General features: G+C 49.7%; 1 long non-coding RNA gene across 1 annotated transcript; it reads left to right on the top strand.

The window, feature by feature from the left end:
- The first annotated feature begins 38,253 nt into the window (after positions 1-38,253).
- LOC117874569 lies at positions 38,254-71,396 on the top strand. Its single transcript, XR_004645027.1, has 5 exons — positions 38,254-38,487; positions 64,929-65,088; positions 66,800-66,909; positions 69,807-69,938; positions 71,269-71,396. It is a non-coding gene; the product is annotated as an uncharacterized LOC117874569 (long non-coding RNA).
- The last annotated feature ends 306 nt before the right edge of the window (positions 71,397-71,702 follow it).

Here is a 71,702-nt window from a genome sequence, read left to right as displayed (position 1 = left end):
AGGGCAGTGGAGTAGAAACTGCTTACCAGAGTGGTCTTGATGGGCATTGTGGGACACCTCCTGGAGGCCACTTAGGGTGACATAAGCAAGTGCAGTGTCTACACTGACACTGCGTTGCTCTAACTTTGTTGCAAAAAGCTCTACGCCTCTCATCGAGGTGGTTTTATTATGTCGGCATAGGAGGATTAAATCGAGGGGAGGAACATTGTAGTGTGTACATCTCCACTGTTTTGTCGATGAAACCTGACTTTTGTCGACAAAACTGTGTAGAATAGACAAGGCCTTAGTTAATATTTGGAAAGTGCTCTAAGTTCTTCACATAGAAGATGTTATACAAAGGCCAGTGTTATGATACTAAACTGCTCAAGATAGTTAAGTCCAAAGCAGACTGTGAAGAACTTCAAAAAAATCTCACAAAACTAAGTGATTGGGCAACAAAATGGCAAATGAAATTTAATGTGGATAAATGTAAAGTAATGCACATTGGAAAAAATAACCCCAACTATACATACAATATGATGGGGGCTAATTTAGCTACAAGAAGTCAGGAAAAAGATCTTGGAGTCATCGTGGATAGTTCTCTGAAAATGTCCACGCAGTGTGCAGAGGTGGTCAAAAAAGCAAACAGGATGTTAGGAATCATTAAAAAGGGGATAGAGAATAAGACTGAGAATATATTATTGCCCTTATATAAATCAATGGTACGCCCTCATCTCGAATACTGCGAACAAATCTGGTCTCCTCATCTCAAAAAAGATATACTGGCACTAGAAAAGGTTCAGAAAAGGGCAACTAAAATGATTAAAGGTTTGGAACGGGTCCCATATGAGGAGAGATTAAAGAGGCTAGGACTCTTCAGCTTGGAAAAGAGGAGACTAAGGGGGGATATGATAGAGGTATATAAAATCATGAGTGATGTGGAGAAAGTGGATAAGGAAAAGTTATTTACTTATTCCCATAATACAAGAACTAGGGGTCATCAAATGAAATTAATAGGCAGCAGGTTTAAAACAAATAAAAGGAAGTTCTTCTTCACGCAGCGCACAGTCAACTTGTGGAACTCCTTACCTGAAGAGGTTGTGAAGGCTAGGACTATAACAGAGTTTAAAAGAGAACTGGATAAATTCATGGTGGTTAAGTCCATTAATGGCTATTAGCCAGGACGGGTAAGGCATGGTGTCCCTAGCCTCTGTCTGTCAGAGGATGGAGATGGATGGCAGGAGAGAGATCACTTGATCATTTCCTGTTAGGTTCACTCCCTCTGGGACACCTGGATGGACCTTTGGTCTGACCCGCTACGGCCTTTCTTATGTTCTTATGTTATGTTCTTATGATTAGTCGTGCCTTGCTATCAGCCCTCAGGTGAGAAAGGATGCCCTTGTGGTGAAGGCACAGAAGATTCTAGGAGATCTGAGTGCTACTCCAGACTCGGTCACACGCCCCCTGTGAGAAATTGACAAATCACTTGTATGGTGCCTCAGTTTCCCATCTGTGAAGGGGGATGTACCGATTCTGATGAGCTTCAGAAAGGGGTTGTGAAATCATGTAAATGAAGTATTGTAAAAGAGGTTGAACCCTTCAGATGGAAAGTGCAATATTAAATGCAAAATATCATGTAAACAAATTCAGTTTGCTTTGCAACCCCTATTTAAATCCATTAGCACAAAAGTGTTTATTCTCCAGTTTCTGATAACTGGGACATTTTTAACATGCTATGAATTATTAATGAAGATGATAATGGTGAATGAGGTCAAAACATATTGTTATGCTGAGGGTAACTTAATTGAAGCTGGCCTTCATTCAGATAAATGTAAGAAACAATCAAGCTCCTTTATGGAATAGAGCCACTGCCTAGAACACAGGGCTGGTCAGAAACTGAACTACATGGGAGGTGTGTGTGCGTATGTGAGAGAGAGAGAGAGAGAGAGAGAGAAGATGCAGCCTCCGGAGACTCAGAAGGCAGCAAGGAAGCACTAGTCACAGCCACAGAAGCACTGGTAACGTGACTCTGATAGAAAGCTACGAGAGAGAGAGAGAGAGAGCTTTTGGGCTAAGTATTGGCTAGAAAGGGGCTTGGAATGGTGAGCAAAGAGACTGTCTCCTGCTGTTTGATTCAAGGAAACAGAACTTTGTAAATGAATAGATTTGCATCAAAGAAATACTGATCAATTTCTCCTCCTAAAGGAACAGCCAGCCAGAAATTGGCTAACCATTTGGGTCAAAAAGGTTACACTAATATTGGTCAGATTGTAATCTAAATAAATGCTTATAGAAGATCAAGCAGTAATCTAATCTCGGGCAAGAATACCCTTTGCTCCTGAACAATTAAAATCACTTCCACTGGAATATAGGAATTACCAGTTCAGCCCAGAGATCCATCCAGTCCAGTATCCTGTCTCTGACAGTGACAGTACCAGAGGCTTCAGAGGAAGATGCAACAAACCTTGTAGTGGGCAACTTATCCAGGCAAAATGTTTCTTCCTGCCCCCATCTGTCGGGGTGGGCTATGCTTTGAGGCAGGAGGGATTAATATCCCTTCTAGAAATATTCTGTTCTGGTTAGAGCAGCAGTGGATGTTCTCATTAGTCACATAAATGTCTCATCCTGTTCTGAATACTACTAAGCTCTTGGCCCCAGTAAAATCCTGTGGCAGTGAAGGTCACAGGTTAATAATTTATTGTGTTAAAAAAGTATCTCCTTTTATCAGTTTCAAATGTGTTGCTTTCAGTTTAATCATGTGTCCCTGGTTCTTGTAATGTGGCAGGGCTGCTAGGAGTGTCTGATTTCCCTTTGCCTAGACCTTTCATTAATGTGTCTGTCTAGCACACCCCCTCTAATTCATCTCTTGTTTATAGTAAAGAGTCCCAATCTTCCCATCCCTCTTCATTCGGAAGTCTCTCCAGGCCTCTAATCATTTTGGTCTCCCATCCCTGGCCCCTCTCTTTTTCTGCTAGATCTGTTTTGATAGAGTGACGAGAGCTGAACGCAGTGGGCCTCTGTAGTACTCAGTTCTATGCTGGCATAACATTGTTGAAATCAAGTGGAGTTGCCCTGCTGGGTAACACAATGGTTAATCAGGCCATTATGCTTGCAGCATTTTTTATCCCATTCATTATGCACCCTAACAGCTTGTGTGTTTTGTGCACCTCTGCTGCATATTTAGCAGCTCTTCGTGGTGCTCTCCTCAGTGATGCCCAGCAATACGCAAGAAAAGTTCAGTTTATTTCTTCCAACGTACATTCCTTTGCCTTTGTCACCAAATTTCATCTGTCATTGGGCTGCCCATTCACCTACCTTGGTTAGGTTCCCAATACTGCCAACCCCACGCATTCAAAAATTATGTGTCAGCCCCCACAGAATCATGGGATTGGCTTAAAAACCATGAGATTTAAACATAAATAACTAAATTTAGCATTCTTTTTATGTGAAACTTTGGGATGCTCTGGGGACACAGTTTCAAGCTTTCCTCTGCAAGCCACAAGGTCTAGAACCTTGGGGCACCCCATCCTTTTGTAAAGATAGATATGAAATTGCTTTTGCTTCAGAACTCTTAGATGTACCATCTGGTCTCAGTGACCTGTTGCTCTTCAATTCATCGCTTTGTTCCAGCACCTCTTCTTATGAGAACCCAGCCCTGGGCAATACCTCACCTTTATTACCTGTAAAGTGTGCTCCTGGGGTATTTACCTCCCCAACATCCTCTCTGAGGAAAGCTGATGCAAAGAAATCATCATGGTTCTCTGAAATGTCCTTATCTGCCTTGATTGCTCCCTTTATACCCTGGTGGTCCTGGAGACCCACCAATTCTCTGCAAAGCTTCCTGCTTCTGATATACTTAGAGGATTTGTTATTTCTTTTGCTGTCGTTGGCTGTTTGCACTTGTACTGTGCATATGTGACCCTGCCATTTCATGGTCTGCAACCTTTAGACTAGGTTTTTTTGCCAAAAAATTCCCACTGTTGTTACTACTAGTTCAGCTCCATCAGTGGTAGCATTGGTAGGAGTACTACTGTAGACATGGCTCCTGGCAGCCACCTGCATTTTAACCACTAGGCTGTCTGATTCTACACAGAGCAGGTCTGTACAACATGGAGCTTAAAACACCAATGGTTGCGGGCATCTTGCTTACATTAGTGTTCTCCCTTTTCCTACCATTGGCAGCAATGATGGGAAATGATAGTCATAACCCTAGAGTAGACAATGCTTAAGAATTTCATGCTGCCCCCCACTGATGGCTATACTGAGTCATGACATTGTAGCAGAGACAGAAGCTTCCTGTCTCCACAGCTCTGGTGCTAGGATCTATTATGAGAGGCTGTCCCAGGAGGAGAACTGAATGGAATTGGGCATCATCTGTGAACCTGGTATGATAGTCTTTATTCCTATGTTCTCCCCTTTTACAAGACCATGATAAATTTTGTAGAAAGTATGCCTTGTGAGGTATCATTTGAAAACTCATAATTTACTGATCATTATTGTCCTGGTAAAATATGTGTGGCAACATTGTATGTAAAGTTATAAGATTCTTCTGTATAATATTACTAAGACATGTTCCAAATCTGGAGAGCAGTCACAAACCAGTTCCCCTGAGACAAAAGGCTAGCTGACGCCTCAGTCAGGTGTCAATAAAATGAAATGGACCATCACCTCATTAAGTGGCCATTCTTTAGCAGGAAAGAGAGTGTGAGCGAAAAGTCTACATCTTGACAAAGAAACAGCTGGGGGTTCCCATCCACATAGACATTCGTTCTACTGAACCTCAGCTGGAGATGATTCTCAAAGAAGAGAAAGAACAATAAGAAGGGAAACCAGACACCCCAAATTATCTCTCCCTTTCTCTCTACCCACAGCGTTGACAACACTTGAAGAACAAAGGAAGCAGCATTGGACTTGGAGAGGGATCCTAACTGAAAGAAATTCAGCCAGAAAGATTGTTGGAACATGTGGTGAGAGAAACTTTGCTTTGAATTCACTCTAGGTGGTAAAGTTAGGCATTAGTTGCATTTTGCTTTTATTTTCTTGTAACCAATTCTGACTTTTATGCCTCATTACTTGTAGTCACTTAAAATATATCTTTTGTAGTTAATAAATTTATGTTACTGTTTTTATCTAACAGTGTGTTTGAATTGAAGTGCTTGGTAAACTCCATTTGAGATAACAGAATTTGTGCATATCATTTTTTGTTAATGAAATGATGGACTTTATATGAGTTTGTATTTCCAGGAGCGAGCTGGGCAGTACAAGGCGCACATTTCTAGGGGAAAGTCTGGGACCGGGAATTTGCTGGTGTTGCTCTGCAACGGAATTCAAGAGTGTCTAGCCATAGCAGTCAGACAATATAACTGGGTGTAGCTTACATGCTGGAGGCTGTGTATGAGCAGACCAGGAGTGGTAGCTGTTACAACGAAGCTATGTAAAAGGCACTGCAGGTTGAAGAACTGAGGGGACACAGCTGTTCATCTGTCCATATTGTACCCTGAGTAATGTCACACCTGATAGGCTAAAAGATGTGAGAATATAAGGGAGGCCAATAGTGGGGTTGGGATTGTATCTGTGTATTGTAGGAGATCCAGGTTGTGATTCTGTGCTGTGCCTCTAATACCAGGGGGATGGGGTCTGAGGTGGCCTTAAGCCACTCTCGATCCTGTGCTAGGCTACTCAAGGGGCTGGAGAGGCACCTGTCATAATCTGGACAGCCCTAGGAACCAGCCTAAGGGCTTGGCTACACATACAGTGATGCAGTTGCTCCAGTGCAGTGCTTCTGGTGAAGACACTCTATGCCAACAGGAGAGAGCTGTCCAGTCGGCATAATAAATCCACCTCCGTGAGCGGAGAAGCTCTCCTGCCAACATAGTGCTGGCCACATCGGCGCTTATGTCAGTGTAACTTATGTCGCTCAGGGGGGTTGTTTAGTCACATCCCTGAGTGACATAAGTTATGCCGACATAAGCTGTAGTGTAGACGTAGCCTTACTTACAGCCACTTCCTTTTGCTGGCCTGCGAACGCCAGCACAGCATACAGCAATGTGTACTGCAGCCCTCCCCCAACACAACCCTCCCACCCCAGCCTTGCTTCTGGCACGACCCCTATGCCAGGGCTTGTGAGGGGGTCCTCAGAAAGCAGCCTTCTGGCTGTCCTCCTCAGTACCTGTGCTTCCTCAGCTGGAACGGGTGATTTGTATGCTGCTCTAGCCATTTTACCCAGCATAAAGGGGATCTCACCCCCAAACTCCAGCTGTCCCTATGCTGTGGAAGAGGTAATGTCTGTGACCTGGATCTTGCAAGACCACTGTGTGGATATAAGGATACAGCAGGTGAATCCCTTTGTAGGATTGGGGCCTATATCAAGATCTGTTTAGTAAAAGTGGGCTCATCAGGCCCGCCCCTCAACTCTGCCCTTGCCACACTATTCCTTACAACTAGTATTGATTTATCCATGTCAGAGTGACATTTAAGGGCAATTTGTTCACATTTGGTGCATGACAATTTATAATCCTTATCTGCAGGTTGTTTAATCCTGCCGCTCTAATGTAAGGCTCTTTATCATCAGTTGGACGGCTCAGTAAGTGAAATGATACATCTCTGCTCATTAAACGGCGACTCCCCTTGGTTGTGATGAGTATGAAGTGTAAAACATTTTAGCAACCCATTTACTTTTCATTTTCTCCTGCTCGCTATCTGTCAAAGGAGGCTTTTGCTGCTTAACATGCTGTAGTTTTTTTTTGTCTGTGCCTTTTAACAACCTTTTTTATTCCCCCAACCTTCCATGTTAGAAACCTAAGTGTAGTTTCCAAACAGCAATTCAAATCAGAATCCTTTCCCATGGTTTCCTTTGCAGTGCCATCATTAGGGACTTTAACATAACCACATGGAACTTCATGACATGACACTTACCAAATATACGAGTTTGACACCTCCACTGTAGCAACAAGACTACTGGCTAGTCACATGACCAAGTACAGTCCATCCACACAAAGGGCCTGATTGTCAGCTGCTCCATTTCTATGCTCAGCACATGAATAGAAGTGGGGGCAAAGGTGGCTGTCAGGTGCTCCCTTTATTTAGCACAAGCTGGAGGCCTGCCCTGTTCTAGTGTAATTTAGAGCAGTCTATTGGCTGCTCCATAGGCCTTGGACTGCAAAGAATAGCTGTAACACAGGCATTCTTGCTATGGCCCCTCCCTGCCATCTCCACTGAGGGCTAGGAGCTGAGCCAGTGTACAGCCCTGGAGCCAGCTCTGTGGCTGCTAGAGAGGAACCCTGCCTGGATAATATTCTCAGATGGATGTTCCCGACCCTTTTACACTAGAGCGCTGAGTGGTTAAACCATTTGGATAAAATGATCACATCACCCTGAACTTTTACTCTGGTTTCAAACCAAACCTTTTTAGATGTTTGAAAATATTAATACTATTAAAATAATATGTGTTTATAATTATTATTTCATAGAAATATTTGGCATAAACTCCGGGTAAAAGTTGAGTGTTTATTTTATCCCAAAGTTTCTACCCCACCCAGATGCCAATTTGATTGGCTAGCAAGTGGAAAACACTTTAAAATATTTACTTTTGTACAGAGCCACAACTCTTAATAATAATAATGGTAGTGCCCAGACGCTCTGATTTAGACAGAGACACCTTTGTGCTAGGACAAACATACGTCACTTTATCTGCGCCAAAGAGCTCGCAGTATAAAAAACACAAGAGATCTACAAAGGGTGAGATCTAGCATGTCTTCTTAGTTCACACATGTGTATATATGCGGGAAAAGGTTAGCTTCTGTATAAAATAGGCTAAGAGTAACCTTTAAAATTAGACAGATGAGAAAAACAAATCCTAGTTGCTTGGCTGAGAGGCAAACAAGGACAGTATATGTATAATTTTAACTGTCGTGTTTAGATACTGTCCTCATTTGCTCATTAGCCCAGTTACTAGCATTTTTTTCTGTTCCTTTAAATATAACCAGTACTTGTAACCTACTTGATGTCTAACATAACCGTTCACCACAACAGTTCTCCACCTGCCAGTTGATTAACTTATTTTTCATAAAATAAAAATTTCCCTCCTGTGCTAAGCCCCCCTCCCTCCCCAGCACTAACCAAATGCCCGCTAAAGTCCATTGAAATGGCCGCCCTCAGTTTCACTGTAAGGACTCTCTTGGGTAGACGTGAGCCGTAGGAAAGGCTCCTTCCCTTTTTATGCTCACACCAGCCCTTACTGTTTTGTGTTTTCACTCATCATCTCTGCTCTTCTTGGTTAGGGCTGCGTCTGGAAGTGGCTGCACTCATAGACAGGGCGGAGAGCAGCGAGTGGCAGGAGGGGATCTAGGGGGAGGGGCTGGACTGGTGCAGGAAGAGGCAGAGCAAAGGTGGGAAGGGGCAAGGTGGGGGCAGGGCCTCAGGATGGAGCCGGGGTGGAGCACCCACTGGGAAAAATTAGTTTGTGCCTGTGCCTGCACTGACATATCAAGATGCTCTTGATGTATTGATGCCCCAGATGGGAGCAGGAAGTACCCTGAAATCTTGCCAGATGGCTGTTTTCATGCAATTTTAAGTCTAGCCTTGCTGACCACAGCAGCGTCCCCATTTTGGGGTATTTTTCCCAACCCCAGGCACTAGCTGGTAGATGTCATTTGTTTTATCTTCTTGTCGCTAAACTATTATTTTTTAAAACCCTCCTTGAAAGCTCGCCTTTTCCCCTTGGATTTCCAAGGTGTAATCTGGAGAAAGTGCAGCCCTGGCAGAGTTATAATACAATTGTCTCTGCTTCTCTAGGTTACTGTAACTCCAGGTTCCAGGAAATTAAAAATGTCACTATAATTGGTCTGGGTTGCCTCCCTGGTGCTGCCGGCTCACAGTTGGGGATTTGCTTTGTACCTCCAGTTGTCGGAGGGTGATCTGTTTCCTTAATTTGCAGAATATCTTTAATCACACTTTCCAGGAAAACGTCTCCATTCAGCAGGTTCGCGTCTCCAGGCGGCACACTCAGAAATCTGACACTCTATCTGCGTGACTGATTCTTTAAAGCCTCACATTTTTCATACTAGCCCAAGAGCTGCTTTTATTCTCACTTAGAGCATTTTCCAGCTCAGTTGTGGGGACTTACACCCTGTTCAGCCCCCCTTCACCTGCCTACAGTTTTCTTGATACTCCCTTTCGTTTTAACAGCCCGTTTCCTCAGAAAGGGGCATTCGGCAACTTTCCCTCCCTCTCTTTTATAGAATGGCAGAAAGCACAGCCAGTGCTGGACTGCCCCTTGCAATGCATTCCCCCGGAGGCAATGTCGTTGCCCATTATCATTCTCAGTGTCCCAAGTGATGGGGCTCCCTCCCTTTCCCTTGGGAGATTCTTCAGTACTCTGTTGTACCAGGACATTTATCTTGGTGTCCAGCCTATATTTCCCATAGTTACATTTCAGACCACTGCTACCATCTATCATCCTTACTCCTTCTACCACCGCAGAGATTGAGGCCTGGTCTGTACTCAGAAGTTAGGTTGACCCAGCTACATCACTCAGAGATGTGAAAAATCCACTCCCTCAGCACCGTAGTGAACCAAACGTAATCCCTGATGTACACAGTACTAACTCAGTACTCAGGGAGGTGGATTACTTTCTCTGACGGGAGAACCCCTCCTGTCGGCATAGGCAGTGTCTACACTGACACACTACCGTGGCGCAGCTGTGCCACTTTAACATTTCAAGTGTAGACAAGCCCTGAATCTTGAAGATTCAGTAGCAAGCATTGGTCGAAGGGGGCGGGTTACAAGTCAGCCGTCGACCAATCCTATCACAGATGCTGAATCCCTTGTTCCACTGAGGCTGCTCAAAGGGAACCTTTCCATCAGTGCAATGGGGTTGGGATCAGGCCGTTAGTGCTTGTTGCTGGATTTATTCAAACCAGACCTTCAGTACAGGGTCTGTGGGCCCAGTCTGTTAGGTGGCGTTTCCTGTATTTCAGTCAGGCTAGCTTGCTTACCTAGGGTTACCATATTTTGTGCCTCCAAATGGAGGACACTCCACGGGGCCCCGGCCCCGCCCCCAGCCCCGCCCCTTCCCCAAAGTCTCCGCCCCCTCCCCTGCTTCCCGCGAACATTTGATTTGCGGGAAGCCTGAAGCAGGTAAGGGCGGTGTGGGGGGAGGAGGCACGGCCCAGGCTGGCCCCCCTGGCGGCTCCAGCCTGGGTCGGCTCGGGCCCTGGGGTGCCGGCCCAGCCCCCGGCCGACCACTCCCGGCCCGCCCAGCACTGCCGGGCCCCCGGCCGAGCACCCCCGGCCCGGCCCCCGGGTCCCCGGCCGAGCACCCCCGGTCCCCGGCCCTCCCAGCAGCCCCGGTCCCTGGCCCGCCCAGCACCCCCTGTCCCCGGCCTGCCCAGCACCACTGGCCCCTGGCGGCCCAGCACCGCCGGCGCACCCCCCGGCGGCCTGGCGCACCGCCCGGCGGCCCGGCACTGCCGGCCCCCGGCGCACCCCCCGGCCACCCAGCACCACCGGCCCCGGTCCAGCCCCCGGCCCAGTGGCGCCGGATTTTCCCGGACATGTTCGGCTTTTTGGGATTTCCCCCTGGACGGGGATTTGAGTCCCAAAAAGCCGGACATGTCCGGGAAAATCCGGACGTATGGTAACCCTAGCTTACCCAACATGAACAAGAGGAGACACCCCTTCCTCTTTCTCAGTATCCTGAAGGCAGAGAGCTCTGGTGACAAACTCCTCTGTGCCTGTGTAGTGGGGAGGGACGGGGGTTCATGTGAGGCTTATAAAAGCAGAGTCTCCTAAGCTCTAGCCCACTCATGACATGGCTGAGAAGATCATAGACTCGAGCTCTCCAGGGGAGAAAACAATTCCTTGCAGGATTGGGCCTATCAGTCCAAGTCTCGCTGATAAGACAATGGCCATGAGCTACCACAGCAATAAGTATGACAGGGAGAAAGAGACAATTCAAGATGGCTGCACGGCAGTAGTGCGTTATATGATGTAGCCATAGAAGCCCAGCACAGCGCTAGGGCTAATGATTTAGCTCAGCTATTGGATAATAATACTTCTTATCCCGAGCTGCTTTAGGGTTAATGATGGAGCTGGGGCTTATATTCAAGCAAGGGCCCAGGGAAGGTAACAGGGTGGCTTGCCCTGGGCCAGAGAGCCTGGGCCTAAGCCAATCTTCAGTACAGGACAAGCCACCCTGGGACTGAATCAGGTGATCTCAGGGTAAAAGGCAGCAGGAAGCTGCAGGGAAGGAGCTGCAGTGCTCCCCAGCGAAGGGGCAGTTCTCAGGAAGGGGGGGGGGCAGTGCCCAGCTGAAACCAGGGGGGGAAGGGCTGTGCCTGAAAGAGAGACTGTGGGGTTTGTTGAAGGATCCCCGGTGAGGGGAAAACAGGGGCAGGGCACAGCACAGTGGTGCTGGGGTGGCAGCTGGTTCCTGTTACAGGGCCCAACAGAGCACCAAGCTGTATCTGCCAGCCAAGAGCTGTCATTTCTTTTTTGGTGCAGAGGCTTGTATTTTACTGATGGCTTGAGCAGCAAAAGAATAACAGGGCGATGTTTGCGCTAAGACACAATAGCCCGTGACGAGTCTGGGATTTGTGCTACTACCCTCCCTGCACCGCAGATAACAGCAATGTCATAGCACATCTGCCCTGTCCAAAGCAAAAATACTACAGCCCTGGTCCAAACTGCTATGGCTTAGAGTAAAGGTGCTGCAGCTTGGAGGCTGTTACTCTAGGATACTCTAATGGTGTGTGACATATATATATTAGGGGGCTGGTTTCAGTCCACAGTACTGTGCATGAGAACGGCGTGGGTGAGACACGTCTCCCTCTCTATAGTGCTCTTTTCTTTAAAGCTCTTGTCTTCCCTGCTCAAGGCTGTGATTCACTTTGTGGACAAAATCCAGCTATAATTTCCACCTAGGCAGCCCCAGTGACTTCAGTGGGGGTTGCACGAATGCAAGTGAGGGCAGAATTTAGCTCCCCTCTGTATAATGTGGCTTCTCAAGAGCAGCCTTATATAGTGGGAGCAGTGGGCTTTAGACTGGACTTTCTAGTATCACTGGGAATGCTTTGATTATCCATTTTATAAAAGTTCATTTCACACAGGCCACCACACAGCTCTGGAGTGCTAATGACTTCTTGTGACTACTGATGGGTCAGACTCACCCCAGTGATGTAGGGGTGAAATCCTTTGTAGCCCATTCCCTAAGCCTTTTTCCAACCATACTCTGGGACTCACATCAAAGATGGGGAGCCATGACCATGAAGGATCTGGAATAGGAGCTCCCACTACAAAAATGCCATTGCCTCACCACAGCAATCCACTGAGGAAATCTGCCAAGTGCTAAGTAACCAGTGGGGCTGTGAGCATCTGTAATAATGCAGGCGAGGTAACATGGTCTAGTGCATTGAGCAGTGTGCTATGAGACCAGGACTCCTGACCTCTAATGCTGACTGTGAACCCTTGGGTCAGCTGCCTCTGATAATTTATTTTTGTATATTTCTCAATCAGTAAAATGAGGATAATGATTCCTCATCAAAAACAATATTCAAGGCCTATTTCCCCACCTTACTTGCCCAGTTTGCAGAGCTGGTCAAATAATTCACTGCTGTTTGCTGAATGATTTATTTGAGATACTATACTTGGGCAACTGAGTGATTGTGATAGGCAGGTGGTCACTCTTCAGATCCATCCAGTAATTTGTTAAAAAAAAAATCAACGTAAAGTAATTTTAGTGACTCTGGGTGAACTTGATCCCCTGCCCCCAGTAACTGAGCTAAGGAGCTAAGGTTGCCCAATTGCTTGATAGATCCATCTGATTGACACTAGCAGGAGGACCTCAAAAGGCCATGAGGTGCAGAGGAGCACCCAGAAGTCCAGATGCTTGTCCAGAGCTCCTCCAAATGTATCTGAAGATCACTGGGCTGCAAGTCTGATGAGAACAGGCTTCTTGGAGTGCATTTCAGTGCCTCCTGGTTCTGGCTGGGTCAGAAATACCATGAGACTGTCCCACCCCCAGAATTTCAGTGCATCTCTTTCTAGACTAAACCAGCAGACACACAATGGTTTGACTCTTGGGCAAAGTTTCAGATGGGTGCTCCAGCTCCAAATTTCAGCCACATCCCTGTGCTTTGGTGATGCTATTTGGAGAGACTTACTAGGGACAGAAGCCTTCACTCTCTCACAGCATCTTATGTACAGAGGAGTTGGGCATTAACTGATGAGAGCTTTGAAAATCTGGTGTCACCTGGTGCTTCACGGTTTAAGCCACCCTCTAACTATATGGAGATAAGAGCACCTTTCCTGGGGGTAGGTTATCCCCTAATTCCCTACTGAAGAATTTCTTGCATCTTTCTCTGAAGCATGTACTGCTGGCCACTGTTGGAGACAAGATACTGGGCTGGATGGACCCCTGGGTTAATCCAGTCTGTCAATGTCTGTGTTCTTATGGAAGCATGTTAAGAAGTTTCTTCTAGGACCCAGGAGATTGAAGATTGTATTTCAAGTCTCATTGCACCAAAGTCTTTCTCGCTCTGAAGCTGTGATACACAAAACACAGAGCCAAACCAGTCTCGCCTTTTCTAATTACCGCTCTGTGCTCTTGGGCTCGTGATCTGTCTCTCACATAGCTGGCTGCTGCAAGAAGGTGGTGATCTGAAATTCTGATGTATATTTAAAGAGTGCCGCTCGGGTTCCTTGTTGCTGCTGTCTCTTTTGCTCATTGCTGAGGTTGCAGTACACTTAGATTTGCAGCAGGTGCTGCTGCATGCCTGCTGTGTTACAGTGATGATTCTCATCAGACGTTAGAGCCTATAGTCCAGAGCACTTGTGATCCGGAGAAGGGCAGCGCTTCCACACCAAGTTCCCCTGCTCCTCTGGCTCTGGAAGGTGAGGACACAGACCTAATGGGCAGAGTGATCTCTGCTCTCTGGCAGTGAACTCTACATTGACCTGTTCATTTAAGTAGGGTGGCTCCATCCTGGGTCAGAACTTGGTGCAGGGCTGCTTGAAACTCATAATAATTACACCCAATGTAGTTGGGGTGTTGGGAATCAGTAGGCTAAGACTCAGTGGCACCTGTGCCATCAGCTGTGATGTGGATGTGTCCGTGTTGCAACACAAACATCTGGGTGCAGGCGTCCCACTAGGATGAAGATGCATCAGTCCCAAAACTATTTTAGGCATTGTTTTTGGAATTTCCAGCCTTGTAGGACATGTGTTACCTCTGCCAAAATTTTGGATCATTTTGTAAAGATCAAGGACAAGCAGCCACTGTAACAGATCCTGCTCTAGCATGAGTCCACGTGAATAAGTAACATCCATTTGCTTAGATCATCCTCAGGGCCTTCATCACAACATACACCTCGACCACCTGAGATAAAGGAGTAATTCCAGCAGTTGGTGGCAATAATAGACTAATTTCCATGTGGAGTAGCCCCTGAACCCACACTTGAAAAGTCCATGCACCTCTTACTCTGCAGCCTGCTCTGGGGCAGCAGACCATGTGTCACGCTGAACTGGAGGCTGGTTTAAAGATCAATACAATTTCTATTGACTGAAGGATGGTCGGCAGGGAGTTGTCTGATTTTCAGACCCCAGAGGCAAATCCCAACAGATGGGAAATACACCACTAATGTCTCAATTTCAAATCAGGGAAGTCTTATTGCTGGGTAAGAAGAGTCAAGAGCCTGAGGGTGTTGAAAATGGCAGAATACCGCCCCCCCCAGCTCAGCATTCCCCCTGGACACAGTAGGGTGACCAGACAGCAAGTGTGAAAAATCGGGATGGGGTGGGGGGTGAGGGGTAATAGGAGCCTATATAAGGAAAAGACCCAAAAATCGGAACTGTCCCTATAAAATCGGGACATCTGGTCACCCTAGGGCACAGCCAAGGGAGCACTGAGATTGGCACCCCTTTCCTCTTCTACACACTATGGGCCTGATTCTCCTCTCCCTTATGCTGGTGTAATTCAGTGGTGTTTCTCCTGAAGTCAGTGGGGGTCATAATGGTGTAAAACTGCTGTGTGAGAAAGGATGATCCCACCATTTTGACATCTCAGCCTAGGGGGTGCTCAAACTTTGCCCAACCAAGGGCCACACTGGGAAGTCAGGATCTTGAGGGCAGTGCTTAATTTTACTAGAATGGGGTCAGGTGTTGTCATCATTGTCTTGAACAGGAAGGCTGGGGTCAGCGGAGAGTATAGGTCCCAGGCACTGGTCCGGCTTGATCCACGTTGCCTGGTCACATTTCCCATTGCAGGCTGGGACCTGTAGAATCTGCAGGCCTCATTGCAGAGCTGTGTGGGCTGCATTCGGCTTGCAGGCTGCACTTTGGCCAGCTCTGCCTACAACAGGCATTGCCTTACATCTGAGCATCTGCTCAGAGCATTACCTGTGCTGGGGTGGTGAAACCTCTTGGCCCCCAGCTCCTGGATGTCATGAAGTTACAGTACAACATGATTTAGTGAAGGGCCAAGGAAATTTGTATTTAGTGGGCGGTTTCTCCCATGGGAAGTCAGGCATTGCACTGGGGCTTGGGGTTCATTCCTCTGTCTGCATCATGGTGTCACTACTGTCCGTGTGTTCCAGCAGATCTCTTGGCACCAGCCCGTCATCATTTGAATCAGTGCACCTCCGATTGGGGCTGATGCTGGGATGCAGCTCCCTCACCCACGCCTCACGCCTGGCCCTCTCTGATCAGCTGACTACTTTTTGAGCAGTCATCACAAACAGAAAACAAAAGCTATCAAAGGGGCACATCAAACAGCGCCGAATAAGTGCACGGCTGTCTTCTCCGGCCCTCAAAGATTTAAAAAATCAGCGCCTCAAAGGCAGAGTTTAAGAAAGAGAGATGCTGTGGGAAGATAGCTGGTAGAATCAGATCGATAGACACCGTCCACAGAATGAGAGAATGAGGGAAGCAGAGTGGTAGATAAAAAGAGACTATACAGCAACTGTGTACCCCGTAGTGTGTGTGTGTGTGTGTGTGTGTGTGTGTGTGTGTGTGTGTGTATGTGTGTGTGTAAAAGATACACACGCACCAATCTCTCTGCTGATCTCTCTCTAGGAAAGCAAAATTTCTCTTTCCCTTTTGCTACCACATTCCTTGTTCTCTGTGGAGCTGCTTTTCTTGTTTTATCCTGAGCTGCTCATTCTGATGGAAACATCTGCAGCCTAACCTCCCAGTGCTGTGTAATGGGGTGGTATCTGACTGTGGCGGCTGCTGTCTCTGTCTCTCCATACCCCGGAGGTTGCATTAGGGAGGAGTGTGCTGAGGAGGCCCCCCCCCCAACACTTCCTCTGCGAGAGTCTGGGCCCGTGGGGTCTCAGTCGTGCACATGTCGGCAGATGTCACCGTTTGGCAGTGATTGTGTCAGAAGGAGCGATAGGAAAATCAGGCACCTCGTGCAGATAATGGGCACGAAGGGCCTGAATACCAGCGTGCCACTGAATGGCGTCTGTCTGTTGAAGACAAGTCTGTGATAAGCCCATTCACCCCGGCACCTCCGTGCCTCGTGTTCCCAGGGAGAGATAACATGGCTGTTTGACAGGACTGAGCTGTCTTTTGAAAGGCTGCAGATGGGTGAATAGCACTCGCGTCCTATTTACCAAGCTGTGGCTTCTTGACACTCTGGATGCCTCTGGCTGATAGTGGATCTGTTTTGCTCATCTCCCCCTAGAGCTGTCCTTTCAGTGCTCGCCCTCTGTATAAAGGGAGGCTGCCTCTGCACAAACACAAGAGCCAGCCTGGCCTTTAAACAGCACAATTGGCTCTTTCACTCACTTCAGCTGTCTTTCTCTCCAACAATACCAACAGGAGCTGGTAGGGGAGGTTCCGGGTGGAATGTCTTAGTGGCATCCCTGATCTGAGCAGCAGAGGGTAGGCAGAGAGCTTGATTCTGGCTGTCTCGCTTTTGAAGATATCCAGGATCTGATTTATCTGAACACGGACGAGCACCCCAGGGCCCTTTTGCTTAATTCATTCCAGACAGTTTTTCTAAACAAAGGCTAATTTCCCCTGCAGGGAAAGTATGCGCACTTGGACAAAGGTGTTAATTTCACAACTGAGAAACAAACTTTGGCTTGATGAAAGAGAATGATCAGATGTTTTTTCAAGCAGCACATCAGTGCTTTGTGCTGTCCTGCCCGGAACACCAGGCAGTGACTCCTACGGCCTTCAACAGGACATGACTAGCATGCAAGCCATTTTGATATGGGTGCCCATAGAATCTAACGTTCCACACCTCACTTTGAAAGTGTTGGCCCAGTATCTCTGTGACAGAACTGCGGTGGCCAGCCTCCCCTGTGTGTGGTATGACTGGCTGACCAAGTGCTTGTGTAATGCCGAGGAGCCTGGCCCCTTCACCCCACATTCACATTCTCTCTCTACACTCTCCTCAGGTGATCTCCTCCCTCTCCTCTCTCAGTCCCTCTCATTCATTCCCACTTGTCCTCTCCTCACTCACCATTCCCCCCCCCGCATTCAGACTCTCCTCTCCTCACTCTCCCTCCCCCGCATGAGTTCCCTCCCCTCTTTTCCCCTTTCTCTCTCTCTCCCTACCCACTCCTCCTTCTCACTCATCCCATTCTCTGTCTCCTTTCTGCCCTCACATTCTCTTGCCGCTTGCTCATCCCATTCTACAGGCTCAGGTAACCTAGCAGGCTCTTGCAGGCTCAAGAACCAATACACTTGGCCTGGGGGAGGAGTGTTCCTAGCGTGTGGTAGGGCCAGCGGCAGCTCACTCCTCATTGCTATTAGTGTGAAGTTGTTCTGCCTTTGGGTGCCTGAGCCATGCAGAAGAACCTCCCCTCAGTCCTTTCAATGAGAAGGGCATGTGTTGATGTCTGGAGGGAGCTGGCATTCTCCTTCACCCATATGAGTATGAGACTCTGTCTGCTACTCCTACCGAGGCAAGTGTGACTGGGGTTCCTACCGTTCCTCTGACCTTAAACATCCACAGACTGGGCAGCCTTGATCTTCAGACTCATGAAGTTCAGCTTCTGATGGGGAGGAGAGGTAGGTGGCTGTTGCTCAAAGAATTGTCCTGCTCCCTGACCTTTGATAAACTATCCCAACCCCATTCTCTGAATTACACTGGCCCTGGAACAAGGAACCCATGAATGCAATTGTTCTATGCCAACCCTGCCCTTCCATGTGGTTTTCACAGGGCAATGCTTCTTTTCCATTGAAGGCTGCCCTCTGAGAAGGGCTCCTGTATGCAGACACTACCTCTTTGCTACATCAGAGATGCAGGGCAGGCTCTATTTCAAAGCCAGCCCTAGGGCAAGGCAATCTGACTTCTTGTGAAATGACCAGTGTTTTGCTCAGAATAAAAGCTAGACTTTTCTCCCACCCTCACAAATTTCATCTGGGGTGCAATTCTTCTCTACTTGGCAACATTTTTTCGGTTCAGCCCTGATTAAGTCTGAGCTCCCCGCCCTGACACATTGCTTTGGACATAGATCCCTGCTTCCCAACCTTCCCAAAAGCTATTCTTTTCAGCCCCCATGCTTTCGAAGGCCCTCAGGTGTTAAGAAACACTTAGCAGGGGACTATACTAAAGCCTAATGTAAGAAAAGGATTTAATAAACTGCAAACACAATTATCAAAAATAATGTTTTTCCTAGGCAGTTGGGTTTTCAGTGATTAAGAAAATACAATTTCCTGTAATTAAATCTTAACAAGAAATGTTATTAAAAACACTCTGTTCCGACTTCTGTAATAATTGCCCATTCCCCCAGAACAGTAAACAGAATTAGAGTCTGCAACATACGCTCCAATCCATGTGTCATTTTGATCAAATTTGCTTTAATATCTTTATCCACACAGAAAAGTTGAATCAAAGAGTCTGAAAGGGAAACCTCCGCACAGGGACTGTGATAGGCAACTCCCACCATGGGAAAAGCTGGGTGTTTGGCGGGGCTGGGAGGGTGATGCAGTGACCCTAGTGGTCATGCAGCACCACTGAGAAACAACTAGGCTTTATTCCTTCCAAGCATGGGTTTTTTCCATCCAATGCTGCTGCACCTAGCACTGTGCATTCAAGTACTCTCTGCAGGTCTCCATTCCATGAGGCAACAGCCACAGACTCATCTGAGGGAGGATGGGCAGGCAGGTTTTGCCTTATTAACTGTAATGACTAACTGATATCCTCCAGTGGATGCAGAAGGCTCCTCCAGATCCCTGCCCTTAGGAAGCCTGTATTTCTGCTGCTTTAACGATCCGCCCCACAGAGACACTTGAGACTCCAGTGCTTTTGTATGACAGTACTGTATTTGTATTACAGTAGTGCTTAGCAGCCCATACCGGGAGCAGACCCCTGTTGTGCTAGGCATAGTACAAACACAAAGTGAGAGACAGTCCCTGCCCCAAAGAGCTTGTGGTGTAAAAAGACAAGACAGACAGAGAGGGGAAGTGGCTTGCTCATGGCCACACAACAGGTAGGCATAGAACCCCAGTCTCCTGACTCCTAGTCCAATGCCCGATCCGGTGGATCACCTGCTTCCCTCATGACCCCTACGTGACCCAGCTTGGCTACTCTTCAATCCCTGACCCTGCCTTTCCATGACACACAGGGATGTGCTTTTCCTCCTTCCCACCCTCTGAGCATGATGCTTCTGTGGTGTTCCCAGCGAAAGGAGCAAAACACAAGGACTCAGCATTATAACCAGATTCTCCAGACAGAAGAGCGGAGCATGGACTACTTGGCCATTGTTCCGACCTAGCAGGAGTGTGTCCTCGGTTTCCCACATAGGCGCTCAGAACTATAACCACTGAGCAGAGCTGGGCAGAGTGAGAGATTGGGGGTCAGAAAGCTGCTAACACAACATAGGCCAGGGCTGCTTTACAGAGTTGGGTCGATGTAAGGCAGCTTATGTCGACCTAACTCTGTAAGTGTCCACACTACAGGGTTGCTCCTGCCGACGTAAGTCCCCCACTACACCAAAACAATAACTCCACCTCCACGACAGGCGCGTAGCGCTTAGGTCGATGTAGTTAGGGTGACACAGTGTCTGTGCTGGCGCCCCGGCTGAGAACTCTGCGCAGATAAGCAATGGGGCTGGGAGTGGGGCTCCATGTGTGAGCCCTGTGCAGGGCTGACATCTCGGGCTGTCAGCCCCTGCCCTTGCCCCAGTTAAGTCAGTGCAAGCACTCCTGGTGAGGATGCCCATCACTGGTGGAAGTGTGCACATGAAAATCGCAGTAATTTCTGTGGTGGCTCTATGTTGACCTTACCTAGGTCGACTTAATTGTGTAGTGTAGACAAAGCCCTAGTAGAAACACTGGCGTTCGCTAAACAGGGTCTGACTCCAGTCTACAATTAGCTGTAGCAAAATTGGCCTTTTTCCTATAAGCAAATGGAAATTCTTAGTTCTTTAAAATGATCAGTTCCAGATGCACAGTGCTGGTTGTATGTGTCTTGCACTCTCTGTACCCGTTCCCAACCCCAGCCCCACTTCTTTTTCTCCCTCTTGTTCCCTTAATTAGTTTTCCTAATTGAATTGAACTCTTGGTGTGGCCTGGAAATGTCCATTGTAATCTTTGTTCACTCTGTGCAGGCTGTGATCGGGGTGACAAGAGGAGGGTCTCATGACCCAGGCAGGCTGCAGAAGGCCCCATCCAGCAGTCAGAGCTGCAAATCTTAATGGATTGAAGAGAAACAACTGTTATTTCTCCATTGGCAAGTGAAACCAGCCCTACAAAACAACACTGCAAATTTTCCTCCTGCTGCTACAAAACCCCCTCCCCATCCCAGCTTGTCTGTTTCAGCCTGGCCTCTCCTGTTCAGCAAGTTCCCTTTTAGCTAATGTGTTGCAGTTGCTCCCCTTAGCAGTCTCTACAGCAGCGGTAAAGGAAGAGCAGGAAAACTCTGTACTGTAATCCGTAACTCAAATCAATAATATCTGGGTTGGGAGACACCACTATGCAGTGAAATGGTTATGTTCAGAGGGCATTTATGGGGTCAGGCTTTTCCAGAAGGGCTCTCGTGGGGTCTTTTGTGGCAATTGGCTGCACTCTCTTAGGGGGCTGTTTGTTATTGCCTTTTATTTCTTCCTGGTGACCCCTGTAACCCAGTGTTTAAGGACACAACAATCATCTAGTTTCAGACTCCCTGCTGGGCTGCTGCGTGGTTGTGGTGCGACTGCATGGCTGGTATTGATGCGCAGCAGTGGTTTTGAGGTGCTTTTGCTTTACACTGTTGCAGAATTGCTGCCCTCTTGCACTCCGTGCACTGCTGCTGTGGCGCAGCTTTGTTGCTGCTGTGTTCGGTTGTTGCTGCTGCTGCACTGCAAAACTTTGGTTAGGTTTGGCAGTGATGCTGCATTGTATGGCTGTTGCCTAGGGTTACCATATGTCCGGATTTTCCCGGACATGTCCGGCTTTTTGGACCTCAAATCCCCGTCCGGGGGGAAATTCCAAAAAGCCGGACATGTTCGGGAAAATAGGGAGGGGTCGTGGGGCTTGGATCCGCGCTGGGGCCGGAGCCGGAGCCGCTGGGGCCGGTGGTGCTCGGCTGCCGGCTGGCGCCGCTCGGCCGGGGCCGGGGCTGGGGCTGGGGCCGGACGGGCCGGTGCCCGGGGGCCCGATCCGAGCTGGAGTCGCCGGGGCCGGAGCCGCTCGGCTGGTGCCCTGGGGCTGGAGCTGCTCGGCTGGGGCCGATGCCCGTGCCCCGGGGCCCAAGCTGAGCTGGAGCCGCTGGGGCCGGGGCGGGCCGGAGCCGCTCGGCCAGAACCAGGGCCAGTGCCCTGGGGCCCGAGCCGAGCCAGGCCGGAACCACTGGGGCCGGAACCGCTCGGCCGGGGCCGGGGCCCGTTTCCCGGGGCCCGAGCCAAGCTGGGGCCGGCGCCCCCGGGGCCCAAGCCGAGCCGGGCCGGAGCCGCCAAGGCCGGAGCCACTCGGCCGGGGCCGGTGCCCCGGGGCCCGAGCTGGAACCGCCAGGGCCGGGGCAGGCCGGGGCTGGCGCACTCCACCGGAACCGGGGCCGGTGCCCCGGGGCCCGAGCCGAGCTGGAACCGCTGGGGCCGGGGCGGGCCGGGGCTGGCGCGCTCGGCTGGAACTGGGGCTGGCCCGAGCCGGGCCCAAGTCGCTCAGCCAGGGAGCTGGACTGGGCCACGCCTCCTTGCGCCTACCCGCCCCAGCTTACCTGCTGCCTGCTTCCCTGTTTCAGGCTTCCCGTGAACATTTGATTCGCGGGAAGCAGGGGAGGGGGAGGAGCAGGGGGCGGAGCATTCAGGGGAGGGGGCGGGGACTTTGGGAAAGGGGCGGAGTTGGGGTGGGGACGGGAAGGGGGCGGAGTTGGGGCAGGGGCGGGGCCCCTTGGAATGTCATCTTTTTGTTAGTTTAAAAATGGTAACCCTACTGTTGTCGCTGCTTCAGCGTATTGCTGTGCTGCTCTTGTGTTGCATTGTTGTGGCGGACTGTGTTGCTGCTGCGCTGTTATATTCATGTGACGTTACACTCGCTGGGCTCAACTTTAAGCCTCCCACCATTGTGGCTCCATAACCCTGCTCCTCCGGGGCTCTGGGACTCCACACTTGCCCTCTGGATGAAGCAACTTGGGCCCCCTAACTTATACACTTGCCCACTCCTCAAACTCAGCTGGCAAGTTCCTCTCCCCAGCATTATAGCCTGTCACTCACTTTTCCTGCCCTTCTTGACTCTATGTCTCTGGCAGTTGTTCAGACCTGCATGGTCATGGGTGAGTTGCTCTGTGGCTAAGTTCAATACCCCTTGGGGCTCACTCCTTACATCCCTTTTCCAGTGTAGACAGAAGGCACTGATCATTTCCCCAATGATCTCTTAAATGTCCCCAGTGCTTGGGCTGGAAATGTAAGCAGAGCTGAGATCCTGATGCCGGGAAAATACTGGCACATTCATCCAGTGGAGAATTGACTAAACATGGGCTCTGTCAGCTGGCTGACAATTTTCCAGCCTAACCTGAAATCAGTCTGACAGCAGCCAGGCAGCCCGCTCACCTGGGGGCTAATTTTTAAGCTAGTAATTGGCTGTCATCACTGTCGTATCCATTTACGCTGCTCGCCTTCTGGCAAAGCCTGAGAAATGGATGGAGAAATGACATCCAGAGGACAGAAGGAATTCTCACTCAGACCCAAGTGGTGGCAGGCAGGGACTGGGCTCTGGCTGAGCAGGAGTGCCTGGGAAGGCTGTCGCTGCTGGTGGAGTTCATGACGTTGATGTTCTGTTTCCCATGGGGCCTTGAGAAAGCAAAGCCCTCATACAAATAGGAGATGCTTGCAGCAGACACAAGAGGGGTGGCTTTTGGAAGCTGTTTTTTGCCCCAGGAAAACCCAGGAAGATTTCTCTAGGAAATGTAGAGGTTCATTGAATACATAGTTTGGTGCCAATGGGGAGGGGCGGGTGACTGGGATTTGCCCTAAAGCTGAGGGATCAAGGGCATTTTGCCCCGGCTGGTCTTGCTGCAGATGTTCTCAGCCATAGAAAGGTTTGATCACTCTTAGAAATGCCCTGATGTGCCAGAGCGCTGCTGATCCCGCTATTCAGGGGTGGTAGAGTCCAGGGTTCAATGACAGAGCTGAGTGAAATTAGGAATTTCCAGCCAAAGGGAAATTCTGATACTTCAACACGTTTTCATCCCAAATCGGGACAAAAAGTTGATATTTTGAATTTTTTGCAGAACAGAAATTCTGAAAAATTTCAATTCAGAAATTTTCAATTTCAATTTTCATTTTCAGTTGAAACAACACATTTTGACATTGCTGAAATGTTACATTTTGGTTTATTGAACTGCATTTTCCCATAGTGACGCATTGCCTCAAGGGTGGTCTGGTTCGGGAGCCTGATGCCCCCCATTTCTCCCCTAAGTGCCAGGCTCTCTAATCGGACTACGTGTCCCAGGATGCACTCAGAGTCATATAACTCCCATGATGCACCACACAGAACTTGATCAGAGGGAAATCTGCACTGCATTATGGGAGATTTAGTTCTCCAGGGCACTCAGCCCATAGGAAAGAATAGGGGCCATACGGTAATGTGCTGATACGGAAATATAACAATGTTTTATTGAACTGATTCAAAACAAAATGAAATATTTCAATTTGAGTTGAATGGACCTGAAATGAAATATTTCATTTTAATTTTCCTGATGGAAAATTTAATATTTTCAACAGATTGAAATTTTCCTGCAGAAAATTTTGATTGTGCAGAAACTACATTTTCTGTTGGAAAATCAATAAAATGTCAGGGGAGAATTTCATCCCTGCAGAGGTGTTTAAGGAGAATATTGACTGGCAGACACCTGTTTTGGCTAAACTTTTCTCCAATATAAATAATGTAAGGTTTGTTCCCTTAGGGTGGGCTACCTGTATTATTATTCCACTGTATAAAAAAGGAGGTAAGAAAGATCTAGAGAATTACTGCCCAATCAGCTTATTCAACATTGTCTTAAAAATTATACTAGCTATCTTTTGGGGAGACTACAGGATTGAGCAGAAAATAGAAAATTATTTGCTGAAGAACAAGATAGCTTTCAAAATGGCTGCTCTACTTAGGGTGACCAGACAGCAAGGGTGAAAAATCGGGACAAGGGGTGGAGGGTAATAGGAGCCTATATAAGAAAAAGACCCAAAAATCGGGACAGTCTCTATAAAATCAGGACATCTGGTCACCCTAGCTCTACTACAAATAATTGTTTTATGCTTTCTTATTTGATCTACAAATTTGTCCCTCTTTGGGGGTGGAGGGAAACTGTCTACAACCTTTGTTGATCTAACATTGGTTTTTGATTCCCTTGTGGGGCAAATTGGAGATAACGGGAATAGATCTCTAGTTACAAGAACAAGGGGTCACGCAATAAAATGAATAGGCAACAAGTTTAAAACAATCATAAGGAAGTACTTCTTCACACAATGCACAGTGAACCTGTGGAACTCATTGCCAGGGGATGGTGTGAAGGCCAAAATATAACTGAGTTTAAAAAAGAATTAGATACGTTCATGGAAGAATAGGTCCATCAATAGTTATTAGCCAAGATGGTCAGGGATGCAACCCCATGTTCTGGGTGTCCTTAAGCCTCTGACTGCCAGATGCTGGAACTGGATGATAGAGAACGGATCACTCAATAATTGCCTTGTTCTGTTGGTTCCCTCTGAAGCATCTGCTACCAGCCACTGTTGGAAGACAGGCTACTGGGTTAGATGGACTATTGGGCTGACCCAGTATGGCCGTTCTCATGTACTTTTTCTTTTATGAGCCTTTCACAGGCACACAGAGGCCAAGATTAGGATAGAGATGGATGGGAATCTCACTGATTCCATCATAATTACAGAGGGAGTTCATCAGGGCTGTCTTTTAGCCACTTTTCTTTTTAACTTTTCTATGAATGATGTTGTTTTAGTATTAGAAGGGGATTAGTATTTTCCACCTAAAATCATGGATTACCCTCGCTGTCTGAGTCTATGCAAACAAAATGGTTCTATTATCACCCACATCAGTGGGACTGATGTATTTATTAAATGCATTATGTTTATGCCTCCAATGGGAGGGTTTCACAGGGCGCACCACTCACTGCCAGACTGGTGCCTCCTCCTGGTACTCTGGGGATTATCTCGAGGCCGACGCCCCTACATCTGCAGTTTGTACACTGTCACTCTGTCTCTGCTGTCCAGCTGCAGCCTCTCTCATAGCTTCAGGAACCACAGTATCCTCTTCGTGGGTCGGCCCTCCGGTCGTGTCACTGTGCCAGTGCAGCGACCAAGGGAGGCCTGTGCTTCCCCTGTTCTGGGGCTGCTGGTAAGGCCAGTTCAGCCCCTGCTACCAGTAAGGGCAACCCTAAGGGCTGGCCTTACCTTCACCCTGGTTGCCATGGTATGGGGGGCCTTGCACAGTCGGGGAATTGCTAGCAAGTAGGGACACCACGACCATGCCTTGTGCAGCCTTCAACACATACATCGCAGAGTAATCCTTTCCCTAAGGGATTCACGGGCAAGACCTTACACTTGCTGTTTGCACTGCCATGGCCAGCAAAAAAGGGTCCTTTGTTTAGCCTCAGGCCCAGAGTCTGTGTGCATGTAAATCACTGCTACTTGAGCCCTGCCCCTGTTCCTAGCCTGAAACTGACTATTGCAGAGCACAGAGATGGAGGTCAGTAACAGGAGTTCCTGAGTGCCTCCTTGATACCACAAACATGCACTTCCCAGGCTTCAACCTCTCCTGTTGATCTTGGAGCCAGCTGAACCATTTCTGCTCCACCTACCAGCCTTATTATGACATGCCTGGGCCTGGCAAGAGGACAGCTGCTGCAATTGTGGTGCTGGATATGGTGGTGGATTGCCCCATTACACAGTTTGATGGTGGCATCTCTCTCTCTAGTGGCAATCACTACAGTATCTAAGCATCATCTGCCTACATGAGAAAAGGCTCAGAAGTCTGTTTGCATCTGTGAAATGTTGTGATGAGCCAATTTCCTATCTGCAAAAAATCAATCCAACAACAAATGCTGTCTATTTAACCAATGGATCCTTGCAGAAACTAAGTTATTGGCTGTACTGGATCCAACTGTAATTCTACCCCAGTAAACGCCATTAATTCCCCCTGGAATTAGTCCTACATTATTTCAGGGAAGCAGCAGTGCAAATTCTGCAACCTACACACTCCGTCAATGCACTTTGCTGGCCAATTTTTTATCTGTCAGAGTCTAAAATGCCTGCTGCTGTCAGAGTGTTTGAACAAACTGCCAAATACTCTCTCCGTATGACACTACTGGCATCTGTTGCTTGTTCTGGCAATACACCAGTTTATACTGTCATGATCCAGCCCAACAGTCCTCATGAGTCTCCACGCATGATGGCCCAGGAAGGCATTTTCCTTTCTTTAAGGTTTTTATTTAAAGACAAAATGTGAGAGTGGAGTTTCTGTGCCGAGAGGGTGGGAGCATTTAGGGGATTGTTCTTTATACTGTGTTGTATATTCAGTATTCTCTCTTAGTTCCTACAGCAGCTGATGGACCTGAGTCTCCTCTTGATTATACTAGTGCAGGGGTGGCCAACCTGAGCCTGAGAAGGAGCCAGAATTTACCAATGTACATTGCTAAAGAGCCACAGTAATACATCAGCAGCCCCTATCAGCTCACCCCCCCCACCCGCTCCCAGTGCCTCCCACCCACCGGCAGCCCCACTGATCAGCACCTCCCCCTCCCTCCCCACACCTCCTCATCAGCTGTTTTGTGGCATGCAGGAGGCTCTGGGGGGGAGGGAAGAGGAGCGAGGGCATGGCAGGCTCAGGGGAGGGGCGGGAAGAGGTGGAGTGGGGGCAGGGCTTGTGGCAGAGCCAGGGGTTGAGCAGTGAGCAGCCCCCTGGCCCCTTGGAAAGTTGGTGCCTGTAGCTCCAGCCCCGGAGTCGGTGTCTATACAAGGAGCTGCATATTAACTTCTGAAGAGCCGCATGTGGCTCCGGAGCCACAGGTTGGCCACCCCTGCACTAGTGTAAGCAGGGTCTCAATGAGCTCTCCCCTGACATCTAGTGATGAGTGTGGGGGAGGGGGGAAGGAAGGATTTCAGGACCAGATTGTATTTACATGAACACACCTACTCTGCCTAGGTGTTCAGCAGACAAAGCTGTGTTGCCAAAGTGATCAATTTTGGCTGGTGCTGGGTTACAAATCACGTTAGTATTGAATGCAGGGGTAATGCCATGTTGTTAGCCTTGTACGAGTAAAGGGCAGCAGAACTGGGCTTAACGTGCCCTGATTGAGGGGGTCACCCTCAGCTGAACTGCATTCGCCAAGCAGTGGGTAGGAATGCCAAAGCCCGGTGAGAGAAGGGAGAGACAGATGTTCCTACCTGGTGGTGTGTGCTCTGCCTACGAGTTCTAGGTTATGTCTATGCTATAGGTTACTTTGGTATAACTTATGTTGCTCAGGGGTATGAATAATCCACACCCCTGAGCGATGTAAGTTACACTGACCTAGGCACGGATGTGGACAGCACTGTGTTGGCAGGAGAACTTCTCCTATCGACATTGCTACCACCTCTTGTGGAGGCAGGAGTTATTAAGCTCTCCTGTTGGCTTAGAGCATCTTCACCAGAAGCGCTACAGCAGCACCACTGCAGGTACTGTAGTGTAGACATAGCTCTAGAGTAGACACCATTTGACCCTTCACTTCTCCACTGTTTAAAGACAGAGCTGATTAGACTCAATTGAGAGTCTTTTGTTTTAAGTGATCACTAGAGCTGAGATCACTGATAACCAGGTCTAGGGGCTAAGCCTTAGACCTGATGTGGGACAGTGTTTCCAGTGAAGGAGACAGCCAGCCTGCACTAGCAACGAGGTTCCCCCCTTAACTGCTGCAATTGCTGAGAGCTGTGTTAAGTTGGGGGACCTCTAGACATCACAGAGGTTGCACTAGAGAGGCCAGTGGCAGCAGAGAAGGTGACAGTGCAGTGGCCAACGGAGTGGGGTGAACGATGACAGAGTGCATGACGGCACAGCGGCGACACGGGGGAGCGACGTGGAGCAAATGGCTCGGTAGCAGCAGCTGAGGCATTGCTTGACACTTCCCTCCTACCCGCACTTCTGAACTCTGGGTCACTGCTGCCCAAGGACAGCAGCTGTGAGTGGGGTGTGCTGGAGGGAGAGGGGAGTGGTGTGTTAAAGGAACATTTGTTTGTTGGATTTTCACACCTCAAGGTGAGAAACTGAGTCAAAGGACACTGCCCAACTGGGGTGGGTATTTTGCTCATGGTCATATGCTTTTGAACCATGCTTGTGGTGTTTTCCCAAATTAATGCCGGGTTCCTTTTCCTTTTTTTATTAAAACTGTTCTTTCCTATACACAGACTCAGGGCTTGCGAGAGGGGAAGTATTGCCTTTTAGAGGCGCCCAGGGCTGGTGTTTAATTTTCCCAGGTCACTGGGTGGGGGCTCGAGCCGATTCTGTGTTGTATTGTTAAAAGGAACCTCTAGATATTGAACCTGGCCCTTGTTGCTGCCGATTCCGCCTGGCAGAAGGGTTACCAGTGAAGGAGGAGTCGGTGAGAGAAGAGTCTAGCCCTAGCTGAAGAAACTGGCTTCTCAGAAATTGCTGCTTCAATTGATTCTCGAAACGTATTCTTTCAATGCAGACAGTGGGGCCTTTGGCCCTGGCTTGCAATAGAGACAATGTTTAAATAAAAAATACAGACAACAGTCCAGTGGGAAGCAGAGCTGCAGAACTACAAGGCTCTGCACCCCAGGGGAAGTTCTCTGTGTCCCTCAAGAACATTAGGCTTAGTTCTACACAGATCCACTGTATTGGGAGGCTACCTCTCATGAGTAGAGCAGTGTGGGAACTGGGACTTCTGTTTCCTGGGGGATCTGCGATTTCAAAATTTGTTTTAGTTCCAATGTGGAACAAAATGAAGGAACTTTGACATTTGCCATGCAACAAAATTTTTGAAAAGATTTCATTGCGGGTCAATGGAAACATTCCGTTTGGATAAAATCAAAACATTTCATTTCTATGTTGACTTCAAATGTGATATTATATATTGTAATTGATAATATACTACAATGAAATGAATAATAATAAATCAATGAAGGCTGAATTCATTAATGTTTGTAAAGAGCAGTGAGATGTTTGCATGGAAGATTCTGGGAAGGACACCATATGCCTAGATACTATAGAGATTAGTCCTTTATAAGCACCTACCCACACAGGTTAGAGAGAGATGGGAACTTGTAAAGCCACACTACACAAACAGAAAGACCCACGCCGTGGCACCTCCCAGCTCCCATGACTCTCAATCCCCTCTCACTTTTCAGTGCTGACTGTAAAATTAACACATTTATCCCAAATTGTCTAAATAACAAGACCAATTTAGAACAAGCCATATTTGCAAATATCTGAGCTTGCAACAATCCAAACAGACAGTTGTGTGATAACTACATTGTCTCCTTCCACCCAAGCACACTGGAAAGAACAGCACCCTACGCTTGGTTTGCATTCTACTTTTCCACCAGTTAGTGGCACCAGCAATTGCTATGTGTGTTTCTCCACCCAGCTAGAAAAAGTCTTTTAAGGGGGACAAACCTTGATCTCCCCTTAACAATCAATTCCCTTTTATGACACAATATACATGAGCAGCAGTGAGAGCCTTAGTGTCCTGGCCACATTCTGGAATGGGGCATTATTAGACCCTTTGCTAGGTGAGTTTCTGTCAGCATTATCCGTATTCTGAAAGGTGCCTGCTCCTGGAAGTATCTGGTCGATCTCTGGGAGGGCAAGGTTCCAGACTGTCAGGTGTCCTGTATCCTTATCACAGGGCAGGCTGGGGGAGGCTCTATTGCAAGGCTTACACACAGTAATTTCCTAGAAGTTCTGCTCCTCAGGAAAAGATGGCTCCTTTGTTAGTAGCCTCCTGTTTTCAATGAGCTGGGAGTTGCTGGAGGTGTCTGCATTAAGGAGACAGAGTGAGGCCCTTTCTCTCCTAGTGGATAAGCTTTTCAACCAAATGGTCTGTGTGAAGAGGTGGTTTAATAGCTATGTAGGTTGATGTCCCCTCTCCAGTCACCAATGCTTGTTGTGATGGGGGTGGTGGGATTGTGACATGGGCACCTGTCCACTAGGAACGGGACAGAAGCCTCCAGTTTCTCTCACACAGAGGTCACTGAAGCATTTGAAGGGGAAGAGGCCTACCATAGGGGGAGGGAAGGGATGCTAGGCCAGTGTAGGGGAAATTATTTATCACCCTGAAGGAGAGAGAGTGTTAGAGATTTCACTGGGGATCCTGTGAAAGGCCGGCAAGGTGCTTTTCTGGAAAACCTTGGGGACGATCCAACCCTTTGCTTTTACTGGCTAGTGTCTGCCATTCTGACTGGTCTTTGGCACTGGGACTAGATGCTCTGAGAGACCAACAGAGCTCCCCAGGCAGTGTCCATTCCTGCTGCCAAGACTCATATACCAGAATCCTTATAGCCTGTAGGCAACAGTTCTACCACCAGAGCCAAGAGGGATCTTCTCCCTGGTTGATCCAGTGGGAGCCATGCTGAGCAGATCTCATCTGGGACTGGAGTCTCCTCTGCCTCCTGGGCTGAGCCATGAGGAGCTGCATGGAGCTAATATTGGCTGGGAAGGGGATCATTCTTAGAGGCACAGAGAATGTAGTACCACCATCAGCTCTCCTGCCACCTACACCTCCCTCCCACCGACACCCCAACCGCCTCTTCTTAAAGGTACAGTACAGAATATCTTTTCACCTAATCCAGGTTATCAGACATGGCTGGTCCAGGAGACTGATCAAAGTCCATCCGCAGTGGAAGCTAAATTATTGTATAGTCTGGAGCTGGTGATGACGTCTGTGGACCGAGGGTGGTCATTCATTTTTAAGTCACACCAAATCTTCAAACCCACTTCCCCTCTGTCTCTTTCTCAGGTCTCTCCTCCGTTTCTCCCTCCCTTGTTCTGCCATTGTCACATGCTCACCCAGATGATGGATCAAAGGCCTTAAAAGCAGCTGTTTTCACATTTCATCATTGTCACGCAACTCATTTCCTGCTTTGCTTGCGACCATCCCGCTGTCAAAAATGCCCTGGGCATCCAAAGGTATGATACCCTCCTTGTGGAGACCCCTGGCTCGGGCCAGGGGAGCCAAGAAGTAGTCAGGTGTCTCTACTGCTTTGAAGAGCCCCCAGACACATCAAAAGGAAGAATTCATCATGTCCCTGTGATTCTGACAGCTTCAGATGACAGCGTCAGTTTTCATCCCAGGGAAGATGGATGATCTGAAGGAAAGCAGGAAGGTTTGAATGCGGAGAGATGATTGAACATCTGAGGGGAGAGAGTGAGTAGGACTTTGGGAGACACTGACCCCTCTTCTGCCCAGGGTGTGCACTGGCTGCTCAGACAGCTGGTTCTGCTCATGGAGGGCTGAGGGCTGCTCCCTCTGGCTGTGCTGAGGAACTCTGCTCCTGGGGTCATAGGAGTGGGGATTGATGAGGGCAATGGGGTCTTGCTCTGTGTGATCACAGACAGGATAAAGGACCTATTACTGCTACCACCTTCCATCCCCAGCTCCCTCCTGGTTTCATCTCTCCCCTGTCTGGTTTGGGCCAGCCTAAGTGTGGTAGGGATATTATCTGCCAATTCCCGACACCAACACAGGAAGGGGATGGAGACTGGCTCACTGGAACAGAGCGGAGGGGAAAGCAGTCTCTGGGCCACCCCCTGGAGTTGGGTGGGTCTGTGGGGCTTGGTGCATTGGTAAATATGGGGCCACTTGCTGGGACTCCCTCTCCCTCCCCTGACTTTATGGAACTGTATTAACCCAGAGATTATGTGGAGGGGCTCTCGCTTCCTCCAGGCTGACAAATGGAGGTGTCTCCGGGGCATGCATTGGCTATGTAGAGCACTTTGTTTCTGAGCCATAAGGGGAATGATTTAACTAGGAGTTTGCCTGTGCTGAGGAGAAGGGGACAGGGAAGGAGGGACTGAGAAAGAGATGGGAAGTGGAGAGATGGGAGTAAGTGAGGAGAAAAGGCAAGAGAAGGGGAGGGAAGAAGAGAGGCAGGAAAGAGGACTGGGGAAAAGCTGGAGAAAGAAGGGGTGGGGGGTGAGGTGATGGGAGAGCTTTAGTGTTTGGGCATGTCTTTTCTGCAGCATTCACCTGACTTCTTACTCAGGTGTGCTCCCTAACCTGGCTCCTGTCCACACAAAAAAGCCTCTTGCCCAACTGTGGCAGTGCTTTCAACCTGGTGGCTACTTACCCTTGGGTTGGTAACCCAGCCACTCCGCAGTGTAGATGTTGCTAGTAATCCAATGCCTTCCCACAATTCCCCTTGGGCTACATGTTCTTGCCATCTGCCTACAGGCTACTTCTGTACTGGAAGTCACCTAGCAGTTTATACGCCACTGAGTCAGCCTTTAACCCGCATTGCACGCAGCCTGCTGTACTGGCAACATTGCCACTGTGCTTTCCCAGCACCCGAACAGAAGAGATGACATCTGGGAAGTCATCTCCCCAGCATGCTGCCAGCTGGCCAGAGGCTGACCCTGACCTCTGCCGTGAGGTCATTAAGAGCCATGATTTGGAGAGGCTGCCCCAAATCTGCAGTTTTACAAGGCCGCCTCCAAGGAGCTGGCAGAGAAGGGGATTCACTGGATCTCAGTGCGGCGAGCAAATCAAATCCCACCAGAATATGTACAGGAAGAGCAAAGATTAATACTCAAGAGTCCAGCAACTCACCGACAACGAGCCTGTAATACGATGAGCTGGACTGGTGCTCAGCACCGGCCCGAGCACAACACCTGTTTTCATGCCGGACGAGCTTTGGACTTTGGGCCATATTAGTGCTTGCTGGGGTGCAGAGGAACTGGAGCAGACACCGGGAGCCCTGGAACCAGGGCATCCCCTTCTTTAGTCTGTGGCAGCTGGACTGTCTGTGCTACTGACTTTTAATAAGTTATTCTGCTGTTCGATCCCTCAGTGTGTGAGTGCTGGGGAAACAACAGAGCGAGACAGGAATGTCAAAGCAAAGGTTTTAATGAAGTCTCAAATTAACACCACATAAAACTGTTTGTCTCACAGGTGAACTGATAGAGCACATTAATATGGTGCTCACATTATCTTCCCCTCCTCCCCCCCAAAACAAGGATGTGGCATACAAGGCTTCCTTTCCCTTGCTCTTCTGGAGCTGGCCCCAGCTGTCAGAGACCTGTAAACCAGCACAGTCAGGGACCCATTCGGGGCCAAAGTTCTCCCTGTATGGATCTAAGGGGGCAGGTCCAGAACCTGGGCTGGTGAGGGCCGTGGGTCTCTGACACTCCCATGTCACAACCAAGGGAGATGGGCAAAGCACCATCCCACAAAACCTGGAAGGTCAGGCCCCACAGGATTCTATCAGAGCATCCATGGCCTGTGGCCACCTGATTGGCTCATGCTCACTACATAAGTCAGAATGTGAGCTGGGTGGGGCATCTGAGCAACTGTGTAGACTTCCTGCTGCTGCCACATTGGACCCTGCTCTTGCCTGCCTCCTGCAATCCTTCTCCAACTCTGTTCCCTGATTCCTGTTCCACTCCTGAGCTGTTCCTCACTCCTAGCTCCTGCCTTGCTCCTGCTCCAGGTCTGATCCTTGCCTCCAAGGCCAGCTCTACTGTTTTTGCCACCCCAAGCAGCGCGCCAGATTGCCGCCGCAGAAGGCGGGGGCAGTCCGTGTGCCGCTAGGGCGGCATGCGCGTTTCCGTGGCGGCGGCAATTCGGTGGCAGCTTCTGTCTTCAACCGGAAGACAGAAGCCACGGAATTGCTGCCGCGGGCAGCTGAATATAGAAGCTGCTGCCGAATTGCCGTCGCCGCGGAAACGTGCGTGCCGCCCTAAGGGCACACGGACTGCCTCCGCCGTCCATGGTGGCAATTCGGCGCGCTGCTTGGGGTGGCAAAAACCCACGGACTGCCGCCCCTTGCAGATTGCCGCCCCACGCACCTGCTTGAAATGCTGGTGCCTGGAGCTGGCCCTGCTTGCCTCTCTCTGGTTCCTGCCCTTTCACCTTGCTCCTGACCATTGGCTACCAATTCTGGCTCTGACCCCTGGCTCTGACTTCTGACTCTGGCTCAACTCTTGGTTCTGGCATTTGGTATCTTACCCCAATTCTGGTCTTAAGCTTTGATTCCTGGTCCTGACTTTGGCTCAAGCCCCTGGCTCTGGTATTTGGCAACTGTCTCTGGCTCTGTCCCCTGTTTCCGTTCCCTGACCTGAACTCCTGCTCTGCCCCCCAGGCCAGACCACCTACGTCCCGGTTCTTAACGTTCTGCTGCATTAATGCCAACACCTGGAACAGGTCATTATCCTGAGCTGGACACAGGCCTTGCCACTGGCTGAAACAGGCTGCAGACAGAAATCTAGAGTGGTACAGGCCAGAGGTGGCACGCTTTACTGACTCGGTGGGCTAAGACTACTTCCACTCAGGGACCTGGGAAGGACAGACAAGTTCTCTCACAATACCCTGCAAAGGATCGCACGCTCCCCCTTCCCCGCAAAGCAGGTTTGACGGTCAGAAAAATGAGCCATCCTCCATCTCCCTACAAGGGGTTTGTGCTCAGAGCCTGAGTCCCTCTGACCCTCAGTTTGAACCATCTGGGCGTGGTTACTCCTAGGATCAGCTGTGGTCGTCTTCATGTTGTTCAGAGTGTTGAATGAGCCACACAGGGTCAGTTCAGATGGTGCCCAGGAGGAGGAGCCAGGGTCTTTCTCAGGGCTGGAAGAGGCATCTCCCCACCACCAAGCCCACCTGGCCTCTCCCTGCCTTCCACTCGCTTGGCCCTCCCTCCAATCCTGGATCCTTCCTCTGTGCGCCTAGGCAACTTCTTCAACTGATCTTCTTCCCCATTCTCTCTCCACATCCCTTTCTCCATATTCCTCATCCCAGACAACTCCTGATCCAGCCCCTTGGCCCCAGTTGTGGGTTCCACCTTAGACCCTGTACACTGCAGCCTAGGGCAGGTCTGCCCACTGGGAGATGTCCAAGCATAAGGGGAATTCCCTGTTGGTGTGGGGCTGGTGGAATGGCCCTACACCATTCTCCTTGCATCCCCCAGCCTTGGGATAATCTGGGAGTGAGAGGGGTGTGTGTTGAGGACAAGAGTGGTATGGCTAAAGTGCATTTCGCGCTGGTTATTCTGGGCTGGTATAATGGCCCATAGGGATTGTTGAACAGAACATAAATTAGAGCAGCACTGTGAACCTTTCCGATCCCTGGCTACCCATCCAGGCACTGGGGAGCCAGTGTGCAGCCACCTTTGCTCCTCCCTGTTGCTGAGCTGCCCCTCTGCAGCTCAGAAGTGGGACCCCGTCATGATAAACTATGATTAGTTGAGCTAGAAAGCCAGGGAACCTCAGAGGCTGTCTGTGTCCAGCACCCTCATTAAATAATCCTCTGCCACCCTGGACACTGCATCTACCCATCTCCATACACCTATGTTACCAGAAATAATATTACAGTGCCCGAGAAGTGCATTTCCAACAGAGCTAGGGGCACTTCAACTAGGGTGACCAGACAGCAAATGTGAAAAATCGGGCCAGGGGGTTGGGGGTAATAGGAGGCTACATAAGAAAAAGACCCAAAAATTGGGACTGTCCCTATAAAATCGGGACATCTGGTCACTCTAACCTCAACCCAGGGGTCAGGTTGGCTTGTTTCAGGGAGTGAAAGGCGCTCCCTGTTTGTGGTGCTTTGCTCTCCATCCCTTACCAATCATGTTCCAGAGGGGGAGTGATTTGATCATGAACATATTTAGACAATGTTTTCACTGTTGCTTTTCAGGTTTCCTCTCACTCCGGTGTTACAGGGTGAAAAGGGCAGCTGCAAACCCCCACAGCCAACTGTGATTGAATAGCTTTAAAAAAGAGAGAGAGAGAGAAGAAAGGATTGAATAAAAGAATGAGCATTAGCACCAAGCAATAGAGAGCAATGTAAATCAACGCCAGCAAACACAGGTGGGACAGAAACACCTTCACCCGGTCTGAGCCACTATGAATTACTTATTCAGATCCTAGATTATTAGTGAGGAGAGGCACTCACAATTGATATAGATCTTGCAGTCTGAGCAAATCTGAAAAGGCAGCTGGCTCTCTGCCTATCGCAACCATTACAGATGTTTTCATCTGGCGTCAGGCTATTCATTTATCAGCAGAAAAAAAAGGGGGGTGGAGGAGGAAGGAAATCACCATTTTAATTTTAAAATAAAAGGAAAAAAATCACAGCACCCGTTATGAAGTGTTTTTCACTGGCAGCATATGGAATAGCTGTCATTATTAGCTAAAATGTGTGGCAAGACAGCAGAGCACCCCAAGCCACAGAGATTCTATTTAACATTGTTAACAAAGCAGCGACTGGGCATGCTAGACTTTCCTAAATGATTATGGGTAACATTTTCAAAAGCATCTAAGTGACACTTTTGAAAATGGGATTTAGGCTCCTGAATCATTAAGGGTCTGTCTACACTGCAGTTAGAGGTGTGATTGCAGCTTGGGTAGCCATACTGTAGCAGGGCATGGTCTGCGCCTGTCTTCTTGCACCACAGAAACCTGCTCAGACTCCACTGGTTGGATCTCCGTACCGTGCTGTTTAGTGAGGTTCCCTCCACCAACACCTTCACAGTTTGATGCAGCAATATTATTTGCTAATATCCCTTGTTTCTTCAGCCCTTCTCCCAGGGCCCAAGAGGAGAAAAGATCTCCCTTCCTGGAGTTCTCTCCAACTCTGGATTCAGCTAGCCCTGCTCCTCCCTCTCCCTCATAGCCTTGCTGTGCACCTTCTTACCAGTCTTGAGTTGATGGGCTAATTGGCTCTTTAGCTCCCACATTCCCCTATCTGATTAGATAAGTAACTTCAGTTCTCCACGGGTCAGTCTTGGGAACTAATTGGTGGCAAAGTGCTCAGGGCGCAGGCTCACCTGTTAACTCCTGCACTCCACACAGTCCCACCCTAGCTTCAATCTAGCTAGCACAGCTAAAAATAGCAGGGAAGACACAGTGGTGCACACTTCAGCGGGGTGGACAAGCCCGCCTGGAACCCTGGGTACACACTCCTGTTGCTAGCCTGGATCAGAGCGTTGCGTCTTCCCTGCTATTGTTAACCTATGCTAGCTTAAAACTAGTGTAGGTATGGCCGCCCAAACTGCAATCCCCACTCCAATTGCAGCATTGCCCATACCCCTACATGCTTTTGGAAATTTGATGCTATTTGCATGATGGGAGCCAACTAGGGTACCCAGCTGAGATTGGGGCACCATTGTGCTTGGTACTGTACAAACACAGTGAGCAGTAGTCCTTGCCCTGAGGAATTTAGACAAGACAGATAAAGGGTAGGAGAACCAATTGACAGATGGGAAACGGAGACAGAGAGATTAAGTGTCTTGCCCAGGGTCACTCTGGCAGCCTGTAGTGGAGTGGGGGCCTGAACCCTGATCTCCTGAGTTTTACTCCCCAGACCATCCTGATGCGAAATGACATGGTTTCAAAGATCCCCAGTCCTGGCTAAACACCTCTTTGTATAGAGGAGAAATGACCAAGACTTGGAATTTTTTTAAAGGGAAATCATCTATAATGATTTTGTCGCAGCAATTAACGGCCATAACAAACCTACAGTCTTGAACATATGGATAAAAAACAGAGGACCAGACTGTGGCAGAGCAATATGTGGGCTGCATTGTTGGTCTGATGGTGCACATGGCACGTGGCTGAACACTCAGGTCAGACTCACTCCAAGCAGGTCCCAGTAACCCCACCTCCTTTTGTAGGTCATTGCTTAACTGACCCTGTTAACTGGTGACAGCTCAAGCTCTTGCTGCATAGACGAGGGAAGGGAATTGCTGATAAGGCTTTGAACAAGGGACTTGTAATGCCTGGCCTCTGGATCTCAATTAGTCTACGGCTAATGTTGCCCGCAGCGGTCTGGAACAGACTGTCACCACCCCAGAGAGAGAGAGAGAGAGAGAGAGAGGAATGAACAACACTAGAAGCAATGAGGATAAAGGGGAGCAGTGCTGAGGAAAGGTAAACATGGAGCTGGGGTAAGGTCTGAAACAGTTACCATAGTTACTTAATATCAGTGCAAAGAAGCAGGCTAAAAAGAACGGCCTAGTGTACATAGTGTGGAGAGAGTAGTCGTCTCCTGGGGTCCAGTAGTGCTGGATGAAGGTGTGGCCACATGGGGCACATCAGCCCTGGTGCCCTGTGCCTTAATCCTCAGATGTGCCAAGCTCACACTTGGCAAAGCTGAGAGAGGCAAAGGTACTTACGCCACCTCCTCCAATCCCAGGGCCAGTCAGGGCTGAATCAGTACCTGGCACAAGTTAGAGAAGGCTAAGGGCCATAAAACTGGCCTGCTCCCAATCTACCCCACCTGCCAGAGTTGAGGGAGTGGATAGCATAAATTGGCTATGCTTGCTTTATGCTTCCTGGGATTCCCCAGTGCCTGTCTGGAGCCAAAGATCTAGCTGTGGCTGTGATCTGGATTAAGACCACTAAGCTATTTCCCAGAGATCACTAACTAGCCATCAAGCGGTAACAACCTAGTCACTACTGATGAGAGCCAAATTCACACCAGTGACCTAGAGCTGAAAAGCTCAATCTCCCATCACCAGGCCTGAGAGACAGCTTATCCCCCCTTGCCAGGTAGGTGAAGCCAAGCCTCATTAGCCCCCAGCCTGTTTCTATCCCATCAGGGCAAAGGATTTTGCATGTGATCGGCAAAGCTCCAAGGGTTTTGAGAGTCAATTCTGTCACCATGTGCATCCACGAGGTGGGTGCGGCCTGCGCCAAACTTAGCCAGGCTGCTGTAATGTGGATTTGGGCAGGGAGTCTTGTGGGAACAAGATTTCTCCTGAGATTCCTGGTACCTCCAGGCACCTTCAGGCTGGGTCAGGAATCCCATGAGAATTTGCTGCTTCTGGCCCAAATCTGGACTCAGCTCAAACTTGACAGCGTTAACCCTGCTTACCAACCCTCAGTGCTTTGGGGTGTTGTGCCCAGTGTTGAGCCAAGGTCTGAAGCTCCCTTGGGGCCCAGCTTGCCTGTCCTTGGTGTGCACACAGGGCTGAGCTGCAAGAAAGCCTGCTGGGATCTTGAGGGGGCCTGTCCTGCTGACTGACCGTGGTATGAGGGCTGTGACTTTCCCCCACGCAATGACAGAGGGCGACGTTAATGTCAGGTGCTGGGATGCCAAGTCTCCATGCGGACATGTTCCATTGACTAGCAGTAGTGTCGTGCGACAGGGCTTTTATCTCTCAGGAGGAGCAATAACTAGGTGAGAGACACCTGTGTGTGAGAGAGTCCGAAAAAGCAGCCTGAGAGGTGACTTGTCCAGCTCTGGTGCCCTGATATGCATCTGCAACACACTGGCTTTGTGTGTGGGCTCATGTCTCCCTTTAGTGAGCAGTCCCTGCAACTCGAAAAGCCTGTTACAACAAGCGGAGTTACTCCTGCAGCTCAGCTAGCAGGCGCTTGTGCCTAGGTGGTCCTAGGTTTGATCCTTACTGTTGACAGTGATGTCCGTATGCATGTGGCCGTGGTGCGTTACACAGACATGGACGGGATGGATCATTGCTCCATCATGTCCTCATTCGACTCTAAGCCAAAAAGCTTGGGGGGAACCGAGTGCTCTTGCCCTTTATGGTAGCAGAGATATGAGCCAGAGCTGCCCTGCTGGGCACAGTGCTAGCTGTGTTGTGCCAGTGCTGGGCTATGGGGAGGACAGCATGGTGGGCTGGCTCACGGGGGCTCAATGCTCTCCGGAGGCTGCAGCTGAGCTGCTGGTGTTGGCTGGCTGGGAACTGTAACTATGGCAGCAGCAGGTTCTGCGGATCAAAATGGCTTGGGGGCCAGTTTAAAAAAAAAAGATTAGAAATTCGAATAATTATATCGAAATTGGAGCCCCTGGGAGGGTCGGATTTTCTCAGTGCCTTTCACCTGCGCGCCCCAGGACGCCAGCTAAATACCTGGGTCCTGTAGGAATCCAAGCATACGCGCAGAGGTCAGCTCATTAATAAGGCAGGGGGGAAGGGGAAGGGGCTTTGCTGGCCCCCTGGCATTGTGGGCACTCTCATTCCGTAGAGAGCGAGCTGGGCTGAGACAGGGATGCTTGGACCCTCGCTGTGGAGTTAATCAAAGTGCCTGCAACTTCTCTATGTTTTTATATAGAGAGAAAGAAGGCGGAGTGTTGGGGAAAGGGGAAAAATGACTAAATTGCTGCAAAGCGACATGTTGAGACCTGAAATCGAGTGAAACGTAACATTTTTTAAATTAGTTTTTCCGCCGTCCTCTCACTGGCGTCTCTCTCTAATCTTCAGCTCCTGGGAGATTTCGCCCCCTCCCACGTGCCCCCTGGGTTTCTTTTGCCAATTTATCGTGCTGCTGCGATCGGGGTGGGGATAGCGGGAGCAGGACAGATTCCTCGGGCAGGGCAGAGCAGCGTGGGCTGTATGTGGGATCGATCCTGCCAAAAGCCTGTGATGTGAGCAGAGGGTGCCCAGTGCCTCACAGAACTGCTAATTTCTCCAAAGAGTTTGACAGACAAAGGCCCAGCGAGTGAGCTAAGTCCTAGGGGTGTGCGAGTATCTTACTAGCCAGTGCCAGGCCTCCTTCTCCAAGCCCCTCGGAGGGTCTGCAGCCCCTTCATCAACCAGTCGCATCTAGGACTGGCATTTCCAAAGGGATCACAGGAATATCTCCTCTGTGCCTGACCAGCGCTAGGGAAGGAGAAACTGCTCCGAGAATGATCTGTGCCAGGTGGGACACGAGTCAGAGTCCAAGCTGGGGCAGCATGTGTTGGGTGGTGTTTAGTTAGTGTGCTTCCTTTCCTCGTGCATGTCTCCCCCTAGTGGCTGGCTGCAGCAACTCTGACAGCCTGCTACTTCTCCACAGCTCAGTCCTGTGGATCAAGTCATGGGGAGGAGGCTAGTGCTGAAAGGCCTGTGTTTCCTGCCGATGGCTGTGGTGATGGTATGCCCATGCCCATGGTGTTATAGTTAGTTCGTTTCAGGTAGGCATCCAGACATGCTGGCTGGATACAGTAAATCTGCTTGTTAAGGAAACTGACTTTCAAGGGGATCCCTGGAGCATCCTTGTCCCTTTTCAGAGTTACAGCCGTGTTAGTCTGTATCCGCAAAAAGAAGAACAGGAGTACTTGTGGCACCTTAGAGACTAACAAATTTATTAGAGCATAAGCTTTCGTGGACTACAGCCCACTTCTTCGGATGCATATAGAATGGAACATATATTGAGGAGATATATATACACACATACAGAGAGCATAAACAGGTGGGAGTTGTCTTACCAACTCTGAGAGGCCAATTAATTAAGAGAGAAAAAAAAAAAACTTTTGAAGTGATAATCAAGCTAGGCCAGTACAGACAGTTTGATAATAGGTGTGAGAGTACTTACAAGGGGAGATAGAGTCAATGTCTGTAATGGCTCAGCCATTCCCAGTCCTTATTCAAACCGGAGTTGATTGTGTCTAGTTTGCATATCAATTCTAGCTCTGCAGTCTCTCTTTGGAGTCTGTTTTTGAAGTTTTTCTGTTGTAATATAGCCACCCGCAGGTCTGTCACTGAATGACCAGACAGGTTAAAGTGTTCTCCCACTGGTTTTTTAGACAGCTCTCTAACACCACATTCTACAGGCCATTATCCTCTGATCCCACTGAGGATTACCTAAAGAAACTACACCATCTGCTAAAAGAACTCCCTGACAAAGCACAGGAACAAATCCGTACAGACACATGCCTAGAACCCCGACCAGGGGTATTCTATTTGCTACCCAAGATTCATAAACCTGGATATCCTGGACGCCCCATCATCTCAGGCATTGGCACCCTAACATCAGGCTTGTCTGGTTATGTAGACTCTGTCCTAAGACCCTACGCTACCAGCACTCCCAGCTATCTTCGAGACACCACTGACTTCCTGAGGAAACTACAATCCATCGGTGATCTTCCAGAAAACACCATCCTGGCCACTATGGACGTAGAAGCCCTCTACACCAATATTCCACACAAAGATGGACTACAAGCTATCAGGAACAGTATCCCTGATAATGTCACAGCTAACCTGGTGGCTGAACTTTGTGATTTTGTCCTCACCCACAACTATTTCACATTTGGGGACAATATATACCTTCAAGTCAGCGGCACTGCTATGGGTACCCGCATGGCCCCACAATATGCCAACATTTTTATGGCTGACTTAGAACAACGCTTCCTTAGCTCTCATCCCCTAACGCCCCTACTCTACTTGCGCTACATTGATGACATCTTCATCATCTGGACCCATGGAAAAGAAGCCCTTGAGGAATTTCACCATGATTTCAATAATTTCCATCCCACCATCAACCTCAGCCTAGATCAATCCACACAAGCGGTCCATTTCCTGGACACTACTGTGCTAATAAGCGATGGTCACATCAATACCACCCTATACCGGAAACCTACTGACCGCTACACTTACCTACATGCCTCCAGCTTCCATCCAGGACACACCACACGATCCATTGTCTACAGCCAAGCTCTAAGATATAATCGCATTTGCTCCAATCCCTCGGATAGAGACAAGCATCTACAAGATCTCTATCAAGCATTCTTAAAACTACAATACCCACCTGCTGAAGTGAAAAAACAGATTGACAGAGCCAAACGAGTACCCAGAAGTCACCTCCTACAAGACAGGCCCAACAAAGAAAATAACAGAACACCACTAGCTGTCACCTTCAGCCCCCAACTAAAACCTCTCCAGCGCATCATCAGAGATCTACAACCTATCCTGAAAGATGATCCTTTACTCTCACACATCTTGGGAGACAGACCTGTCCTCGCTTACAGACAACCCCCCAACCTAAAGCAAATACTCACCAGCAACCACACATCACTGAACAAAAACACTGACCCAGGAACCTATCCTTATAACAAAGCCCAATGCCAACTCTGTCCACATATCTATTCAAGTGACATCATCATAGGACCTAATCACATCAGCCATACCATCAGGGGCTCGTTCACCTGCACATCTACCAATGTGATATATGCCATCATGTGCCAGCAATGCCCCTCTACCATGTACATTGGCCAAACCGGACAGTCTCTACGCAAAAGAATTAATGGACACAAATCTGACATCAGGAATCAAAATACTCAAAAACCAGTGGGAGAACACTTTAACCTGTCTGGTCATTCAGTGACAGACCTGCGGGTGGCTATATTACAACAGAAAAACTTCAAAAACAGACTCCAAAGAGAGACTGCAGAGCTAGAATTGATATGCAAACTAGACACAATCAACTCCGGTTTGAATAAGGACTGGGAATGGCTGAGCCATTACAGACATTGACTCTATCTCCCCTTGTAAGTACTCTCACACCTATTATCAAACTGTCTGTACTGGCCTAGCTTGATTATCACTTCAAAAGTTTTTTTTTTTCTTTTTTTTTTTTCTCTTAATTAATTGGCCTCTCAGAGTTGGTAAGACAACTCCCACCTGTTTATGCTCTCTGTATGTGTGTATATATATCTCCTCAATATATGTTCCATTCTATATGCATCCGAAGAAGTGGGCTGTAGTCCACGAAAGCTTATGCTCTAATAAATTTGTTAGTCTCTAAGGTGCCACAAGTACTCCTGTTCTTCCTTGTCCCTTTGCGGTTCACCCCTCCACTTTCCCCCCCGATGCCATGTACTCTCACTGTAAGCACCTCCCTCACCCCACAAGAGGCAAAACTCTGGTACAGGGGAGGGTGGGTAAGTGACTATGTATACAGTACCATTGGCAAGGCCCCTGCCCTAAGGAATGTGCAGTCTCAAGCAGATGGGACAGAGGTGGGGAACAGAGGAGGGCATCAGCAGGGAGAAATCCTGGGAGCTTGTCCTGGGCGTTTTGTTTAGTTGGTCTAGTTTGGGTGAGTTAAATTTTCAGATTAAAAAGTCAGGCAGGGAGCAGGAGTAGACACCAAGGCTTCAGTGGGAAAGCGACGGGGGGTGGGGAGGGGAACTGAAGGAAAGGAGATTCAGGGGGGCTTTGAAGGGGCTAGTGAACTGTTTGGTGCATGGGGCAGAGAAGCCGTTCCAGTGCAGGGGGACGCTGAGAGAAGAAGGTGCAGAGCTGAGGCAGGAGAAAAATAGGAGCACTAAGGGCAGAGGAGTGAGCAGAGCATTTTGAAGGAAGAGCAGGAAGTCAGTGAAGGAGGTTTGAGTAGGGGGGTGACACAGGCATTCGAAGGGCGTATCAGGGAGTGGGTGCAAGGGAGAGGGCGTGACATCCACAGGGGGTGGGGTGTGGCGTGTGTGCATTCAATGCAGTGGATATCAGGCTGGGAACTGCTGGCAGCTTGGTTTTCCCTGGAATTGCTGTGAAAGGATTGCCGGTTCAGCTATTCGGGCTGGAGAGAGCAGGGATCCGACTCCCAGGCAGCTGTGAATCCTGAAGGCAAAGGATCATAGGGCGGAGGAGGAGGTGTGCAGCAAAGCTATTTGTTGTGACAGCAGCCCCACGGTCACTGTGAAGCTCTCTCTGGGCTTTATCGAAGCACTGTTAGCACACACTGATCCTATAGTGCTGTGAGAGGTGAGCTCAGCCTGCAGGCTCCTCGGCTATAACATAACCAGGGGGCGAGGCTTCTCTGGCAGACTGGGAATGAGCCCCTTTCTATGGACCAGGTTTGGGTTCATCTTGCCCCACTCCATAATCACACATATACATCTCTGTACTGTCTATTCAAGGAAACTACGTTCAAATGAATTTCAGTGAGCAGCAAGGTGGAAGAGCTGGGCGATGGCTTGCTTACTTGAACCCTCTTATCCAGGCAATATATCTACAGTGCAGTCAGAAGTGTGATCACAGCTTGGGTAGCTTAATTCTAGCAGGACTAAAAATAGCAGTGAAGATGTGGCTGCATGCACCCCGGCACTGGCTAGCAACGTGAGTACTTGACTTTCCGGGCAGACCTGTGTGCTGGGTTGGTGCCGTTGTGCTGTCACTGCTGTTTTTAGCTGCACTAGCTAGATTAAAGCAAGCAGGACTGTGCCTACCCAAGCTACCATCACACCTACATTTGCAGTGTAGACATACCAGCAGCGTGATTGCAGCGGCCAGTCTGCGTGTGCATATACAGCTGTATGTGTGACCACCGAGCAAAGCATGGCGAGAGTGCACATCCACAAGACAGGGCATGCAGATGTTACGGAGTGGCCTGAGCAGTCCCCGTTACATTCAGATGGTTCGGGTGTTTTGAGTTAGAACTGAAGTTCCTGAAAGAATCTTCCTGTCCTCTGGCAACATTTCTTTGGGGCTTCTCAGCTGCGTTTCTAACTGCGAGGCGCTCAGATCAGGAGTGACATAAACCATAGAATTCCATTTGGAGTGTGTCCCTTGAAAGCTTGTCGAGATGAACTCCTAGCCCGGCGTGTAGGGAGGGTGTGGGCTGTCATCTCAGATGAGGCGAGAGCTCCCCGGCTAACACCACCCCACATCTCCAATCCATCACTTTCGCTGCAGGCTATTAAAAATTAACCAAACTGTGTTCATCATTAACATGCAGCCTCGTGGCTCTGGAAGCTCCTGGTGCCCATTTGCAGGGCTTTTGTTATGTATTTTTCAGCACTTTGTCGCTTTAATTGTTCACCTTTCTCTGACATGCCAGGCTGTGGCTCGCAAGTCAGCTGCAGAGAACACAGTGACTCTTTTTTTGTTGCAGAACAGAAGTTCGAGATGGGAAAGGCCTAGCAAGTCCACCCTCCGGAGCCCAGGATTACTCCCTACAGTCTATTGGCTAGCCTAGTTTTCAGTGCCCCCACTCCTTCCCTGGGGGAGAGGACCCCAGAGTGTAATTGATCTCGGGGGGAGGTCTATATTTTCCTTTGCTCCAATTCATCCCATTCCCCCTAGTTCTACCCACTTTGGATGCCACTGGATAATCCCTCTTCATCTTTCATCCTCCCATCTCCTTCAGGTGGGTACAGATAATTAGCATCTTGTTCCCATCTTTCCTTATTCATCATCTGGGCCTGATCCTGCAGCCTTTGCTCACATTGGGCCTCTGAGTACAATGGCCCATTGACTTCAATAGGGCTACTCACAAATGTAAGGGCAGCAGGACCAGGCTCAATACATGCTTAATTCTTTCCTCCTGAATTGAACTCTCTGACTTCCTGAGTGGAACAGCCAGATGGGGGACTCCCACCTCCCCCAGCTTGGACTAAGCGCATAGTAGCTTCCCATCGCTGCTTCTGCACTGGGATTCTAGCTGGGTGGGCCTCGGCTACATCCCATGCCTGCTTGCATTGCCTGGCTCCCTATTAAAAGTGGATGCTGTGAAGCAGCCAGTCACACCAGCTGGGATGCGACTTAACAAGGGACAGGATGAGAACAACTCCCTGCTGTTGTGAGGCTCAGTTCAGTCCTTGGTGCTGCTAACAGGAGTGGGAAATATGAATGCTAGATGGGCAGGGCAGGATGACAGTGCGGGGTCCTGGGATAGGGCCACGTGCTCCCCTTTGCTACGTGGTCCAGAGGAGAGGAGAGGTGCCAAAGAGCATATTCCACTGGAGGTGGACGCAACATGCGCCCCGCCATAGCATCAAATGCAACCTCCACTTGGTCCTTCTTTCCTGCTGGCCCCAGGGGTAGCAAGATAAGGCCAGCGATATGGAGGGAAGAACCAAACCCAGGCTTCTTGCAGGGCAGCGTGGAGGGCCACCACTGAGCCTCCAGGGCAGCCAGTTGTTCGCAGCTTCAAGACACTGTTGCACTTTTGGGAGAAACCTCTGACTATCAAGACAGGCAAATGATTTGGACCCACTAAAAACTGACTCAAAGCGTGGCCCACAACTCCCACCTGCACAGGCTGGGCATTCAGTGCAAGCAAAGCAAGTGACAGCTTGGAGTCCTGCGTCTCTTGCAAGCTGAGCAAGCCATAGGCTGAGGTCTGGTCTCCATCTGGCAGCAGAATCACGAGGCAGAGTTGCCAGCTCACCATCGGACCCTCACCCTTTTAGCAGCAGCACTGGAGTGGAAGGTTATTCATGGCCTGAACCTGCTCTCTGGCAGCTTGGGGGGAGTTGTCCCCATTTGGAGCAGGCAGATGGAAACAATATTTGGCACTTCTTCTAGTGTTTGCAGTGCTTGCTGAGCCACCCGACAGCAGCTTCATCAGCAGAACGAAGGGTCCTAAGGCCACCACGAAATCTTGTCAATTGACACTGGTCGGCAACCTGCGCCACTGATGGATGAAGACTGCGTTGGCAAAGTGGGTTGTTGTGCAGACCCCATGTGTAGAGGTTAGCTGAGCATATTCCTTCGCCAGTTTGGAACCTATTCAATATTTAGCACTGAGGTTGAAGTACAGCCATTGGCCACCAAGGAACAACTGGGTACCAAGTTATTGGCCTTGACACAGGGATTACTAGGTGGCATTCTGTGGCCTGTGATATGCAGCAGGTCAGACTAGATCATCCTGGCTCCTTTTGGCCTTAACATCTATGAATTATTCCAGTGGCAACTGGGCTTTTGGTCTTGTCTACAATAGATTTATTTTCCTAACACTTCCCACCATAGCAATGATGGTGGCTCTGGTATAGATAAGGCACCTGTGACTGTGGGCCTTATAGCCTCGATGGGCCTGATCCAGATCCCATTACACACAATGGAAGTCTTTCGGTTGACTTCAGTGCAGAGGCGCCGTCTTTCTGAGTTGCCGGGGGGTGCTCGACCCCCGTTCCGCCCCAGGCCCCGCCCCCACTCCATCCCTTCCCCAAGCCCTTGCCCCGCCTCTTCCCGCCCTGCCTTTTTCCACCCCATTCCTCCCCCCCCCCGAGCGCACCCTGCCCTCGCTCCTCCCCATCCCTCCCAGAGCCTTCTGCATGCGGCTGAACAGCTGATCACTGGCGGGCAGGAGGCGCTGGGACGGGGAGGGAGAGGAGCTGATCAGGGAGGCTGCCGGTGAATGCTAAGCACCCACTATTTGTTTTCCATGGGTGCTCCATGTTACCTAGAGCTGTTTTGAGCAGGTTTAGACAGTGCCGTGATTAAAATGCAATGGCTGGGCTCCATGAATGCTCCCCTCAGTGAAGCTGAACCACTGGTAGCAACGGTGCCAAATCTTAGGGTGAAAAGGGTGGTGTAGCCCTCCCCTTTCAGAGCTTTAACTTGGCACTGTTGAAATGGAATAATAAAGGAGCTGCTTTCACGTGTGTATTTTTGAAATGGTCTAACAGTGTGAAATAAGCCATTCAATAATTAATTGACAAAGTTGAACTCCTGATTCCAGCGCCAGGGCTGAGGCCTTTGCTGACAAACGATGTGAGGAGTAATTGCTTGATGAGGAAAAAAAAGATATTAACATAAGATTTGTCAGGTTCCTCGTAGGAATTCATCACAGGGGGTCTGTGGCTTTGGATGGGATTTACGCTGCTAATTCATCACTAATTAACATTATGAATTGGACCAGACACAGAAGGGAAAAAAATTCCAGGCGTCTTCAGTGAGAGAGGAAGAGAAATACAATAATTTCTTCGTAGGGGCTGAGCTAGTGAACAAAAAGAGGACGTATAATGCTGGTCAATAATTTGACATTTGGATGAGCGCATTTGTCACAAGGGGAAGCTCCCCTTCACAGGTCCCATGCCTATGGACCACATCCGTCAGCTGAGCTAGAAAATGGCAGTGTTACCTACTGCCTAAGGCAGTAGACAGTGATTTAGGAGATCTGAGTTCTGTTCTCAGCTCTTCCATTGGCCTGCTGTGTGACTTTGGGTGAGTCTATTTGCCTGTCTGCCTTGTTTGTTTAGAAGTTAACTCACTGGGGACTGTACAGTGGGGCCCCAATCTTTAAGTGCCACCATAGCACAAATAATAACAAGTCATTGGCCTTGCTGGGGTTTCCTGCATCTCAAAATGGCACTGCTGGAGAATATTCAGGGGGCAAGTTTGCAGCATGAACTCATGCCCACGTACACCTCAGTAATACCATAGTGAGGGGAGACATTTCCTTGATAACTGGACCATCCCCAGTACTTCAACTGCTGTAGCTCTCAATAATATGAGTTATTCACTACAGTTATAACTTCCACTGCACAACAGTAAATTCCCCAGGAACACAGCCTCTTATAACCCTTGTAACAAATTCAGAGTTTTAAGGCCAGAAGGGGCCAATAGATCAATCAATATCTGTAAAATATAATGACTATGAGCTCCAAACTCTGGATCTAACACCGTCACTACTATTTGTCTGTTTCTGTCTACGTGTGCTATTTTTATGGTGCTTACAATATAATTGTGCTACCCCAACCCTGGTGACTACATTGACAGCATGGTTCTTGCGTATCTGCGGTTCTGGCTCCCTCTGGAGGTTCTAGGATTCTGGCCCTGGCACATTTCCATCCCTGACAGTGTACATTAGGCAGAAAGAGTGCCAGCCAGGTGCTGGTGAAGAGAAGTTTGCATGGCATCTCCATGGTCACACAAGGATGCACATGCCATGCGTTGTTTACTTCGGGACAAGCTGCTCCCAGGTTTCAGCCGGAGGCCAGACAGTGAAGGCAAGTGGCTTCTTTGTCTCTCTGGGGCAATGGAAGGAGTGGCTGGGTTACACTGGGACATTCCAGAAAAGCCTGATATAGTTTGGAATCTGGAGCCACACCTTGAGAGAGTGCAGAGCACTGAGAATTCCTCCAAGGGTTTGAACAGGAACACCTGGATCTCTCTGAATGAGACTTCTGAGAACAGGAGTAGTGATGGTTCCCAGTTAGTAAATGCTGTTTCTCAGCTATTTTTCTTGTAGAACTCCCACACTGTAGCTCAGCTCCCCTTTCTCTTGTATCACCAATTTCTGATCCCGGGCTTTTCCTGGCATTCTCTGACCCTACAGTGCTCTCACCAGGTCCTGCACACTAACCCCATTCTTGCCATCTCAGCTGTGGATCTGACACTCTGGCCATGAGCGCAGTACATAGACCTCAGTACTGCAGACAGACAGCTTTGTCACAGGAGGAGAAAGAGGAACTAAGACGGATGGAGGAAAATACATTTATAAAAAGAACAAACCACTTGTCTTCTTGGAAAGCCAGCTCAGGAGGTCACCCAGCCCTGTGTTATCTTTCTCTCCTCTGCCTCTGTGTGACCAGATATGGGGGTGGATGGATTGGGAAGCTGCACCAAGACGGGCTGCTGACGGGAATGAAGACTTTGATTAATAACAATGTTTCCTCAGCACAGTCTATTCCAGACACTTTGCTGCAGCTGTCAGCCAAGGAGTTGCCCTTGAGGAAGCAGCCAAGGAATATGACACATTTTTAAATTCTCAGGAGGCAGAACTGTGTCCGAGGGAAAAGGGTTTGGGCTCAAAGGGTTATGCCTGTTCTGAGCCCCTCAGTAGGGTTTGGGCTCTGAATTTCCGTTTTCCAATTGGATCCTACACTTCTCTCAGGCATCCAAAGGCAGAAAGCCAAACCAGGCTTTCTTCTGCATTTCTTTAAGTGCAGCTGAGATTTTGGGAATTCAGGTTCCTTCAAGAGTCAAATCAGGTCACAGAAACGTAGACAAACTTGGCTGGATAGAGTCACAAGTCCACTCTTTGTCCTCCTGGCAGAGGACCCCTAGAGGCCTTTTAACTAGATCTATTGCTGACAGCTGGCACCTTCTCTATCCCAGATTTAAATTCATTAGCACTGGGGGCCCCTGTTCCATATGCCAATGAGTCCCTGGCTGGAAAAACCTACTCTGGGAGCAGAGTGAAATGTCTCTGGATCTAGGCTTTGTGTCTGGGTTTTGTCCGTGACACAGAATGAGAACAGATTCTCACCCCACTTCTGTTGATCTCTGTGAGACTCTTCACTGGCTTAGTGTGTGTGTGTGTGTGTGTGTGTGTGTGTGTGTGTGTGTGTGTGTGTGAGAGAGAGAGAGAGAGAGAGAGAGAGAGAGAGAGAGAGAGAAATAATGTGGCATCTAGTGGCTGGTCCCAACAACTATAACAGACTCCTAATGTAGCCAGTTTGTAACAAACTGAACCTGAAATGTCAACCTCTGCTTTTGGGGGTCTAAATTGCCCCTGAAAAAACACTGCAGCAGCCTGAGTCAAACCACATCTGTTATCAGGGAAAGGTCAAGGAACTAAGGCATGGTCCACACTGAGCCCCCAGTTCTAACTAAGATACGCAACTTCAGCTACATGAATAACGTAGCTGAAGTCGAAGTATCTTAGTTCGAACTTAAAGGTACTTACCGCGGGTCCACACGCGGCAGGCAGGCTCCCCCGTCGACTCTGCCTACTCCTCTCGCAGAGCAGGATTACCGGTGTCGATGGCGAGCACTTCCGGGATCGATTTATTGCGTCTAGACAAGACACGATAAATCGATCCCAGAAGATTGATTGCTGGCCGCCGTACCAGTGGGTAAGTATAGACGTATCCTTACAGAGAGTGGGCTGTGTGTGTAACCCTCAGGAACAGGGTGTGGGCCCTTTAAGATAGGTGTCATATCTATAAAACTTTTAGGAATAAGGTAGGACTGGAAAAGCCCTTGATACGTTATCTAGTCCAGTCCTCTGCACTGAGGCAGGTTATCTAGACCATCCTTAAAAACTCCAGTGATGGAGATTCCACAGCCGCCCTAAGTAATTTGTTCCAGTGCTTAACTACCCTGACAGGAAGAAGTTTTTCCTAATGTCTATGCTAAATCTCTCTTGCTGCAATTTAAGTCCATTGTTTCTTATCCTGTCCTCCGTGAATAAGGAGAAACATTTATCACCCTCTTCTTTATAACAATCTTTTACATACTTGTATACCATTATCACGGTCTCCCTCAGTCTTCTCCAGACTAAACAAACTCAATTTTTTCAACCTTTCCTCATGGGTCATGTTTTCTAGACCTTTGATCACTTTTGTTTCTCTCACCGCTGGACTTTATCCAATTTGTCCACATCTTTGCCGAAGCATGGTGCCCAGAACTGGAGACAGTACTCCAGTTGAGACCTTATCAGCGCGGAGTAGAGCGGAAGAATTATTTCTTGTATCTTGCTTACAACACTCCTGCTAATACGTTCCAGAATGATCGCTTTTTTTTTCAACAGCATTACATTGTTGACTCATATTTAGCTTGTGATCCACTATAATCCCCATATTCTCTTCTGCAGTACGCCTTCCTAGGCAGTCATTTCCCATTTTGTATTTGTGCAATTGATTGTTCCTTCCTAGGTGTAGTACTTTGCATTTGTCCTTATTGAATTTCATCCTATTTATTTCAGACCATTTCTCCAGTTTGTCATGATAATTTTGAATTCTAATCCTGTCCTCCAAAGCACTTGCAATCCCCTCAGTTCGGCATCATCCACAAACTTTATAAATGTAGGTGAGTCCCTTCTGATCCAGGAAGAGGTGGGGGAGAGAGGGGAAGAGCAGTGAGTGACAGGGGAAGGGGGAAAGAAGAGCATATGGGGCGGGGCCTCAGGGGGAAGAGGCAGAGCAGGAGTGAGGCCTGGGGGGAAGGGGCGGGGCATGGGCGGGTCCTCAGGGTGAAGAGGTGGGGAAGGAGAGGTTCCGGCACTCCTGCTGACAACCTTAGTTACACTCCAACAGCTGTGCTACATGCTGCACAAAAATGCAAACCCAGCAGATCCCTGCCCTGAAGAGGTTATAATATAAAGCCCTGATCCTGCAACTGGATGTGCTTGGGGTCAGCCTTACATCTGCACAGAATCCCATTAAAGTCAATGGGGCACCACCTGGCCTCAAGGGTTCATCTGCACAGATCTAATAGCGGGATTGGTCCCTAAGCAATCCCAGGGGGTCCCCTGAGAAAAGGCTGCTATACTGATGGATCATAATAACTTTTTTGTGCCACGTGGACCTCAGCTGTTACACGCTGGTTTGTGCACTGCAGAGGGTTACTGCCAGAGGGCTTGTGCATAGGCTCGCTGTAAAATTAGGGACGTCTCTGCATTTTGTATTTGTGATGACAAGCCTTACTCTGTCTGGAGGAACTCAGTGCAACAGTCGCTTTCTAAGCTGCAAGGCAACAAGTTTGGAGCTTGGCTTCTCTGCAAACATTGTCTGATCTCAAGTGGTCCTTACAGCATGATGTTGTCCCCAGCATAGAGCCAAGGTTCCTTAGGCTGTTCTCTACTGCTATTACTTTGCAGCTCCTGGGTCAGAGTGCTCGTGGTGTGGGCCCTAAGCCCCAGGCCTTAGAGAACACTGCCTACCTCCCGCTAGGCTCAAGGCCCTTGGCTCCCTCCCAGAGCCCTGAAGGAGGCAGGAATTCACCCCAGAAATAACTGCTGCACTCAGCTACAACCCAACACTTCTCTTGGGGAAGGGACAAACCCTTGATTAGTACAAGGGCCCACGAGGGTCCAGGAGAGTCCCTCAGACCCTCCCCCACACAATAGCACAGTATGCTGAGGGCTGGGGCAGAGTGGGGAATCAGTCCCTGGATCGAGGGGCCCGGGCGGTGGCAATCAGGGCATGGGACGGCGGCAGGAAGCCAGGATCCCCCCGGGCAGTACCAGTACCTACCTCTCTGCCGGAGGCTGGAGCTGGATCTGGGAGCCAGTTCTCTCTATCAGCTGAGCAGCTCCTCCAGCAGAAGCTTCTCTACCTACCCTCCTGGCAGGGAGGCTGATTGTGGTTACTCTGGTCATTGGACTTTTAGTGTCAGGTCAGCAGTACTGACTGGACACTGCCAAGTCCCCTTTTCGACTGGACACCTGACAATCCCAGGTAGACACTACTTACACTGACAGGAGGGGTTCGCCCGTCGGCATAGGTAATCCACCTCCCTGAGAGGCGATAGCTAGGTTGACGGAAGAATTCTTCTGTCAACCTAGCGCTGTCCATACAGGGATTGGCTTAAGAATGCCATTCACACTCCTGACCAACATAGTTAAACCGACCTAATTTTCCAGTGTAGATCAGGCCTGAGACAGGTAGATCTAGACCTGAGCAAACAATATGCCCTGTACATTACATACAACCAATTCAGCTTCTTTTTCTGCTCGGGACTATCTGCAGACAGCTCACCATTTCTTTGAGTCCATTCCAACCAATATGGACCATTTGGGGGGATAGTTATACTTTTTAACTGATCACCAATGCTTATCTGCAAGTAGCTGATCTGCGATGGCTCATTGTGATTGGTCAAAAAGTTTGCATGGTGTCATTCCTGTTCCAGATTGCATTGAGCATGCGAGCACCTCCATTAATGACACACCTGTGGGCAAATTTAACATTCAGTTTCCTGGGGATGTTTGGACAGGCAGCTTTGAAATTTTGCTTTCAATATAGTCCTTTCAGGAACGCTTCATCTACCTCTAGGCATTTATACAGCCTCCATCACCATAGTGTATGAGTGCCTATGTTTCCAAACATCAGACACAACATGGGTGTGAGCCTGGCTAGAGCCAATATGCGTAGCTGCCCAAGCTCCGGGCAGAGCCATCAGAGTGAGGGGCGTGGTGCTGCCATGGGGCTGGGTGCCTTCAAACAGAGGAGGAGACTTTACCAATTTAAGGAGCAGAAAACCGCGAGGCCCCTGTAATCATTTCCACAGCAACCAGTTGTGCTGTTGCCAACGTGAGCTCATGGTCAGAGCGGGGGGAACAAGCCGCAGCAGCTGCTCAGCCTCCCATGGAGCAATGATCCCGTTCTCATGCAAATGTGGCTCCATAATTGAGAGCCTGGGACAGGGCCGGCTCCAGGCACCAGCTTAACAAGCAGGTGCTTGGGGCGGCCAAGGGAGAGGGGCGGCACCTGCGGCAATTCGGGGGCGGCAGGTCCCTCAATCCCTCTAGGAGCGAAGGACCTGCCGCTGAACTGCCGCCGCTGATGGCGGCTTTTTTTTTTTTTCCCCCAATTGCCGCTGCCGATTGCGGCTCTTTTTTTTTTTTTTTTTTTTGCTTGGGGGGGCGGCAGAAATGCTGGAGCCAGCCCTGGCCTGGGATGAGTGAGATGGAGAGTGTGAGGGGACTGGGCCAAGGCCGCTAGGCAGAGCCAGTGCTTATCGAAGTTTCCTAGCAGGTGTCAGCAGGTCTCTAACTCTCCTCCTCGTAAACACGCTCGCGTTGGTTCATTCAGGCTGCTTTGAGAGGAAATCCAATGAGCATTTACAAGCTCCCAGCCCATTAACAAATGGGTTCATAAAGCAGTGAACAAAGGCTAATCGATATCTCAGCGTGGGGAGAGGGAGCTGCGAGCATTTGCTAATCACAGACACGTTGTCAGTCTTATACATAGCACTGGGCCCCTTGCCGGTGGGGATGGAATGGCTGGGACTAGGGAGCAATTCAGCACCTTTAATCTCTGGGCACTGTAAGCACGGCTCTCTTGTAATGAGCCTGCTTCCCCCCCCCCCACCTCCCCCGCTTTCCTTCCCCCGTGAAGAGGAGGGGGAGGAGAAGGAGGGGTTGCAACTAATGGTGACTCGCCACGGGATCAATAGAAGGGAAGCAAATTAACTCGGCTCTCGTGGGAGGGGATCTGTCAATATGAGGAGCTGTGATGCCTGATCAGATGGCTATGCCACTTCATAAATACCAGCATATAATGACTACCCAAGGGATTGTGTGGAAGGGACAGTCCTGCCTGTCTGGGACGCTGTCTTCAGTCACCTAATCCTCCCATTAGCATAGACACAGCCTTGATTCTTCCTTAATGAGGAGCTCTCCGGTTCCCTCTTACTTTGTGAGGCTTCAGACTAGGGCATGGAAATGTCATTGCAAGGAAGGGCCCTTGGATCCCAAGTGCCCATAGAACTGTTGTTTGGGCTTTGCTGGAGTGGGGAACACTTTCTTCAGCCTGCAGCAGCTCTGGTTACCTGGCATGGGATTGCTGGGATTCCCTGCTGGAGCAGGTGCTTCTCCTTAAGTCAGTCCTTCAAGGTGATGGTGCTTGACCTCCTTGTATGGTCGGGGTGAGCGCAGTACAGCTGTAAGCCAAGGGCAGCCCACAGAGTTCTACAGTGCAGCCTCCGGCTGTCCCAATCTTTACTGCAGAGGGGCTGACACATAGACATTACAGCCCAGTGTTAGGATGGAGCACTGCACACTGGGGTCCATAATCGCCACTGGCTGCATCTCCAGATTGAAAGGTGGGGCTGCTGTCAGTCTGTTGTAGGCATGTTTAGTGCAGCTCTTGTCTGCTGGACAAGCAGCCGATGCTGTATGCCATGTAGTTGTAGCCGTGTGGGTCCCTACCTCACCCACCATCTCTCTCTACAGTGCCAATGTGGCTGTCAGCTGGTTACTTTGGGTTCACTTGCTATACACAGAGGTTGCCACCAGGGGACAGCTTAAACAGGGGAAGGTGGTGCAATAGCAAGACCTCTTGAGAGACAGTCAGCAGCAGCTTCTTGCTGCCTGGAGATGGTGGTGGGAGCTGTGTGTCCATCCTTGAGCTGGTTCTGTGCTGCTATGGAGGGGGTCACCTGCTTCCACACTGAGCCTCTCCTCTCCCCCAGCAGGGAGAGGTGTCATTCTCACAAAGACGGGGGAAGCCCGAGGTGGTGCAGCCTGTGTGCTACTACAAGGTGTCAGGCTCACAGTCTGTCTGTGTACATGTCTTGGGGCTCCATTTTGCATGGGATCAGTCAGACTTTCCAGCACTCGTACGGTCTCTTCCCGGCCAGGCTGGGGTCTTACAGGAGCAGCTTCCCTCTCTGTTTTGTTGCTTCCCATCCCGTCAGAACCAGAAAATGCAGGGGAAACAATGAGAATTAAAACAATGAAAAGAGAGGTGGTTTTTTTCCTCAGCCTTCTGAAACTGTTGCGGCTGGGCTGTGAGCTGGGGGAAGGGAGCGATGGCTTAGGTCAGGGGTTCTTTAATCCTGACCCCTGTGCAGCTCTCTGTCTGGAGGGAGGAGCGATGGCTCCTGTCAGGGAGGGAGCTGGAGAAGCTGAATCCTTTCTCTGCCAGTGGCTGAGCCAGGCACAATGGGCTGGTTTGGCAATCTTGGATTTTCTCAGCACCCCCGGAGATTGAACGGCACTTGGTGCCCCTCTGCTGACACTGGGCACCAGAGCCTGGAAGAGGACCTTTCCTCCAGTCAATCAGCCCACACGGTAATCTTGCAGACATGGTTCTGGCGAGAGCTCTAGGTACCAGAGCAGGGGAAATAGCGTTCAATCAGAAGCTATTTGCACCAAGGCCTGGCTTGACAAAGCCCTGGCTGGGATGATTTGGTTGGGGTTGGTCCTGCTTTTTGAGCAGGGGGTTGGACTCGATGACCTCCTGAGGTCTCCTCCAACCCTAATCTCCTATGATTCTATGATTCTATGTCTGTGCTGCAAGGCCGCCTGAGCATTCTGCACCTGCAGGGCTTGCTGAACTGTCCCGAGTGGAAATCAGTGCCCCGCTTTGCCCAAACCGGGTGTTTTCCAGCCTACCTAGCTCGACCTGCACATCGTGAACCAGGGTCAAAGCACACTCGGGCATCGGGCCTTAGTGTGCTGCCTGTGTTGTATTCTGGATGCAGTGTAGTTGTAGCTGTGTCGGTCCCAGGATATCAGCGAGACAAGGTGGGTGAGGTAATATCTTTTACTGGACCAACTTCTGCTGGTGAGAGAGACAAGCTTTTGAGCACCCAGAGCTCTTCTTCAGGTCTGTGTGCCTCGAAAGTTGTCTCTCTCACCAACAGAAGTTGGCCGGTAAAATATATGACCTCACCCACCTTGTGTTGTATTCTGGCAGCCACAACTGGCTGATTAGTGGAGGGGAAGGTCAGCAGGGGAGAGAAGTGGTGGGTTAAGAAATGCAACTACTGAGCCCACGCCTCAAGGGCAAAGAGCCCAGTGGCTCCACCTCCTGGCATCAGTTTCTCTGTGCAGCCTGCCTGGGAGACTCCCGCACTCCTGGAGCCCATCCCTGGAGCATCTGCTCCTCCACCAGAAGAGTCCCACATTCCAGGATTCGCAGTTGAGCCTGTGTTTCCCCATGGGGAGAAGCAAGGAGACCTCCACATTCCTGGACCCGGGAGAGTGAAAGATGGTCAGGTTCAACAAACTGGGGAGAGCATCTAAGTCCTCTCTGGAAGCTGGACGTCTCTAGGGCTAGGGCCTGAGAGTGTGTGTGCATCAGAAGAGGGAATGTGCATGAGTGTGAGCAGGTGTGAATATTGCACAACCAGCCTCCTGCTACCCACAGGAGGAGAGGGAGACCCTCAGCTGCCTTTCTGACCAGCAGCCAGGTCAGATTCCTGCTGTGGGCTATTCAAAGAGGCTGAGCTAATCTCCAAGAGGCAGGCTGGCAGTGTCTGGGCCAGGAGAAGTTCTCATGGTATGGGAAGTCCTGGGGGCAATGGCTTGTTTGGTGCAGATCCAGGAATGAGTTCAAATCAAATTTAATTTGGCAACAAACAACAGTTCTGCCACTGGCTGCCCGCCCAAATAATCAGTGGAAATAGACTGACCCTGGGCGTCCTTGTTGGGCCCTGGCTGGGCCTGATAGAGCAAATTAACATGCAGACGGAGAAAAGGAAAGGCCAGGGGTTCTGTTCTCTCACTGTGGAATGAAGCTTCCTTGGACAAACCCTCCGTTGGCAGGGCAGTTTTCTTGGGTTTATGTTGAGTGGCTGAGAGAGTGAGCAGGTGTGGTTGTGCATGAGAAACATGGATGTGTGTACAGGCAGGGCTGCGTGTGTGGATGGGGATGAGCATAGATGCCCATGTTTGGGTGTGGGTGTGGGTGTCTGTGTGAAGGGTGGGTGCAGGAGTGCTGGAAGTAGGGATACTGGGAGTGCTGCAGTACCCCTGACTTGAAGTGGTTTCCATTCTATACAGGGATTACAGTTTGGTTCATTGGCTCTCAGCACCCCCACTATACAAATTGTTCCAATGCCACTGGGTGTGTGTGGATGCTTGTGTCTACACCACAAAATTCTGTCAATCTAACTTACATCGGCATACAGCAGCACAGTTATTAAATCGCTTCTGTGCACGCACGCTTAGCTCCTTGTGTTGGTGGTGCCTGTCCCCCCAGCAGCGCTTGTATCGATTGTATTGTCAGGGGTGGGCATTGTGGGATGGCTCCTGGAGGCCAGTAACAGTCGACATGAGCAACGCAGTGTCTACACTGACACACCGTCAACTACATCGACCGTGACTCTACGCCGCTTGGGGAGGTGAGGTTACTAAAGCAGCATAGAGAGGCATTTACATCCGGGGGGAACCAAATTGAAGTGAAGGCAATTCCACAGCTAGGTCGATGCAAGGCAGCTAACATCAACCTAACTGCATAGTGTAAACCAGGCCTCAGCCATGAGGCAAGGAGAGAAAGGTGGCGCGGGGGAGAATGGGAACACCTCTCTGTATGGCTGCCGCTGAGCTCACCCCGGGGAGGAGGCAGGTGGAGGGAACCAGAGCCAATGAAAAGGAGGCTTGAAACAGACTCACCTGAGTGAGCAAGTCTCATTTCAGGCCCCTGATTCTGCACTTGGTAAGAGTCAGCCTTAGCTCTGCACCGTGGTAAGGGATCTTGGAGTGGGACAGTGGTGCTGGGAGCTGTCAGTCATTCACACACGCATACTGCTCCCACACACATGCCTCCTACTCCCTCATACACTGAGAGCGCACAAGCATCCGTTTCAAGCCTCTTTTTCATTGGCTCTGGTTCCCGCAGCCTGCCTCCTCCCCGGGGTGAGCTCAGCGGCAGCCATACAGAGAGGTGTTCCCATTCTCCCCCCCCCAGCTGCAGCCCCCAGGCAGCATTGCCAGAAATGAAGGTGCCTTTCTCTCCTTGCCTCGTGGCTGAGGCCTGGTTTATACTATGCAGTTAGGTTGATGTTAGCTGCCTTGCATCGACCTAGCTGTGGAAGTGTCTTCACTTTAGTTTGGCTCCCACCGATGTAAGTGCCTCTCTACGCTGATTTAGTAACCCCACCTCCCCGAGCGGCGTAGAGTCACGGTCGATGTAGTTAAGTTGACAGAGTGTCAGTGTAGACACTCAGTTGCTCACGTTGACTGTTACTGGCCTCCAGGAGCTGTCCCACAATGCCCCACCCTGACAATACAATCGATACAAGCGCTGCTGGGGGGACAGGCACCACCAACACAAGGAGCCAAGTGTGCGCACACAGAAGCGATTTAATAACTGCAGTGCTGTATGCCGACGTAAGTTAGGTTGACAGAATTTTGTGGTGTAGACCTGGCCTGAGGCTGCTAACTGGGAGCCTTTGATGATTTTTGAAGTGCTCCAGCAGCATGGCACTGGTGAGCTGGCCATTGGGATCACAAACTGATTCACTTGGTACAGACTAATGAGCTGAAAATAATCCCTGCAACCCTTCCTTCACTTTGGCTGTGTCTATACTACACAACTTTTAGCGACACGGCTCGGTCGACACAGTCGTGTTGCTAAAAGTCGGGCAGTGTAGCTGCTGTTTGCTGACAAAATACTTCCACTCCAAGGAGCAGTGTTTGCGTTGTTGACAGGAGAGCGCTCCTGCTGACAACGCACTATTCACACTGACACTTGCCGTGGCAAAACTTTTGTCTTTCAGGGCGTGTGTGCGTGGGGTTTAGCACCTCTGAATGACAAAAGTTTTGTTGCTCAATTGCCACTGTAGACATAGCCTTTGTCTCGCCTTTCCATCAGCCCTTCCCCTTCTTGCTCTTCTCTGGCTGCCTGTTTCTCTACCCCCTTCCTTTCTTCTTGTCTGTCTGTCTCCCCCACCCTCCGCCCATCTCTCCTTCTGTCTCTCTCTCTCTGTCTCCCCCTTGTCTTTAATCTTAGCTCTTAGCCGTGGCTTTAAAGCAGCTTGCTGAGGGGAACTTGCCAAAGGAACCATTTAGTTAGAAGCAAAGCAGGGGCCTGTGATGTTGAAAACAAAGGGAGCTGCAGCGGTGAGTGAAGAGCAGATCTATATTAAGTAGCTCTTTATCGTGGCACAGTACGTCCCCCCCCCCCCAGTGCCCATCAATCAGCCACGCTGAGACAGTCATTTGTGAAATAAGTTCAAGCAGCTCCATTTACATTCCTAATGAAGACAGCAACTCACAGAGCCCCAGCTGTGCCCCCCTGCATTCCCTTCACCCCCTTTTGGAACAGCTGTGCTGAAAAAGACAAAGAGCACAAGCATGGCTGGAGAAGGGCTCTTGTTTGGGGGGCATGATGATGAAGCCGTAGTGGCAGATGAAGGTGACTTCAGTGGCTGTGGAATCGGAGGCTTCAGGCTGTTAGGAAATGAGCTAGAATACTTTCACAGGAAGAAGGTTTACTTGTAGTGACAGCAGGGGCTGGGAACCAGGACTCCTGGGTTCTCACCTTGTCTCTGTGAAGGACTGTGTGGTCTCTTGTTGGACAGAGAACAAGGCTGGGAAACAGGACTCTATCCTAACTCTGTCAGTGACTCATTGTGTGGCTCTGAGCATGTAGCTGCTCTGTGACTCAACTTCCTTATCGGTAGTATGCTAATAGCAGCACTTATCTGCCTCACAGCAGAGAGGAAGGATGGTCCAGTGGTTAAGGTTCTTAGTACTGCGGCTAGGGCAGCGGTTCTCGAACTGTAGGTCGGGACCCCAAGAAGGTGGGTCGCAACCCTGTTTTAATGAGGTCACCAGGGCTGGCATTAGACTTGCTGGGGCCCAGGACTGAAGGCTAAGCCCCTCCACCTGGGACTCAGGCTTCGGCTTCAGCCCTGTATGACGGGGCTCAGGCTACAGGCCCCGCACCTGGGGCTGTAGCCTTTGGGCTTTGACTTTGGTCCCCCAGCCTGGGGCTGTGGGGCTCGGGCTTTGGCCCCCCTGCCTGGCTTGAGTTTGGGCTTTGCCCCCCCCCCACCCTCCCACTGGGGGTGGCGGGTGGTGGGTGGGCTCAGGCTTTGGCCTCCCCTCTTGGGGTCACGTAGTAATTTTTGTTGTCAGAAGGGGATCATGGTTCAATGAAGTTTGAGAACCCCTGGGCTAGGGTGTTAACCTGGGCCATGGGAGACCTGGCATAGATTTCTGCCCCAATTCTTAGAGGTATTTAGGTGCCTAACTTTCATCAAGTTCAAGTATCATTAAGGATCTGGGCCTTAGCTTTTCTGTGCTTCAGTTCCCCATCTCTTAGGTGGGGATAATGGCACTTCCCTACTTCACCGGGCTGTTGTGAGGAGAAATCCATTAAAGACTGCGAAGTGCTCAGGTGCTATGGTGACTGGGGTCATAGAAATAAGTACTTAAGATAGACAGAAAAGCAGTGCTGTGTGAAGCTTGATTTGTTAAAGTGCTTTGAGATCATCAGATGTCATGTTTGCTATAAATGCAAAACAATTATTATTTCACAAAAGTTATTCAATATGCCTCCATTATATTTCATATGCATCAGGGGGTGCATTCCTGTTGCCAAGCATGTGTGTATAATTTCCACAGAGGTGCTTCTTTGATGTGTTTATTCAGTGTAAATAAGTACATTTTTTTGAAATTAATGTGTTCTACTAATCGAGTTTATTGTAAATTTAATACAGTTCTAGGCAAACATGCCGTCCAAAATGGGCATTTTTTGTTCACTTCTATGGAGATCATTGAAATTTACAGGACAAATCTGAAATCTTGGTGCAGGTCCAGGGAAAATGGGCTGTCCAGCAACCTATTGGAAATACTCTCTTGGTTCCAACCATTCATCTATTCAGAATATCAAATTATTATAATAAGAGGGTCACCCACTGGTATTGTAAAGTTGAAATGTGCCTTCAAATAGGACTACAATTTTTCAATTGCTCATAATTTTCTCATACAAATTCTTGTGGGGCTTAAATTTTCCATGTTTGTTGTCTGCCTGGGGATCTTTTTTGGGAGGAGGTGAAGGGGAGTTTCAGTGAAATCTGTACAGCAGTGGGTTTCTCTTTAACGAAACTTTCCCCATATTGTATGTTCAAATTAGAAATTTTGCACAGGCACAACTCAACAATGGCCAGGCAGCTTTTGTTCAAATTTGGCTGGTTTTGTAGATCTCATTGAGACATCAGAGGCAAGAATAAGCTATGTCTGAAGGAACACAGTGAACTGTGTTCTAAGCATAGGAATTTCTTATCATGCATGGGCAGTAGAATTTTCTGTTAGGTTCCTTTGCTCCGACTATGTCTGAAGCCAAAGTGGGGGCGTATGTGTGCAACAGACCTGGCTGTGGGCCACCCAGGCCAGGTGTGAGGCACTTCAGTGAGGCGTTGTTGGGGGTTAGCTTATATTGCCAGTGCTGCACTTGTCCCATGGACAGACAGGACTTCACTTCCTACCCGTGTCAGTCCACGGCCTTTGTAATATCCCAAAGCTTTAAGGAGATACGTAAATATTAGCTACTATACCTTCATGCCATTAAATATGATTAGATTCCCAGAATCACACAGGGTCTTATCTAAGCCCGGATGAGTCAAGAGGGAGACGTAATTGTAACTCATATGTCCCAAATCATCCATTCTACCAAGCACTGCACGTTCAGCTCATGAACGAGAGTCACACCAATTAATATTACTACCATAACAATTAAGCCCCTCCCCAGTAAGCAGAAGGAGGGGCATAGTAATGCATCCATTCCCTAATTAACCGGCTGGATGGGGGTGAGCCCAAAACAAACGGAGACACCCATGTCAACTGACGCTGTGGAAAGGCAGGTACAAGGGATCAAACAGTTGGGGATGAAATTAAACAAACGGGAAAGATGGGCTTGCCAGCAAGATCTCCTGGGCTGTGGGGAGACAGGGGGTGTCTCCCAAGGGAAGGGGTAGATGCCCCATTGATTGGGATGGCTATAGCAGGTCCTTGGAGAACAGGCTGGAGGACCATTGCTCAATGGGTGGACAAGTAGGTCTTTTCTGATTCTACCTGCTGTGAGTCAAATCCTGCCCCCTGGACCCAGCCGGAGAAAGACATTTGTGTGTGGTTTCTCCATGGAGCTAGAGGGGAAGTGGCATCTCTGGGTTGGCTGCGGGGAATCTGCTGAGCCTCCCTATGGCTCCTACTGCAGTTTCTGTTCGGCCCAGTTAGTACCCCCTCCTGACACACTAGTTAACACCTAAAAATGGCCACTTTCCAATGGCTCATCAGCCCTCGTGAACTCGGTGAGCAAGGCGCTGCTTGAGTTTCATGCTGTCAGTTCAGAAGCTTGTTTCTCTTCACATCTGGATAGGAAAACTGCAGTGGAGACATGCCCCATGAGGCAGCTGCTGAGGCAGAGTGCACCTCTGCTGTCAGCCTGGAACCTGTCGGTTGCTGTGTGGTGTGTGTTTGGATGAGGAGAGTGGCTTGAGATGGGCTGAACTGGGAACCCGGGTAGGTTGTCATGGCTCAGACTTGTTTTCAGGAACGGTCTCCTGACAGAAAACCCCCTTCTGTCACTGTAAGCTGCGTCTAAACTACGGGGTTACAATGGCATAGCCCTGGCCCTGTAGCTATCCTGCTGCAGCATCCCTAGTGTAGACATGGCCTCAGAGGCGCACTGGTGGAGCCATAGGTTTTGCCTTTTTCTCTTGCTTTCTCTCCCTTGCTTGTCCCAGGCTCCTGCTTGGTGCTCTGGGGAGCTGAGCTCAGCCGCCCCTTGGAGAATAACACACGGCAGAAGGGGGTCTTCCTGGTGCTTCAACTGAGAAAAGACTCATTGAACAGCGATGGGACAGTAACTGAGCTGAACTGAAACATAACTGGGGAAAAATCCTGGTGAGCAGCTGGTTAACGTGTTTGAACAGAAGTTTTCTATGGGTTTATGTCAGGCCCAGTCTTGGGGTTTCTAATGCACTGACTACAGCGTACTTCTGAGTGTCTTATCCAGGGCTGGGATGCTTAATCTAGCAATCAGAGCCCCCTTGCTCCCCACCTATGGCTCCCTCTGGTGGCCAGGCCCCACATTCCTCCCCAAATACTCAGGGAAAGAGCAGCACAGTAAGGCCAGTGTGGTCTAGCGCAGGGGCTCTCAACCTTTTTCTTGCTGAGGCCCCCACCCCAACATGCTATAAAAATGCCAGGGCCCAGCAGGGGTGGGGACTCGGGGTTCCGGGTCGGGGGACCCTTGGGCATAGGCATCATTTTACTTCTATTTGGGGAGCAAGGGCTGGTGGGGCTCGAGCCAGCTGTGCACAGCGGGGTCCAGGGAGGGAGCCCCACCTCCACCCCCTGACTCACTCAGGAGGCCACCCAGCCTATCTGGGCTGTGGGGAGACGCAACCAAAATAATATAACTCAAAGGGGGGACTCAGTTAAAAAGTTTGAAAACTGCTCAGGGTGCAGGGAGGGGATAGCTAGGGGCTGGGGGCAGGCAGGGAAGTAGCTAGGGGCTGTGTGCAGGCAGGGGAGTAGCGGAGGGTGCAGGGAGGGGGTAGCTAGCGGCTCCAGGGTGCAGAGTGGAAGTAGCTAAGGCTCTGTGAAGTGAGGGGAGTAGCTCAGGGTGCAGGGGGTAACTAGGGGCTGTGTGCAGGCAGGGGAGTAGCTCAGGGTGCAGGCAGGGGGTAGCTAGGGGCTCCCAGTGGAACTTCCAGCTTCAGTGGAGGGGAGGGGGCACTGGGGCTCCTAGCTTCAGCCCCCCACTGCTCCTGGCTTGGGGAAGGAGGTTTGTTAGCTTCAGTCCCACGCCGCTCCCGGTTTGGGGCCGGGGGGGTGGGGGAGAAGGGCACCACCTTCAGCCTTGCGCTGCTCCCAGCTTCAGGGCAGGAGGGGGGCCTCTGGCTTCAGCCTCGCGCTGCGCCCAACTTCAGCGCTGGAGCTTGGGATACCCGTTTTCAGCCATGGGGCTCTGCAGCCTCCCTGAAAGGACTCGTGGATCCCCAGGGGGCCATGGATCCCCAGTTGAAAACTGCTGGTCTAGTGTATAGAGCACTGGACTGGGACTCAGGAGACCTACGCTCTGTTTCTTGATTGGTCCTGGGTCTGCTGGGTGAACGTAGGGAAGTGACTTTGCCTCCCTGTGCCTCAGTTTCTCCACCTGTAAAATGGGGGTAATGATACTAATCTCCTTTATAAAGTGCTTTGAGAGCTACTGATTTAAAGCGCTATAGAAGAGCTAGGTATTTTTATTATGAAATCGAGGCTCTTCAGCAGCCCATCCAGACTATAGCCGCCCCTGTGCCTGGGGCTGCCAGCAGCTGGGGTCCCACAGACTGAGCTGGCCACACCAGCTGAGGATGATTTCAGGGGCGTTATGTTATCTCCCTGCTTTCTGCTTTGCTGCTCTGCTCTGAAGACGCTTTCTGTCACGTATGCAGAATGTTCAATAGTTACCCCCCGGAACATGGAGAGACCGGGAGGAATATTGAAATGTCCATCAGCCCCCTGGGAATTGGTATTGACCAGCTATGGAGAGAGCTTGTAATAAGGAGCACTTTGCTCGGAGAGAACAGTAATAGGTTTCCTTTCTGTCCCCTCCCCCCGCCTGCAGATTGTGTTTGCTCAAGAAATGATTTGCTCAGGAAAGGAGCCAGGAGCGAGTTTGAATGGTGATGGGGGTTCCTCGGCTGGACACTCTTCAGAACAGCCATATTCTTCCCGGTAAATATTGACAGTCCTCTCTGGATCACCCTTGGCTGGAACCCCAGGGGATGAGCACTAAACAACAGAATCAGACGCTTACTTCACAGTCATTAATGGAGGGCTATCTACGTACCCTGAAAACATCCCAGCCCCACCCCCTCCCCTACACCCCCCGACCCTAATATGACTAGATCCACCTCTGCACAACTCCCCCACACCTTTATCAAATTGTGGATTCAGTATATGCCCCTCTTAGCTTGCAATTACCCCCACCTCTTCCATACTCCTGTCTCCTTCACCTGCAAATGCCCCATCCTCACTGCACCCCAGCCCTTGCCCTGCAGTGTAAGGCTGGCAAGAGGGTGTGCATGGATTCAGTGATCTTGCAGGGAAGATTAGCCCGTCATCCTATGGCCTGTTTGCCAAGGCCTGTCTGTTTTCATGGCTTACGCTGTCCCTGGCCCCTGGAGATGCACCGTGCATAGAAACCCCTTCCCACGGCGGCAGAGCATCAGGTTGATGTTGTTTTCCCAGGCAAAATATTGGTGCTAACAGGAGTGTAATCTGGCTAAATCGGGTGCTCAGCAACGGAATGCTTATCTTGTGCCTGCTGTGAATTCTCCCATCAGGCTCTGACCTGTTCCAGCTCGACTGGCTTCAGTTTTCAGCACATAGAATATAGACTCATAGAATCATAGAATATCAGGGTTGGAAGGGACCTTAGGAGGTCATCTAGTCCAACCCCCTGCTCAAAGCAGAACCAACCCCAACTAATCATCCCAGCCAGGGCTTTGTCAAGCCTAACCTTAAAAACCTCGGAGGAAGGAGATTCCACTGTCTCCCTAGGTAACCCATTCCAGTGCTTCACCACCCTCCTAGTGAAAAAGTTTTTCCTAATATCCAACCTAGACCTCCCCCACTGGAACTTGAGACCATTACTCCTTGTTCTGTCATCAGGTACCACTGAGAACAGTCTAGATCCACCCTCTTTGGAACCCCCTTTCAGGTAATTGAAAGCAGCTATCAAATCCCCCCTCATTCTTCTCTTCTGCAGACTAAACAATCCCAGTTCCCTCAGCCTCTCCTCATAAGTTATGTGCTCCAGGCCCTTAATCATTTTTGTTGCCCTCCGCTGGACTCTTTCCAATTTTTCCACATCTTTCTTGTAGTGTGGGGCCCAAAACTGGACACAGTACTCCAGATGAGGCCTCACCAATGTCGAATAGAGGGGAATGATCACGTCCCTTGATGTGCCAGCAATGCCCCTACTTATACAGGCCAAAATGCCGTTAGCCTTCTTGGCAACAAGGGCACCCTGTCGACTCATATCCAGCTTCTCGTCTACTGTAACCTCTAGGTCCTTTTCTGAAGAACTGCTGCCTAGCCATTCAGTCCCTAGTCTGTAGCAGTGCATGGGATTCTTCCGTCCTAAGTGCAGGACTCTGCACTTGTCCTTGTTGAACCTCATCAGATTTCTTTTGGCCCAATCCTCTAATTTGTCTAGGTCCCTCTGTATCCGATCCCTACCCTCTAGTGTATCTACCACGCCTCCTAGTTTAGTGTCATCTGCAAACTTGCTGAGGGTGCAGTCCATGCCATCCTCCAGATCATTAATGAAGATATTAAACAAAACCGGCCCCAGCACCGACCCTTGGGGCACCCGCTTGATACCAGCTGCCAACTAGACATGGAGCCATTGATCACTACCCGTTGAGCCCGATGATCTAGCCAGCTTTCTATCCACCTTATAGTCCATTCATCCAGCCCATACTTCTTTAACTTGCCAGCAAGAGTACTGTGGGAGACCGTATCAAAAGCTTTGCTAAAGTCAAGGAATAACACATCCACTGCTTTCCCCTCATCCACAGAGCCAGTTATATCGTCATAGAAGGCAATTAGGTTAGTCTGGCATGACTTGCCTTTGGTGAATCCATGCTGACTGTTCCTGATCACTTTCCTCTCCTCTAAGTGCTTCAGAATTGATTCCTTGAGGACCTGCTCCATGATTTTTCCAGGGACTGAGGTGAGGCTGACTGGCCTGTAGTTCCCCGGATCCTCCTTCTTCCCTTTTTTAAAGATGGGCACTACATTAGTCATCCGGGACCTCCCCCGATCACCATGAGTTTTCAAAGATAATGGCCAATGGCTCTGTAATCACATCCGCCAACTCCTTTAGCACCCTCGGATGCAGAGCATCCGGCTCCATGGACTTGTGCTTGTCCAGCTTTTCTAAATAGTCCTGAACCACATCTGTCTCCACAGAAGGCTGGTCACCTTCTCCCCATACTGTGCTGCCCAGTGCAGTAGTCTGGGAGCTGACCTTGTTCGTGAAGACAGAGGCAAAAAAGCATTGAGTACATTAGCTTTTTCCACATCCTCTGTCACTAGGTTGCCTCCCCCATTCTGTAAGGGGCCCACACTTTCCTTGACCTTCTTCTTGTTGCTAACGTACCTAAAGAAACCCTTCTTGTTACTCTTAACATCTCTTGCTAGCTGCAACTCCAAGTGTGATTTGGCCTTCCTGATTTCACTCCTGCATGCCTGAGCAATATTTTTATACTCCTCCCTGGTCATTTGTCCAATCTTCCACTTCTTGTAAGCGTCTTTTTTGTGTTTAAGACAAAAGACATGACCCAGAATTCCCAGGAGCCTCCTTTGCACCGCGCCGTGGTTTATTCAGAAGCTGTGGAGATGCCCCTGTCCTGGGATTTCCAGCCAGGATTAGATAATTGCCTGGTTTTCACTGTTCCATCCATTCAATTCATTATCTTGCCTACATTAACCTTTCCTTTCCATTGCTTCGCTCGTGCGCCCTGTGTTCCTTCATTTCCATTTTCTTTCTCCCCTGTTATCTGGGGAGGCATCAGGTCCGTGCAGCTTTCACTTCACTGCCATTTAGTCTCTTGTCATAACAGAGCTTTCTCTGTCTGCTTTGCTCCTCCCCGACGCCGGCCATGGAAACCATATCTGATTATTCCACGCACACAGCGATTGCCTCGAGACTGACCGCCGAGGAGCTGAAACGGCGAAGGCATTGGAAGCAGCCAGTAAGATAGTTCTTGGGTGTAGGTGCGATATGAATCGGGTTGTCCTTGCCTTTGTTACAGCCTTGTAGCATTTAGAGCTGGGCCAATTCCTTAACTTGCTGTGTTTGAGTGTCCACTTGGGACATAACGAGTTTGCCCTGGCAGATGGAGGGTTAACACCTTTGAGGCATTTGCTTCATCAGACTGTCATGTGCTGGTTGACCCAGGAGTGCCTGGCTTACCTGACCCCTGGTGCAGATGGCAAGAGGAGGGAGGGGCAAGGTGAAGTAACAGAGCAAGGAGAGGCATGAGCTCAGGAAGTGCCCCCCTAGAGCATGAGGTGGAGGTGTCTAGGGTCAAATTGGCCCAGGTTTATGATCAGTGATAGAACATGAACCTCTTTACCCCACGTGGAGCTCTCACCTGGGTACAGGTCATCCTGACCGGAGCTGAGGAAGTCACCTTGTCCCACCTAATGCTGCACCAGATGCAGTCCTGGCAACTCACCAGAACCTGTAAGGAGGGGGAGAGATGAGCTCCCGAAAACTTCAGGGTGGGGAGCTCAGCCCCTCTAAATACCAGCAGCATCCACCGGGGTAATGAATTCTGCTCTTGGGATTAAGGGTGATTCTTCCTGCTCCCCCACCAGATAATCCCACATGGGCCCCCCTCTGGAGCATGCTGATGAATTTGTCAGGAGGGGGTGATGGGATTAGATTTCATCTGGCACCACCTGGATGAAATGCTGCGAAAGCTGCCAGTATCTAGCAAATTGGAAGTGCCTCCCTACTGTGTTCAATCTGTTGATTAAAGCAGCAGCCGAACTTATTGTCACTTTGAACATAGCCATGCCCGGGTTCCCAAGGCTGGCGCCGAGGCCGCTGTTCGCTTGGCTGATTGACATGAGCTGAGTGTATCCTAATGGGTTTTTCTTAAGGATCTGAGCCCATTTAGAAAAGGCTGGTCTCTAGCTGTGTGTTCAGTGGGGCTTCATGTGGAGAAAAACGCTACCTTGGCAATGAGCATTTGGCCATGAGTTACCAAATCCCTCACACAAATGAGCTGAACCAAACCAAAACCGCGTGTGTTTAGCAGCACAGCTCTGAAGCTCTGCCGTTTGTTTCGCTTCACTTTGTACCAGAAGGACCCCTAGCTAGCTAGTCCCAACGGAGCCCTGACTTTTGCCACTGTGCCGACTGGGGCTGCCTGCTGAGCCACATTCCTTTACTATCCAGCGGGGCAGAGATGGGGGGGCTCCAGTTAAGTGCCTATTTGGGTGGGGCCTTCTCGCTGTTCCATGTTGCTTCCGTACATGATGGGCCAGGTTTTGTGATTATTTGTTCTGTGTTAGTGCCCAGGGGCTCCAGGTCGGGCTCAAGGCCCCACTGTTCAGGGCACTGTACAAACAAGTATAATAAAGACAGTCCCTGCCCCAGAAGGCTCCCGACCTAGGACTATGACAATACAGAACAGGGGAATAAACAGGTAAGCTGGGGAGGGCTGGGGGGACATGGGGGGGGGGGGTTCTTTGCTGATTCAATTTATTCCAGTTATTTATTGACATGCTCTGATTCCATCACATGCCATGCCTGACTCTTTGTCTGCCACTTGTTGAGTTGGGAAGCCCCAGCCTGGTCAGCCAGGTCCTTGGAGAGCTCATCACTGCAGAGCTGCAGCTCTAGAGGTAGGATGAAGTGAGATTTTGTGTAGGTGGTAAATGCCACTAATGTGAGACCCAAATGAGAGTACTGAGTCACTGGAACCCATCCCTAATTACTGTCCAGC

Source organism: Trachemys scripta, chromosome 3 (genome assembly GCF_013100865.1).
Source record: "Trachemys scripta elegans isolate TJP31775 chromosome 3, CAS_Tse_1.0, whole genome shotgun sequence".
Lineage (NCBI taxonomy): Eukaryota > Metazoa > Chordata > Testudines > Emydidae > Trachemys > Trachemys scripta.
This window is presented reverse-complemented; position numbering and strand designations above follow the sequence as displayed.